Source organism: Coenobita brevimanus, chromosome 92, assembly GCF_032717465.1.
Source record: "Coenobita brevimanus isolate Jiangsu-jjx chromosome 92, ASM3271746v2, whole genome shotgun sequence".
In the NCBI taxonomy this organism is placed as follows: domain Eukaryota; kingdom Metazoa; phylum Arthropoda; class Malacostraca; order Decapoda; family Coenobitidae; genus Coenobita; species Coenobita brevimanus.
In genome coordinates this window covers 26,949,913-27,022,001 of record NC_137045.1, presented here as the reverse complement: position 1 = coordinate 27,022,001, position 72,089 = coordinate 26,949,913, and the positions used below count along the sequence as shown (strand labels likewise).

General features: G+C 42.9%; 1 protein-coding gene across 1 annotated transcript; it reads left to right on the top strand.

Annotated features, from left to right (window-relative positions):
• The first annotated feature begins 26,667 nt into the window (after positions 1-26,667).
• On the top strand, positions 26,668-42,077 carry LOC145412176 (Y-box-binding protein 2-like). Its single transcript, XM_080282109.1, has 3 exons — positions 26,668-27,055; positions 40,829-40,924; positions 41,956-42,077. Exons 1-3 carry the CDS (start codon positions 26,668-26,670, stop codon positions 42,075-42,077), a joined length of 606 nt encoding a protein of 201 aa, XP_080138235.1.
• The last annotated feature ends 30,012 nt before the right edge of the window (positions 42,078-72,089 follow it).

Genomic DNA, 72,089 nt, shown 5'->3' with positions numbered 1-72,089 from the left:
CTCGACTGACAGTCATCAGGTGATGAGTGCAGGTATGTAATGTAGAAAAGCATTACATATCTGCAGTCGATGGTGTTCTCTTGGTCGAGGCTTTTTGAATATTAGTGTAGGTCTAGTTATTTGTCTCTTAGGATTTAGTATAGGTTAGTGATTTGTCTGTTAGGTGGTTAGTTTTAGGGTCTTTAAATTAGGTATTTTTTTTTTATAAGTAATATAAGGTTAAAAATATAAAAAATAAATAAAAATAATAAAAATAAAACTACAAAAAAATAATAAAATAAAAATTATTATATATATATGTACGTGTGCATGAAAGTGTGTATGTTCATCTGCATGGATGTGTGTATGTATGTATGTATGTATGTATATATATATGTTTGTATATATATGTATATATGTGTCAATATATATACATATATATATATATTTGCCTTAATGACCAGAGGCTCTGGCCTCAATGGTCGATAGGCAAAAAAAAAAAAAAAAAAAAAAAAAAAAAAGTCGTTAGTTGACGGATGGATTTAGACCGGTTTGTTGGTGTGCTCTGCAATGGGATTTTGTGAATATAGTAAGATACCTGTCACACGTGAGTTAATGTTTTTTAAATATGAGTCAGAATCAGGTTCCTTCTGTGTGTGTGTGTGTGTGTGTGTGTGTGTGTGTGTGTGTGTGTGTTCGTGTTATTGTCTGAATGTGTGTTTGAATTTTTGTTTCCATGTGTGTTTTCTTGTTTCTTTTTGTTCACTAACGAGTAAGTGCTTGCTTTTGGACATATATTTGACTGTCCTTCCACACAGGCTCAGCAGTCCCACGCACCCCATGGTATCACAAATCACCACTTAGACCCTATTTCACATCGTCCATATTGGAATATACGTGGTCTACCTAATTCATGAGCCAGTGTGATAGTTAGAGCAAGTGCGATTTTATGATCATTTCATACCTGCCGGGCTGCTCACTTGTCTTCTAACACGACTTTCCCTCACTATTCTTGGAAATCATTTTGTTTTCTTCCTAGTTTCATCCCCATTTTCAGGTACAGTACAGTCTGCATCTATTACAGCACGGTTTGATGGAAGAATCCAATTCTTAGGGAATCTGTCAATTGATTAAATCTAAGCCTTAAGAAACAACCGAACAATACAAACAAAGTAAACAGTCATGAACTATACACAATGCACTTGATCCAATAAGTGAAAAACGTTAGCCGATACATAAGTTGTACTTTTCAGCAACGCTTGCTAAGTGAATCAGACAGTTCACAATTCCAGTATAGTTGGACATATTAAATATATCTTGCTTTTACCCGTACGCCTCAATGTCTTGGCTATTTTTCATATTTACTCAGCTACCATACGATTTTCTTCAGAGAATTAAAGATCTTCAGGTTGCAAAGAATTACCGAAAGCTAATCTAATTTCTAGAGTAAATGAAGTCTCTCAATGGAATCTAAGGAAGAAAGGGTTTTATTAAGAAATAATTTCGGTCCATAGTTCGTTTCCATTCACCAGAGGTGCCTCAGAGTGACGTCTCCAAATTGTGGTACACATGTAACCTGGCAGCTAAAAGGCCTGGTAATAGGAACATCCTTCAGCCATAGCCTATCCCCCGAGAGGAGAGGGGTGAACTGATTAAGGGTGATGACTAAGAGATAGTGATCCTGCAGCTTCTTTGTTCAAAAAAGTATGAGAGATAAAACAGGGAGGAGAATGAGGAGGAGGAGGAGGAGGAGGAGGAAGAAGACGACGACGACGACGACGATGACGGCGGCGGCGGGCTTTTCGGTGCTCCTTCCTGTATTTGCTTGTCTCTGTTCTCTGTTTTCACCAAGTGAGATTGTCTTCTCTTATTTCTGGTTCATTTGTTTTTGCCTCTTGCTTCAACGAGCTGCACTTCTTGCCTCTCTTAGTTTCTGTATTTAGCCAGGCTTGGATTGCTCTTAGTTAAAAGCTGCATTTAGACCGGTGTGTTGGCGTGTTCTGCTCTGTGGACATTTTAATGGAGTAAGATATCTGCAACACGTGGAGTACTGTTTATTATTTAAGAGTGTCAGGACATGATATATATATTTGATTGTGTGTGTGTGTGTGTGTGTGTGTGTGTTTGTGAGTTCGTGTCTCTTGTGTGTGTTTGGTTTCGTTTTTTTTTTGTGTGTGTGTTTGTTTCCTTACGAGTAAGTGTCTTTTTTTGGACATAAATCTGACTGTTTTCCTGTTAGTCTCAACATCCTACGCACCCTATAGCATCCGATATCACCACTTTGTCGCTAATACCCATCGTCCATACTGAATACACATCATGTCTATCTCATTCAGGAGTCAGCTGTAGATAGTGGGTTTTTATGATCCTTGCTTACATGCAGGTCTGCTCTCTTGTATTCTATCCCATCCTTCTCTTACCATTCCTAGTGTTCATTTTGTCTTCTTGCTAACTTCACTCTTAATTTCAGCTAAAGTGCAGTAAATATCCTAAAGAGCACATTTTTTAAGGGTGAATGAAATTTTCAGGGAATCTGTCAATTGCTTAAAACACATTTAGAAAAACAGCCGAACAATACGAACAAACTAAACAGACATGAACTATCCACAATGCACTTGATTTAACACTTGGAAAGGTTTGACGTAAGTATTCCGCTGATACTTTCCTTGTACTTTTGAATAAAGGTGTGTAAGTGAATCTGACAGTTCACTATCTATCTATCTATCTAAAGCCCGACGCCCTAATCCCGTAAAGGTTGGCCGCAGACAAAACGCCTCCAAGTCACTCTGTCACCCAACATTTAACTACCTTCCCCCCATATCACCCCCCCTCCCTCATATACCTCTCAATTCCATCCCTCCACCTTATCCTCGGTTTACCCCTCCCTCTCCCTCCCTCCACCTCACCTACATACACCCTCTTACTCAGTCTTTCATTCTCCATTCTCTCCACATGTCCGAACCACCTCAGTGTATTTCTCCTAATCTTCTCAACCACATCCACATCTACCCCACAACGTTCCCTCACTTCTTCATTCGTCAACCTGTCCCTCCACGTCACTCCACATGCTCCTCTCAAGTAACTCTTTTCCACTGGTCTCACTCTTGACTTGTTCCCCTCTTGCAAGGTCCACGCCTCGCTTCCATTCATCAGGGTGGAGATCACAATACCATCATGCGGTGATTTCTTAACTTCCATACTCACCTCCCTATTTCTCATCACTGCTTTCAGTGTACCAACAACCTTCCTTCCCTGTTGTACCCTTTCACGTACTTCATCCCCCAAAGTTCCATCCTTACTCATCACACTAGCCAAGTACTTGAATGCCCTCAAATTCTCCATATCCTCACCATCCAACCTCACTGCACACTCTGTGACTTCATTCCTCTCAAACACCATAACTTTACTTTTGTTTACATTAACTATCAGCTTCCTCCTCCTACACACTGTCTCAAATTCATTCACCAAATCTTGCAAATCCCATTCATCTTCACTCAACAATACTGTATCATCAGCAAACAACAACACTTCCTTGATAATTTGACACTAATTATTTCGAGGTTTTACCCCCATACCTCAAAACGTAGCTATTTTTCTTAGTTAGTCAGCTACCATTCGATTTTATTCAGGCTAGGAAGGATCCTCAGGTGGCAGAGAATTAATGAAGGCTAATCTAAATTGTCCAGTAAAATAAGTTTCTCCTCAGCTCAATGGAATCGACAAAAGTTAGCTTTTTATTTACGTATATTATAGGTCAATTCACTCTCGAGAGGTACAGTCACGCGTTCTAATTTCTGCTCAGGGGTTACCCCTTCCTTCCCCCCTCTACCCTGGACAGAGGGAAGGGGGAAATCACGAACAAGTGTACCCCGCCTTCTGCCCCCAACTCCCCCACCCTCCACCTCCAGCTGCCAGTTACTGATTAGACGCAAATTTTCTCATGTCTTATAAACATGACTAAACTGTCGTCGCACACGCTTTCAAAGGCCAAGATTTGGACTATATTTTTTAGAATAAATTATTACCGTATTGAACTGCATTCTCAAATTGAAAAATTTCACCATCATTGTAATCCAGTGTCGTCCGCTGCACAATTCTGGGTTCCAATGCTTACCTTTTCATTTTCCCCAGCTGTCTCTCTCTCTCTCTCTCTCTCTCTCTGAATTTACTTTTCCCACTCTCTTTCTTTTTAAATTTATATAACTTTCTCTTTGCTTCTCTCCCCCTCTTCCCATTCTCTCTCGTTCTTTGTCTTAAGTCTTCCCCGCCTCTCCCCGCCCCGCCCCCCACCGTAGGCCTGATCAGCAGTTTGTTATACCGTCCCCGCTCCTTGGGATATCGTGTGCGGGGGACATTTATCAAACACACAGGTCAGATGTATGGAAAGCTAATTTATATATATATATATATATATATATATATATATATATATATATATATATATATATATATATATATATATATAATTGTATTTCTCATTATGTGCCAAGTTCAAATAGAGAACACCAGTCCAATATTCATAATTTTTATTAGAGTGACCGTTCCACTTCACATAGCTGGGTAGCTGGGCTTATAAACTGCACACACACACACACACACACACACACACACACACACACACACGACTTTAATTTTGCACTGACAGCGTGGCGACTACAAATATATTCATTCTAACAGCTGGATCTGCTGGCTCCAAACCTTCCCTGTCCCAGTCAAACTCCTCATTCAATAACCGGTTATTGAATGAGAAGTCGTGTGTGTGTGTGTGTGTGTGTGTGTGTGTGTGTGTGTGTGTGCAGTTTATAAGCCCATCTACCCAGCTATGTGAAGTGGAACGGTCAAGCTAATAAAAATTACGAATATTGGTCTGGTGTTCTCTATTTGAACTTGGCACATAATGAGAAATACAATTATATAAATATATATATATATATATATATATATATATATATATATATATATATAAAATTAGCTTTCCATACATCTGACCTAAGTGTGTGTGATAAATGTTGCCTGCACACGATATACGAAGGAGCGGTGACGGTATAACTGCCTGCTGATCAGGCCTAAGGTAGGGGGAGGGGAGGGGTGAGAGGCGGGGAAGACTTAAGACAAAGAACGAGAGAGAAGGGGGAGAGGGGGAGAGAAGCAAAGAGAAAGTTATATAAATTTAAAAAGAAAGAGAGTGGGAAAAGTGAATTCAGAAAGAGAGAGAGAGAGAGAGAGAGAGAGAGAGAGAGAGAGACAGCTGGGGAAAGTGAGAAGGTAAGCATTGGAACCTAGAATTGTGCAGCGGACGACACTGGATTACAATGATGGTGAAATTTTTCAATTTGAGAATGCAGTTAAATATGGTAATAATTTATTCTAAAAATATAGTCCAAATCTTGGCCTTTGAAAGCGTGTGCGACGACAGTTTAGTCATGTTTATAAGACATGAGAAAATTTGCGTCTAATCAGTAACTGGCAGCTGGAGGTGGAGGGTGGGGAAGTTGGGGGCAGAAGGCGGGGTAGACTTGTTCGCGATTCCCCCCTTCCCTCTGTCCAGAGTAGAGGGGGGAAGGAAGGGGTAACCCCTGAGCAGAAATTAGTACGCGTGACTGTACGTACCTCAGAAAAATACCTCCATGCGGTATTACCGATCTAACATGGCTAAACGGTTTGGTCATATGATGGTCCTTCAGCCAAATCCTATCCGCCGAGAGGAGAAGGGTGAACTGGTTTCAAGGGGAAACTAAGCATGTAATCCTGTTGTTCCTCATTTCAGAACAGACTGGGACTCAAAACATTAACCACTACTACGACTACGACGACTCTTCTAGCAACCTTCCCGAATCTTCTCGTGGTCTTGACCATGTGAGAGTCTGTTGTGTCATTGGTGCTTCCTTTAGTTTCGTTTCTTCTGTCCCTGAGTTCAACTTCTTACCTGCGTTTGCCTATATAAGCGAGGCTGGTACTGTCGTTAGTTGACAGATGGATTTAGACAGGTTTGTTGGTGTGCTCTGCAATTGGATTTTGTGAATATAGTAAGATACCTGTAACAGGTGAGTTAATGTTTTTTAAATATGAGTCAAAATCAGGTTCCTTGTGTGTGTGTGTGTGTGTGTGTGTGTGTGTGTGTGTGTGTGTGTGTGTGTGTGTGTGTGCTGTATGTGTGTTCGTGTTATTGTCTGAACGTGTGTTTGAATTTTTATTTGCATGTGTCTTTTTGTGTTTCTTTTTGTTCACTAACGAGTAAGTGCTCGCCTTGGGACATATTTGACTGTCCTTCCAGACAAGATCAGCAATCCCACGCACCCCATGGTATCACAAGTCACCACGACGACGCCATTACACATCGTCCATATTGAATATACGTGGTCTACCTTATTCATGAGTCAGTGTGATAGTTCGAGCAAGTGCGATTTTATGATCATTTCATACCTGCCGGTCTGCTCACGTGTCTTCTAACACGTCTTTCCCTCACCATTCGTGGAAATCATTTTTTCTTCAAAGCTTCATCCTCAGTTTCAGGTACAGTACAGTCTGCATCTATTACAGCACAATTTGATGAGAGAATATAATTCTTAGGTAAACTGTTAATTGATTAAATCTAAGCCTTACGAAACAACCGAAAAATACAAAGTAAACAGTCATGAACTATACACAATGCATTTGATCCGATAAGTCAAAAAGGTTCACGTAATTGTTAGCCAATACATAAGTTGTACTTTTCAGCAAAGCTTCCTAAGTGAATCATACAGTTCACACTTCCATTATAGCTGGACATATTAAATATTTCTTGATTTCACCCGTACGCCTCAATGTCTTGGCTATTTTTCATATTTACTCAGCTACCATACCATTATCTTCAGAGACTTAAAGATCTTCAGGTGGCAAAGAATTACCGAAAGCTAATGTAATTTCTAGAGTAAACGAAGTCTCTCAATGGAATCTAAAGAAGACAGGGTTTTATTAACGCATAATTTAGGTCCATAGTTCGTTTACTTTCTCTAGAGGTGCCTCACAGTGACGTCTCCAACTTGTGGTATTCCGTTGATACTTTCCTTGTACTTTTGAATAAAGGTGTGTAAGTGAATCTGACAGTTCACTATCTATCTATCTATCTATAGCCCGACGCCCTAATCCCGCAAAGGGTGGCCGCAGACAAAACGCCTCCAAGTCACTCTGTCACCCGCCATTAGACATCCCTCCCCCCAACACACACACCCCTCCCTCATATACCTCTCAACTCCATCCCTCCACCTCATCCTCGGTCTTTCCCTCCCTCTCCCTCCCTCCACCTCACCTACATACACCCTCTTTGTCAGTCTTTCATTCTCCATTCTCTCCACATGTCCGAACCACCTCAGTGTATTTCTAATCTTCTCAACCACATCCACATCTACCCCACAACGTTCCTTCACTTCTTCATTCGTCAACCTGTCCCTTCACGTCACTCCACAAGTAACTCATTTCCACTGCTCTCACTCTTGACTTGTTCCCTTCTTGCAAGGTTCACGCCTCGCTTCTATACGTCAGGGTAGGGATCACAATACCATCATGCGGTGACTTCATAACTTCCATACTCACCTCCCTATTTTTCATCACTGCTTTCAGTGTACCAACAAACTTCCTTCCCTGTTGTACCCTTTCACGACCCTTTCACGTACTTCATCCCCCAAAGTTCCATCCTTACTCATCACACTACCCAAGTACTTGAATGGACTCAAATTCTCCATATCCTCACCATCCAACCTCACTGCACACTCTGTGACTTCATTCCTCTCAAACACCATTTTTTTTTTTTTTTTTGGGGTGGGGGATATTTGCCCCACTAGATGAGGATCAAACACCATAACTTTATTTTTGTTTACATTAACTATCAGCTTCCTCCTCCTACACACTGTACCAAATTCATTCACCAAATCTTGCAACTCCCATTCATCTTCACTCAACAATACTCTATCATCAGCAAACAACAACACTTCCTTGATAATTTGACACAGTAACTATTTCGAGCTTTTACCCCTATACTTCAAATCGTAGCTCTTTTTCATAGTTAGCTACCATTCGATTTTATTCAGGCTAGGAAGGATCCTCAAAGAATTAATGAAGGCTAATCTAAATTGTCCAGTAAAATTAGTTTCTCCTCAGCTCAATGGGATCGACAAAAGTTAGCTTTTTATTTACGTATATTATAGGTCAATACACTCTCGAGAGGTACGTACCTCAGAAAACACCTCCATGTGGTGTTACCGATGTAACCGCATGGCTAAACGGTTTCGTCATATGGTGGTCCTTCAGCCAAATCCTATCCGCCGAGAGAAGGGTGAACTGTTTCAAAGGGAACTAAGCATGTAATCCTGCTGTTCCTCATTTCAGAACAGTCTGGGACTCAAAACATTAACCACTACTACGACTACGACGACTTTTCTAGCAACCTTCCCGAATCTTCTCGTGCTCTTGACCTTGTGAAAGTCTGTTGTGTCATTCGTACTTCCTTTAGTTTCGTTTCTTCTGTCCCTGAGTTGAGCTTCTTTCTTACCTGCGTTTGCCTATATTAGCTTGGTTGGTACTGTCGTTAGTTGACGGATGGACTTAGACCGCTTTGTTGGTGTGATCTGCAATTGGATTTTGTGAATATAGTAAGATACCTGTCACACGTGAGTTAATGTTTTTTAAATATGAGTCAAAATCAGGTTCCTTGTGTGTGTGTGTGTGTGTGTGTGTGTGTGTGTGTGTGTGTGTGTGTGTGTGTGTGTGTGTGTGTGTGTGTGTGTGTGTGTGTGTGTGTGTGTGTGTGTGTGTGTGTGTGTGTGTGTGTGTGTGTGTGTGTGTGTGTGTGTGTGTGTGTGTGTGTGTGTGTGTGTGTGTGTGTGTGTGTGTGTGTGTGTGTGTGTGTGTGTGTGTGTGTGTGTGTGTGTGTGTGTGTGTGTGTGTGTGTGTGTGTGTGTGTGTGTGTGTGTGTGTGTGTGTGTGTGTGTGTGTGTGTGTGTGTGTGTGTGTGTGTGTGTGTGTGTGTGTGTGTGTGTGTGTGTGTGTGTGTGTGTGTGTGTGTGTGTGTGTGTGTGTGTGTGTGTGTGTGTGTGTGTGTGTGTGTGTGTGTGTGTGTGTGTGTGTGTGTGTGTGTGTGTGTGTGTGTGTGTGTGTGTGTGTGTGTGTGTGTGTGTGTGTGTGTGTGTGTGTGTGTGTGTGTGTGTGTGTGTGTGTGTGTGTGTGTGTGTGTGTGTGTGTGTGTGTGTGTGTGTGTGTGTGTGTGTGTGTGTGTGTGTGTGTGTGTGTGTGTGTGTGTGTGTGTGTGTGTGTGTGTGTGTGTGTGTGTGTGTGTGTGTGTGTGTGTGTGTGTGTGTGTGTGTGTGTGTGTGTGTGTGTGTGTGTGTGTGTGTGTGTGTGTGTGTGTGTGTGTGTGTGTGTGTGTGTGTGTGTGTGTGTGTGTGTGTGTGTGTGTGTGTGTGTGTGTGTGTGTGTGTGTGTGTGTGTGTGTGTGTGTGTGTGTGTGTGTGTGTGTGTGTGTGTGTGTGTGTGTGTGTGTGTGTGTGTGTGTGTGTTTGAATTTTTGTTTACCTGTGTGTTTTTGTGTTTCTTTTTGTTCACTAACGAGTAAGTGCTCGCCTTGGGACTTATTTGACTGTCCTTCCAGACAAGATCAGGAATCCAACGCACCACATGGTATCACAAGTCACCACTTCGACGCTATTACACATCGTCCATATTGAATATACGTGGTGTTCCTTATTCATGAGTCAATGTGATAGTTCGAGCAAGTGCGATTTTATGATCATTTCATACCTGCCGGTCTGCTCACTTGTCTTCTTACACGTCTTTCCCTCACCATTCGTGGAAATCATTTTTTTTTTCATCATAGCTTCATCCTCAGTTTCTGGTACAGTACAGTCTGCAACTATTACAGCACAATTTGATGAGAGAATCCAATTCTTAGGTAAACTGTCAATTGATTAAATCTAAGCCTTACGAAACAACCGAAAAATACAAAGTAAACAGTCATGAACTATACACAATGCATTTGATCCGATAAGTTAAAAAAGGTTCACGTAACTGTTAGCCGATACATAAGTTGTACTTTTCAGCAAAGCTTCCTAAGTGAATCAGACAGTTCACACTTCCATTATAGTAGGACATATTAAATATTTCTTGCTTTCACCCGTACGCCTCAATGTCTTGGCTATTTTTCATATTTACTCAGCTACCATACCATTATCTTCAGAGAATTAAAGATCTTCAGGTGGCAAAGAATTACCGAAAGCTAATGTAATTTCTAGAGTAAACGAACGCAGTCCACCTCTCGCCGAGGCAACACCTCCACCGCTGTTCCCAGCGGGACCAGCTCTCCACAGCAGCCGCACCAGCCAAGGGGCGGACCTGTCCTCTCCACCTTCGGGAGTGCCCTGGTCAGCCCAGGAGATGTAGGCCGTCCGCCCTTTCCATGCCGACCGCCATTCCTCCGACACTACCTTGACCGGGGTTGTGCCCTTTGTGTCCACCAGGACCGGGCCTACCCTCCACGCTTCGACCTGCTGCTGTGGAGAGCTGGAGCGAGTCAGATGGGGGTTGAAGGCAGAGTTCGGGACTTCGACCTGAGCTTCGGCGCCCTTACCATCGGCGCCGTTTTGTCCATCGTTCTCGCGTCCCTCTCTGCCCTCTGTTAACATCAGATCAGCCGGCCACGAACCATCACCGAGTCGTTTCGGGTTTACCACCTGAGCATGCCGGCGCCCTCTCCATCGGCGCCGTCCTGTCTACCGCTCACGCCCCGTTGCCTCCTCCATCATCGGGCTGTTTCCACCATCGCCTCGTTCCCTTCCTCTGCCGCCCTTGCCTTGTCTGCACGTCTTCGTCCCTGCTATGCTCCTTAATAGGAGCTTGTTTTCGCATTTTCGCCTGACGGGCTCTTTGTTTGCCCGTTCCCCACCATGCTGTGGGGAGAATATCCCACAACAGCAACAAAAAGTAAACGAAGTCTCTCAATGGAATCTAAGGAAGACAGGGTTTTATTAACGCATAATTTAGGTTCATAGTTCGTTCACATTCTCTAGAGGTGCCTCAGAGTGACGTCTCCAACTTATGATCTATCTATCTATCTATCTATTGCCAGACGCCTCAATCCCGTTTGGGGTGGCCACAAACAAATCGCCTCCAAGTCGCCCTGTCCCCCGCCATTTCACTGCCCTGCTCCCAACTCACACACCCCTCTCTCATATACCTCTCCACCCCATCCCTCCATCTCATCCTTGGCCTCCCCCTCCCTCTTCCCCCCTCCACCTCACTCACATACACTATCTTCGTCAGTCTTTCACCCTCCATCCTCTCCACATGGCCAAACCACCTCAGTGTGTTCCTCATAACGCTTCCTATCACATCCACATCCACACCACAACGCTCCTTTATATCCTCATTCGTCAGCCTGTCTCTCCACGTGACTCCACAGGCTCCTCTTAAATAACTAATTTCCACTGCTCTCACTCTTGACTTCTGTCCTTCCAACAATGTCCAAGCTTCACTTCCGTACGTTAGAGTTGGTATCACAATACTGTCATGTATTCCGTTGATACTTTCCTTGTACTTTTGAATAAAGGTGTGTAAGTGAATCTGACAGTTCACTATCTATCTATCTATCTATCTATAGCCCGACGCCCTAATCCCGCAAAGGGTGGCCGCAGACAAAACGCCTCTAAGTCACTCTATCACCCGCCATTAGACATCCCTCCCTCCAACACACACACCCCTCCATCATATACCTCTCAACTCCATCTCTCCACCTCATCCTCGGTCTTTCCCTCCATCTCCCTCCCTCCACCTCACCTACATACACCCTCTTAGTCAGTCTTTCATTCTCCATTCTCTCTACATATCCAAACCACCTCAGTGTATTTCTAATCTTCTCAACCACATCCACATCTACCCCACAACGTTCCCTCACTTCTTCATTCGTGAACCTGTCCCTCCACGTCACTCCACAAGTAACTCATTTCCACTGCTCTCACTCTTGACTTGTTCCCCTCTTGCAAGGTCCACGCCTCGCTTCCATACGTCAGGGTAGGGATCACAATACCATCATGCGGTGACTTCTTAACTTCCATACTCACCTCCCTATTTCTCATCACTGCTTTCAGTGCACCAACACCCTTCCTTCCCTGTTGTAACCTTTCATGTACTTCATCCCCCAAGGTTCCATCCTTACTCATCACACTACCCAAGTACTTGAATGCACCCAAATTCTCCATATCCTCACCATCCAACCTCACTGCACACTCTGTGACTTCATTTCTCTCAAACACCATAACTTTACTTTTGTTTACATTAACTATCACCTTCCTCCTGCTACACACTGTCCCAAATTCATTCATCAAATCTTCCAACTCCCATTCATCTTCACTCAACAATACTCTATCATCAGCAAACAACAACACTTCCTTGATAATTTGAGACAGTAACTATTTCGAGCTTTTACCCCTATACCTCAAATTTAGCTATTTTTCATAGTTAGCTACAATTCGATTTTATTCAGGCTAGGAAGGATCCTCATAGAATTAATGAAGGCTAATCTAAATTGTCCTGTAAAATTAGTTTCTCCTCAGCTCAATGGAATCCACAAAAGTTAGCCTTTTATTTACGTATATTATAGATCAATACACTCTCGAGAGGTACGTACCTCAGAAAACACCTCAATGTGGTGTTACCGATGTAACCGCATGGCTAAACGGTTTCGTCATATGATGATCCTTCAGCCAAATCCTATCCGCCGAGAGGAGAAGGGTGAACTGGTTTCAAAGGGAACTAAGCATGTAATCCTGCTGTTCCTCATTTCAGAACAGTCTGGGACTCAAAACATTAACCACTACTACGACTACGACGACTTTTCTAGCAACCTTCCCGAATCTTCTCGTGGTCTTGACCTTGTGAAAGTCTGTTGTGTCATTCGTGCTTCCTTTAGTTTCGTTTCTTCTCTCCCTGAGTTGAACTTCTTGCTTGCGTTTGACTATATAAGCGGGGTTGGTACTGTCGTTAGTTGGGGGACTTTGATGGATGGTTGCGAAGAGTGAGGACGTGTTTCTGAGCTCTCGTCTAGCTACAGGGTTGCCTCACCGGCCTTAGCTTTTTGTTTTCCTCGCCACTAGGGCGTTTTTCAATAAAGTTAGGTTAGCTAGTACTAATTCTCCTCCCAGCCCTTTAGAGATATAGTAAGTGTCTATATCTGTTTCCTGAGATTGCCTTTGCTTACTCACCTCTGGAGTGTACCCCCCACTGATCGCTCTGGGGTGTGAGGTATACACGGGCGCGTCCTCCCGAGAGTGGTTTGAGAGGGTAATCTCAGACTAGGTGTTTTTTCCCCGGGCAATTTATCCCTTGGTTGTTTTTCTCTTTCTTCCCACTTCCCCCTTACGGGGGAAGTGGTAGCTATGATGGACCCCCCTACTGCCTCCTCCCCCTTCAGGGGGGGAGGTAGTCCTGACGACACTCCGACCGTTACTGACCGGCCCCAGACTGACGGACGCCAGACTCGTTCCCCGCTTGACATCCCTGTAAATAACGCGACATTTGTAACTCTTCATGCGCTAGGTTCTACTCCCCTGTCCAGACTCAATCCCTTCATTGTCAAGAAGGTGATTGACCACTGTGCGGGAGAGGTGGAACAAGTAAAAAAACTTGGAAATGGAGACCTCCTAGTAAAGACATTCAATTCTGCTCAGGTGAAAGACTTGCTAAAGCTGCGTAAGTTTCACTGTCATGATATCGAGGCCAAGATCCCAACATCCATGAATTCCTGCAAGAGTGTTATCACTTGCAGGGATCTCATGGTGATGAGTGAGGAAGAAATCATACAGGAACTTGCTCATCAGGATGTAATTGATGCCAAATTCATCACTCGTTATCAGGAAGGTGTAAGGACGAAGACAGCCACAGTTATCCTCACTTTTGGCAAAGTTTTGCTACCTACAAATGTCAAAGTAGGATATGAAATTGTAAATGTAAGACCGTACATCCCGAATCCCCTTCGTTGTTCAAAATGTCAGCTCTATGGACATCATGAAAAGGCTTGTCGGGCTTCCAACATCGTGTGTGGCAAGTGTGCGGCTGTAGGTCACTCTGCTGACAACTGTACATCCGAGACTGAGTGCTGCTTTCACTGTAAGGATGCTCACTCCACTTCCTCGAGGGTTTGTCCCAAGTGGAAGGAGGAGAAAGAGGTCTGCACAGTGAAAGCGACTGAGGGCATATCCTTTTATGATGCTAGGAAGAAGGTGAAGGAGTTGCATGCAACTCCCAAGCCTAATGTCTCCTATGCATCGGCGGTTGTGTCCCGTCCCATGATGTGCACTGTGGAGACACAGACTGACCTTACCTTCGCTCCACATGCCACATGCCCTACCTCTAAGTCTAGACCCCCTGTACGTTCCAACTCTCTTACAGACATCCCTGTCGCCACTTCTTACTCTCAGGCTGCCGCTGCTCCTTCGCAGTCGGTGCGGCAAAAATCGAAGCCCGACAAGTCTGATAAGATTAATCTGACCACCCTCACAAAACAGTCTCGTCCTCACGTTCTTCCAGTTCCCACTCCAGCGAGGGAGAGGAAGGTTAGCTCTTCCTCGGGGGAGTCTGGGAACCTCTTAATTGACGATAATATGGAGGTTTCCATGAACAAGCACCGGGATAGGTCCCCCGGTAGTCGCTCGCCTTCTGGCGGGCGACAAAAAAAGACGAAGCACACTGGCCCCCAACGAAAATCTTAAACCGCCGCTTTCACTATACTACAGTGGAATTGTAGAAGTATTGGGAATAAGTTACACAATATAGCAATCTTGCTTTCTATACATAGGCCAGACGTTGTTTGTTTACAGGAGACGCGCCTGGAGGATCACCCTGATCCTCCACAGTTCAAACACTACCACTCGTATAGAAGATATGAAGGTCACGGAGTAGCCATATACACACATAAATCACACCCACAAACGGAAGTGATTCTAAATTCTACTCTGGAAGCTGTCGCGTGCAGAGTAAAATTTAATAACACGTATCTGTCTATTTGCTCTCTGTACTGTCCTCCACATGGCCCCATTGATAGTGTTGCTTTAAATTCACTAGTTGAACATCTCCCTGGGAATAAGTTAGTGTTGGGCGATTTTAACGCCCATCACTATCAATGGGGTAGCTTGAGGATCGATGGTCGTGGGGAGCAAGTAGCCGACCTAATACTACAGTCCAACCTCTGTCTTCTGAACGATGGTAGAGCGACTCGTGTAGATGATCGTACTGGTAACTTTTCGGCCATTGACTTATCTTTGGCCTCCCCTGGTATACATCAAGATCTCTCATGGGACCCTTACGACGACTCCTTGGGAAGTGATCATTTACCCATCTGTCTTTCTTATACACGCGACATCATTTCGGACCCTCCACCTCCAAAATTTAACTATAAGAAAGCAGATTGGGGATCCTTCTCAAGGATCGCCAATTTAGATATATCTGGGGAGACCATAGATGTTAAGGTCGAAAATATAACTACTTCCATATTACACGCAGCTGAGGCTGCTATTCCCAAGACTTCTACAGTTCATGTGAAGCATAGAGCACATTGGTGGACGCCGGATTGCCGACAAGCATTAAGAAAACGCAATAGGAGATACAGGATTTTTGATAGTCAGCCCACTGAGAAAAATTTTATTGCATACAAACAGGCACGGGTTGAGGCAAGGAGAATAATAAGAAGGGCCAAACGTGACTCCTGGCGGTCCTTTGTGTCCACGGTGACTCGTACGACACCATTACGTAAAGTCTGGTCCACCATAAGAATATTAAATAATAAACGCCCATATTTCCCCATTACCACCTTGCAAATAAATAATAACATCTATGACGAGCCCGTGGACGTTGCTAACATCCTCGCCAGGAGTTTTTCTCATGTAAGTAGCTCAGCCAATTATGACCCGCGTTTTCAACCTCATAAACGCACGGCTGAGCTACAGATATTAGACTTTGCCACAGAAGACGTAAACTCCCCGTACAACCAAGAGTTTACGCTAGATGAACTGCTCCTTGCCCTTAAATCCTGTAAAGACACCAGCCCTGGACCAGACACCATCACGTACGGTATGATCCAGCATCTTAATCAGGACAACCTGATTAAGATGTTAGCATTGTACAATGAGATTTGGGCGTCTCGAACGTTCCCAAACTCATGGCACTTTGCGCACGTCATACCGATACCCAAAGAGGCTGGTCGTCTTATGAATCCCACTTCATTTCGTACTATTGTGTTGACTTCTTGTCTATGTAAGGTCATGGAACGAATGGTTAACAATAGGCTTCTTTTTGTTTTAGAGTCGAAGAATTTGTTAAATGATCATCAATGTGGCTTCCGTAAATACAGAAGTTCACTAGATCATTTAATGAATTTGGAGCATTGTATTGCAGAGGCATTTGCCAATAAAGAATTCATGATAGGGGTGTTCTTGGACATCCATAAAGCCTATGACATGACCTGGCGACATGGTGTACTAATGAAGCTCTATGCTTATGGTTTAAGAGGAAATTTGCCTGTTTTTATTTCAAATTTCTTAAGGGACAGAACTTTCTCTGTCAAATTGCCCCGTAACGTAACATCGGATATATTTATCCAGGAAAACGGGGTGCCACAGGGAAGTGTGCTTAGTCCTACTTTATTTAGTATTATGATCAATGATATTCTGTCATCAGCTCCCATCCCGAGGAATCTTAAATACTCACTCTACGCTGACGATTGTGCAATATGGCACTCTTCCCGTAATGCACAATTTTCGGCTGGGTGGATTCAAGCAGCCCTTGACTCCGTCCACCAATGGGCCTTGCAGTGGGGATTTAAGTTTTCCGCACGTAAGTGTGCCGCTATAGTTTTCACTAATCGTAACGTACCTAATTTGTGCTTAACTTTGGATAATCAGGCGGTACCTTTTCAAAATTCTGTAAAATTTTTAGGAATACATTTTGATCGTAGAATGAATTTTAAACTTCACGTTAATACTTTGCTTGCTCGTTGTGATAAACCGTTAAATGTCCTCAAGTACCTAGCGGGTACTACCTTGGGTGCCGACAGAAAATCTTTATTAATGGTGTATAAGTCATTTATTCGATCGAAGCTAGACTATGGCGCACAGGTGTATGGCTCGGCATCCGATGCCACTCTGAAAGGATTGGATGTGTTGCAGAATAAATGTTTGCGAATGTGTCTTGGAGCTGTCCGGTGTACCCGTGTAGCTCGTATGGAAGTGGAGGCGAATGTGCCTCCCCTCCGTATTCGCCGTGACCACCTGGCCTTGTCCTATGGTGTAAGGACATTTAGGAAATGTAATATCGGCAATGTGGCCTGTACCCCCCTGCGTCAATACCACCACCTTCTGCGGGGGGTGCGTCGGCCACTTGCCGCTCGCCTCCACTTACTGACTCAGGAGCTTGATGTGGACCCCAGTGACTGTGACAAGTTGATGCTTAAAAATATAGCGCCTTGGGAGCCACCCGGCTTTACAGTCGATGTCACATGGCTCCCAGCACCAAAGGCCAAGGCGCCGGAGGCGGAGGTCCACCACTTGTTTCGTAAGATCATTGTTCGTCACTTGGGGTCCCATCAATTGTACACTGACGGCTCCAAGTCGAGTGAATGTGTGGGTGCAAGTGTGTGGTCGACTGAATGTGCCCTCAGGTATCGGTTGCCGACTCATACATCTGTGTTTACTTCAGAACTTTTTGCTATTGACAAAGCCATAGACTATGCTCTCAATTCTAGACATGACTCATTTGTCATATTTTCAGATTCAAAATCAGCCCTTCAGGCAATTGCATCTTGTACTACGGACTCTCACGAGATCCAGGGCCGCATCGTTAATAAGCTGCATTCATGCAACAAGTCATTCACGCTGATCTGGGTGCCTGGTCATTGTCGTATCTACGGCAATGAGCAGGCTGACTTACTTGCAAAGTCGGCTGTAGAGCTCGAGGAGACTTGGGACGTTCCTCGTGATCTACGGTCGAGTCTCTCTCTCGGAAAGAAATCAATAAATCTTCTGTGGCAAGGTCAGTGGACCAGACTAAATATTCCAACTTGTAAGCCGTACCTGGGCGACTGGGACACTGCCAACCGTCCCAGTCGCCTAGAAGAAAAAGTGTTGGCACGGTTACGGCTTAATGCCATCATTTTAACCCACATAAAACCATATATGGAAAGACGCTTCCCACCGCACTGTGACATCTGTAATGCGGTGTTATCTATCAGTCATATCATCCTGCGCTGTCGGCGATTTATTCGTGAACGTGCTTCACTTATAAATTACTGCGGTGCAGTAGACGTCCCCTTCACCCTTTCCACCATCCTGGGTGATGTGGACATTGTTATGACTGATAAATTGATGGCTTTCTTGAGAGAGACCGGACTGATCAGAGTGATGTGACTTTTTTACTGTGTGGTTATGGTTTTTATGATCAGTAAATATGTATATATTGTAATATTAATTAGGGTTGACAGTTGACATATTTTAAATAGTTCCTCCTCCCACTGATCTATTTCTAATATAGATGTCCCCTACATTAAGCCAAGTTCCTCGCCTGACAGTCACCAGCTGATGAGTGCAAGTGTGCAATATAGGAAGGTATTGGGCACTTGCAGTCGATGGTGGTCTGCTGGGCGAGGTTCTTCACTTTCTGTGCAAATTATGTAAATACATTATATTATCTTGCTTAAGTTATTCTAATTAGGGCCGACAGCTGACGTATATGGAAATGTTCCTGACTCGTCTGGTTCCCTTTCATATATTGATGTCCCCTATATTAGGTTGTGCCTCGACTGACAGTTACCAGGTGATGAGTGCAGGTATGTAATGTAGAAAGGCATTACATATCTGCAGTCGATGGTGTTCTGTTAGTCGAGGTATTTTTACCATTAGTGTAGGTCTAGCTATTTGTCTCTGTAGGATTTAGTATAGGTTAGCGATTTGTCTGTTAGTTGATTAGTTTTAGGGTCTTTAGATTAGTTTTACTTTATGACATAAGGTATAAAAATATAAAACCAAGAAAAAAAATAATAAATAAAAAAAAAAAATTAAATAAGATTAAAATTATTATATATATATGTACGTTTGCATGAAAGTGTGTCTGTATGCATGCATAGAAGCGTGTGTGTGTGTGTCTGTGTGCGTGTGTGTGTGTGTGTGTGTGTGTGTGTGTATATGTTTGTATATATATGTATATATGTTTAAATGTATATACATATATATATAAATGGCCTTAATAACCAGGGGCTTCGGCCCCAAAGGTTGATAGGCCGGAAAAAAAAAAAAAAAAAAAAAAAAAAAAAGTCGTTAGTTGACCGATGGATTTAGACCGCTTTGTTGGTGTGCTATGCAATTGGATTTTGTGAATATAGTAAGATACCTGTCACACGTGAGTTAATGTTTTTTAAATATGAGTCAAAATCAGGTTCCTTGTGTGTGTGTGTGTGTGTGTGTGTGTGTGTGTGTGTGTGTGTGTGTGTGTGTGTGTGTGTGTGTGTGTTCGTGTTAATGTCTGAATGTGTGTTTGAATTTTTGTTTCCATGTGTGTTTTTGTGTTTCTTTTTGTTCACTAATGAGTAAGTGCTCGCCTTGGGACATATTTGACAGTCCTTCCAGACAAGATCAGCAGTCCCACGCACCCCATGGTATCACAAGTCACCACTTCGACGCTATTGCACATCGTCCAAATTGAATATACGTGATCTACCTTATTCATGAGTCAGTGTGATAGTTCGAGCAAGTGCGATTTTATGATCATTTCATACCTGCCGGTCTGCTCACTTGTCTTCTAACACGTCTTTCCCTCACCATTCGTGGAAATCATTTTTTTTTTTTTCTTCATAGCTTCATCCTCAGTTTCAGGTACAGTACAGTCTGCAACTATTACAGCACAATTTGATGAGAGAATCCAATTCTTAGGTAAACTGTCAATTGATTAAATCTAAGCCTTACGAAACAACCGAAATATACAAAGTAAACAGTCATGAACTATACACAATGCATTTGATCCGATAAGTCAAAAAGGTTCACGTAACTGTTAGCCGATACATAAGTTGTACTTTTCAGCAAAGCTTGCTAAGTGAATCAGACAGTTCACACTTCCATTATAGCTGGACATTTTAAATATTTCTTGCCTTCACCCGTACGCCTCAATGTCTTGGCTATTTTTCATATTTACTCAGCTACCATACCATTATCTTTAGAGAATTAAATATCTTCAGGTGGCAAAGAATTACCGAAAGCTAATGTAATTTCTAGAGTAAACGAAGTCTCTCAATAGAATCTAAGGAAGACAGGGTTTTATTAAGGCATAATTTAGGTCCATAGTTCGTTTACATTCACTAGAGGTGCCTCAGAGTGACGTCTCCAACTTGTGGTATTCCGTTGATACTTTCCTTGTACTTTTGAATAAAGGTGTGTAAGTGAATCTGACAGTTCACTATCTATCTATCTATTTATCTATAGCCCGACGACCTAATCCCGCAAAGAGTGGCCGCAGACAAAACGCCTCTAAGTCACTCTGTCACCCGCCATTAGACATCCCTCCCCCCAACACACACACCCCTCCCTCATATACCTCTCAACTCCATCCCTCCACCTCATCCTCGTTCTTCCCCTCCCTCTCCCTCCCTCCACCTCACCTACATACACCCTCTTAGTCAGTCTTTCATTCTCCATTCTCTCCACATATCCAAACCACCTCAGTGTATTTTTAATCTTCTCAACCACACCCACATCTACCCCACAACGTTCCTTCACTTCTTCATTCGTCAACCTATCCCTCCACATCACTCCACATGCTCCTCTCAAGTAACTCATTTCCACTGCTCTCACTCTTGACTTGTTCCCCTCTTGCAAGGTTCACGCCTCGCTTCCATACGTCAGGGTAGGGATCACAATACCATCATGCGGTGACTTCTTAACTTCCATACTCACCTCCCTATTTCTCATCACTGCTTTCAGTGTACCAACAACCTTCCTTCCCTTCTGTACCCTTTCACGTACTTCATCCACCAAAGTTCCATCTTTACTCATACCACTACCCAAGTACTTGAATGCACTCACATTCTCCATATCCTCACCATCCAACCTCACTGCACACTCGGTGACTTCATTCCTCTCAAACACCTTAACTTTACTTTGGTTTACATTAACTTTCAGCTTCCTCCTCCTACACACTGTCCCAAATTCATTCACCAAACATTGGAACTCCCATTGATCTTCACTCAACAATACTATATCATCAGCAAACAACAACACTTCCTTGATAATTTGACACAGTATCTATTTCGAGCTTCTACCCCTATACCTCAAATCATAGCTATTATTCATAGTTACTCAGCTACCATTCGATTTTATTCAGGCTAGGAATAATCCTCAGGCGGCAAAGAATTAATGAAGGCTAATCTAAATTATCCAGTAAAATAAGTTTCTCCTCATCTCAATGGAATCCACAAAAGTTAGCTTTTTATTTACGTATATTATAGATGAATACACTCTCGAGAGGTACGTACCTCAGAAAGACACCTCCATCTGGTGTTACCGATGTAACCGCATGGCTAAACGGTTTGGTCATATGATGGTCCTTCAGCCAAATCCTATCCGCCGAGAGGAGAAGGGTGAACTGGTTTCAAAGGGAAACTAAGCATGTAATCCTGCTGTTCCTCATTTCAGAATAGTCTAGGACTCAAAACATTAACCACTACGAAGACTACGATGACTTTTCCAGCAACCTTCCCGAATCTTCTCGTGGTCTTGACCTTGTGAAAGTCTCGTGTGTCATTCGTGCTTCCTTTAGTTTCGTTTCCTCTGTCCCTGAGTTGAACTTCTTACCTGCGTTTGCCTACATAAGAGAGGCTGTTACTGTCGCTAGTTGACGGATGGATTTAGACCGCTTTGTTGTGTGGTCTGCAATTGGATTATATGATTATAGTAAGACACCTGTCACACGTGAGTTAATGTTTTTTAAATATGAGTAAAAATCAGGTTCCTTGTGTGTGTGTGTGTGTGTGTGTTTGTGTATGTTTGTGTGTGTGCTGTATGTGTGTTCGTGTTATTGTCTGAACGTGTGTTTGAATTTTTGTTTGCCTCTGTGTTTTGTGTTTCTTTTTGTTCACTAACGAGTAAGTGCTCGCCTTGGGACATATTTGACTGTCCTTCCAGACAAGATCAGAAGTCCCACGCACCACATGGTATCAAAAGTCACCACTTCGACGCCATTACACATCGTCCATATTGAATATACGTGGTCTACCTTATTCATGAGTCAGTGTGATAGTTCGAACAAGTGCGATTTTATAATCATTTCATACCTGCCGGTCTCCTCACGTGTCTTCTAACACGTCTTTCCCTCACCATTCGTGGAAATCATTTTGTTTTATTCATAGCTTCATCCTCAGTTTCAGGTACAGAACAGTCTGCATCTATTACAGTACAATTTGATGAAAGAATCCAATTCTAAGGTAAACTGTCAATTGGTTAAATCTAAGCCTTACGAAACAACCGAAAAATACAAAGTAGTCATGAACTATACACAATGCATTTGATCCGATAAGTCAAAAAGGTTCACGTAATTGTTAGCCGATACATAAGTTGTACTTTTCAGCAAAGCTTGCTAAGTGAATCAGACACTTCACACTTCCATTATAGTTGGACATATTAAATATTTCTTGTTTTCACCCGTACGCCCGAATGTCTTGGCTATTTTTCATATTTACTCAGCTACCATACGATTATCTTCAGAGACTTAAAGATCTTCAGGTGGCAAAGAATTACGGAAAGCTAATGTAATTTCTAGAGTAAACGAAGTCTCTCAATGGAATCTAAAGAAGACAAGGTTTTATTAACGCATAATTTAGGTCCATAGTTCGTTTACATTCTCTAGAGGTGCCTCAGAGTGACGTCTCCAACTTGTGGTATTCTGTTCATACTTTCCTTGTACTTTTGAATAAAGGTGTGTAAGTGAATCTGACAGTTCACTATCTATCTATCTACCTATCTATAGCCCGACGCCCTAATCCCGCAAAGGGTGGCCGCAGACAAAACGCCTCCAAATTACTCTGTCACCCGCCATTAGACATCCCTCCCCCCAACACACACACCCCTCCCTCATATACCTCTCAAATCCATCCCTCCACCTAATCCTTGGTCTTTCCCTAACTCTCCCTCCCTCCACCTCACCTACATACACCCTCTTTGTCAGTCTTTAATTCTCCATTCTCTCCACATGTCCGAACCACCTCAGTGTATTTCTAATCTTCTCAACCACATCCACATCTACCCCACAACGTTCCTTCACTTCTTCATTCGTCAACCTGTCCCTCCACGTCACTCCACATGCTCCTCTCAAGTAACTCATTTCCACTGCTCTCTCTCTTGACTTGTTCCCCTCTTGCAAGGTCCACGCCTCGCTTCCATACGTCGGGGTAGGGATCAAAATACCATCATGCGGTGACATCTTAACTTCCATACTCACCTGCCTATTTCTCATCATTGCTTTCAGTGCACCAACAACCTTCCTTCCCTGTTGTACCCTTTCACGTACTTCATCCCCCAAATTTCCATCCTTACTCATCACACTACCCAGGTACTTAAATGCACCCAAATTCTCCATATCCTCACCATCCAACCTCACTGCACACTCTGTGACTACATTCCTCTCAAACGCCATAACTTTACTTTTGTTTACATTAACTATCAGCTCCCTCCTCCTGCACACTGTCCCAAATTCATTCACCAAATCTTGCAACTCCCATTCATCTTCACTCAACAATACTGTATCATCAGCAAACAACAACACTTCCTTGATAATTTCACACAGTAACTATTTCGAGCTTTTACCCCTATACCTCAAATCGTAGCTATTTTTCATAGTTAGTCAGCTACCATTCGATTTTTTCAGGCTTGGAAGGATCCTCAGTTGGCAGAGAATTAATGAAGGCTAATCTAAATTGTCCAGCTCAATGGAATCCACAAAAGTTAGCTTTTTATTTGCGTATATTATAGGTCAATACACTCTCGACAGGTTCGTACCTCAGAAAAACACCTCCATGTGGTGTTACCGATGTAACCGGATGGCTAAACGGTTTCGTCATATGATGGTCCTTCAGCCAAATCCTATCCGCCGAGAGGAGAATGGTGAACTGGTTTCAAAGGGAAACTAAGCATGTAATCCTGCTGTTCCTCATTTCAGAACAGTCTCGGACTCAAAACATTAACCACTACTACGTCTACGACGACTTTTCTAGCAACCTTCCCGAATCTTCTCGTGGTCTTGACCTTGTGAGAGTCTCTTGTGTCATTCGTGCTTCCTTTAGTTTCGTTTCGTCTGTCCCTGAGTTGAACTTCTTACCTGCGTTTGCCTACATAAGCGGGGCTGTTACTGTCGTTAGTTGACGGATGGATTTAGACCGCTTTGTTGTGTGCTCTGCAATTGGATTTTGTGATTATAGTAAGATACCTGTCAAAAGTGAGTTAATGTTTTTTAAATATGAGTCAAAATCAATTTCCTTGTGTGTGTGTGTGTGTGTGTGTGTGTGTGTGTGTGTGTGTGTGTGTGTGTGTGTGTGTGTGTGTTTGTGTGTGTTTGTGTGTGTGCTGTATGTGTGTTCGTGTTAATGTCTAAACGCGTGTTTGAATTTTTGTTTGCATGTGTTTTTTTGTATTTCTTTTTGTTCACTAACGAGTAAGTGCTCGCCTTGGGACATATTTGACTGTCCTTCCAGACAAGATCAGCAGTCCCACGCACCTCATGGTATCACAAGTCACCACTTCGACGTCATTACACATTGTCCATATGAATATACGTGGTCTACCTTATTCATGAGTCAGTGTGATAGTTCGAACAAGTGCGATTTTATTATCATTTCATACCTGCCGGTCTGCTCACTTGTCTTCTAACACGTCTTTCCCTCACCATTCGCGTAAATCATTTTTTCTTCAAAGCTTCATCCTCAGTTTCAGGTACAGTACAGTCTGCATCTATTATAGCACAATTTGATGAGAGAATCCAATTCTTAGGTAAACTGTTAATTCCTTAAATCTAAGCCTTACCAAACAACCGAAAAATACAAAGTAGTCATTAACTATACACAATGCATTTGATCCGATAAGTCAAAAAGGTTCACGTAATTGTTAGCCGATACATAAGTTGTACTTTTCAGCAAAGCTTGCTAAGTGAATCAGACAGTTCACACTTCCATTATAGTTGGACATATTAAATATTTCTTGCTTTCACCCGTACGCCTCAATGTCTTGGCTATTTTTCATATTTACTCAGCTACCATACGATTATCTTCAGAGAATTAAAGATCTTCAGGTGGCAAAGAATTACCGAAAGCTAATATAATTTCTAGAGTAAACGAAGTCTCTCAATGGAATCGAAAGAAGACAGGGTTTTATTAACGCATAATTTAGGTCCATAGTTCGTTTACATTCTCTAGAGGTGCCTCAGAGTGACGTCTCCAACTTGTGGTATTCCGTTGATACTTTCCTTGTACTTTTGAATAAAGGTGTGTAAGTGAATCTGACAGTTCACTATCTATCTATACCCCGACGCCCTAATCCCGCAAAGGCTGGCCGGAGACAAAACGCCTCCAAGTCACTCTGTCACCCGCCGTTAGACATCCCTCCCCCCAACACACACACCCCTCCCTCATATACCTCTCAACTCCATCCCTCCACCTCATCCTCGGTCTTTCCCTCCCTCTCCCTCCCTCCACCTCACCTACATACACCCTCTTTGTCAGTCTTTCATTCTCCATTCTCTCCACATGTCCGAACCACCTCAGTGTATTTCTAATCTTCTCAACCACATCCACATCTACCCCACAACGTTCCCTCACTTCTTCATTCGTCAACTTGTCCCTCCACGTCACTCCACAAGTAACTCATTTCCACTGCTCTCACTCTTGACTTGTTCCCCTCTTGCAAGGTTCACGCCATGCTTCCATACGTCAGGGTAGGGATCACAATACCATCATGCGGTGACTTCTTAATTTCCATACTCACCTCCCTATTTTTTTCATCACTGCTTTCAGTGTACCAACAAACTTCCTTCCCTGTTGTACCCTTTCACGACCCTTTCACGTACTTCATCCCCCAAAGTTCCATCCTTACTCATCACACTACCCAAGTACTTGAATGCACTTAAATTCTCCATATCCTCACCATCCAACCTCACTGCACACTCTGTGACTTCATTCCTCTCAAACACCATAACTTTACTTTTGTTTACATTAACTATCACCTTCCTCCTCCTACACACTGTCCCAAATTCATTCACCAAATCTTGCAACTCCCATTCATCTTCACTCAACAATACTCTATCATCAGCAAACAACAACACTTCCTTGATAATTTGACACTGTAACTATTTCGAGCTTTTACCCCTATACCTCAAATCGTAGCTATTTTTCATAGTTAGCTACCATTCGATTTTATTCAGGCTAGGAAGGATCCTTAGAGAATTAATGAAGGCTAATCTAAATTGTCCAGTAAAATTAGTTTCTCCTCAGCTCAATGGAATCCACAAAAGTTAGCTTTTTATTTACGTATATTATAGGTCCATACTCTCTCGAGAGGTACGTATCTCAGAAAACACCTCCATGTGGTGTTACCGATGTAACCGCATGGCTAAATTCCACTCTGCTTTGCCTGGCCAGTCGCCACTATGCCCGAGCCGACCGAGACACCTGCTTCACCTGCTCACGCCTTCGACCCGTTGAGGGGGGCACCCAGTAGCAGATCCGAGCCGTCAGGAGCCTCTACCATCCGGGGAACCGTGAAGTGGTACAACGTGAGAGCGTGTTACGGGTTCATCAGGCGCCAGGATACTGGCTCTGATGTATTCGTCCACGTCTCTGGGATCGCTGTACCTAATCCACGGTTTTTCCAGCGCTCTCTTGGCGATGGGGAGACAGTGGAGTTTCGTATCGTTCAGGCTGCCAAGGGTCCCGAGGCTACGGATGTCACTGGACCGGGTGATGTTGCCGTGCAGGGCTCTGCTCATGCACGGCGCCGCCCCCCGGCCCCGAGACGCCAGCCTAGGGGTCCTGGGAGTTCTGGCGATACTAACACACTCGTTGCGATGTGTATCGCGACGGCTGAAGCTTTTAGTGGGGGTAGTAAGGCGGTTCTGGCTGTTCTTCCTCAAATCTTTAAGGAGAACGGCCTTCCACGCCTTACTATTCCCCGGAGCTTCACCCGCGATCCTCGTCACCCCCCTCGTCAGGAGCGTCAGGCCCGGCGGCCGCAGCCTCCACCTCCCCACACAACACCGCGGAAACGGCTGAGGCTGGATGCCCCTCTCAACAGGGCGACTGGCACCACCACTACCGAACCACTCCTTACCGACCCGGAACCGATACAGGCCATGGAACTAGAGCATGGAGAGAGTCGTGGAGGTTCACCTCCCTTCGTCAGGAGCTGAGGGGGAGCGTGTCTCTTCTCCCGTCCCTTCCGTCCATCTGGACGAGGCAGAGCCGCCCTCCTTGACTTCTCCATCTGCTCCTGACGAAGAGGAGGTGCCTCTTCCTCTTCCTCCTCCACCACCGCCTGCTGCCATTGCTCGCCCCTCTTCTCCCCCTCCACCTAAGGAGAAGAGGAAAAAATCGAAGAAGAAAGGGGGGAAGGACAAGGCTGACCCCTCAACTGTCGCACGCCGCCTCGAGGCTCTTCTACCGCCCCTTTCTGACATCGCTACACTCGACGCCCGCACGGATACGGACTTAGAAGAACTTTTATACGACCTCACGGATCCTATTAATGACCAAGACACATTGCCACATGTCTATCGGCAATTGTACAAGGATTTCCGTGAGGCGTATCTTTCCAACTCCCTTTCTCCATCTCAGGAAGCCGTGATCCGTGAGGGCGTCGAGTTTGATCCACCTAGAGCTGCATTGGTCCACTACATCGCAGTCAGACTGCTTTCGTAATCCTGCTCCTTTCCATCAGTCACTGCCCACTTCCATCCTCTGCAGTTGCACCTTGCCTGTTTGCCGCCCTTGCCTCGTCTTTATTCTGGCTGCCGTCTCTGCTTTACTTTTTTTTTTTTTTTTTTTTTTCTCGTCGTTTTCTCTGCTTTTTTATTGGTTTTTCCCGTGACGGGCTCTTTGTTTGCCCGTTCCCCACCATGTTGTGGGGAGAATATTACACAAACAAGCATGGCTAAACGGTTTCGTCATATGATTGTCCTTCAGCCAAATCCTATCCGCCGAGAGGAGAAGGGTGAACTGGTTTCAAAGGGAACTAAGCATGTAATCCTGCTGTTCCTCATTTCAGAACAGTCTGGGACTCAAAACATTAACCACTGCTACGACTACGACGACTTTTCTATCAACCTTCCCAAATCTTCTCGTGGTCTTGACCTTGTGAAAGTCTGTTGTGTCATTCGTGCTTCCTTTAGTTTCGTTTCTTCTCTCCCTGAGTTGAACTTCTTGCTTGCCTTTGCTTATATAAGCGGGGTTGTTACTGTCGTTAGTTGACGGATGGACTTAGATCGCTTTGTTGGTGTGCTCTGCAATTGGATTTTGTGAATATAGTAAGATACATGTCACACGTGAGTTAATGTTTTTTAAATATGAGTCAAAATCAGGTTTCTTTGTGTGTGTGTGTGTGTGTGTGTGTGTGTGTGTGTGTGTGTGTGTGTGTGTGTGTGTGTGTGTGTGTGTGTGTGTGTGTGTGTGTGTGTGTGTGTGTGTGTGTGTGTGTGTGTGTGTGTGTGTGTGTGTGTGTGTATGTGTGTGTGTGTGTGTGTGTGTGTGTGTGTGTGTGTGTGTGTGTGTGTGTGTGTGTGTGTGTGTGTGTGTGTGTGTGTGTGTGTGTGTGTGTGTGTGTGTGTGTGTGTGTGTGTGTGTGTGTGTGTGTGTGTGTGTGTGTGTGTGTGTGTGTGTGTGTGTGTGTGTGTGTGTGTGTGTGTGTGTGTGTGTGTGTGTGTGTGTGTGTGTGTGTGTGTGTGTGTGTGTGTGTGTGTGTGTGTGTGTGTGTGTGTGTGTGTGTGTGTGTGTGTGTGTGTGTGTGTGTGTGTGTGTGTGTGTGTGTGTGTGTGTGTGTGTGTGTGTGTGTGTGTGTGTGTGTGTGTGTGTGTGTGTGTGTGTGTGTGTGTGTGTGTGTGTGTGTGTGTGTGTGTGTGTGTGTGTGTGTGTGTGTGTGTGTGTGTGTGTGTGTGTGTGTGTGTGTGTGTGTGTGTGTGTGTGTGTGTGTGTGTGTGTGTGTGTGTGTGTGTGTGTGTGTGTGTGTGTGTGTGTGTGTGTGTGTGTGTGTGTGTGTGTGTGTGTGTGTGTGTGTGTGTGTGTGTGTGTGTGTGTGTGTGTGTGTGTGTGTGTGTGTGTGTGTGTGTGTGTGTGTGTGTGTGTGTGTGTGTGTGTGTGTGTGTGTGTGTGTGTGTGTGTGTGTTCGTGTTATTGTCTGAATGTGTGTTTTACTTTTTGTTTACATGTGTGTTTTTGTGTTTCTTTTTGTTCACTAACGAGTAAGTGCTCGCCTTATGACATATTTGACTGTCCTTCCAGACAAGATCAGCAATCCCACGCACCCCATGGTATCACAAGTCACCACTTCGACGCTATTACACATCGTCCATATTGAATATACGTGGTCTACCTTATTCATGAGTCAGTGTGATAGTTCGAGCATGTGCGATTTTATGATCATTTCATACCTGCCGGTCTGCTCACTTGTCTTCTAACACGTCTTTCCCTCACCATTCGTGGAAATCATTTTTTTTTCTTCAAAGCTTCATCCTCAGTTTCAGGTACAGTACAGTCTGCATCTATTACAGCACAATTTGATGAGAGAATCCAATTCTTAGGTAAACTGTCAATTGATTAAATCTAAGCCTTACCAAACAACCGAAAAATACAAAGTAAACAGTCATGAACTATACACAATGCATTTGATCCGATAAGTCAAAAAGGTTCACGTAACTGTTAGCCGATACATAAGTTTTACTTTTCAGCAAAGCTTCCTAAGTGAATCAGACAGTTCACACTTCCATTATAGTAGGACATATTAAATATTTCTTGCTTTCACCCGTACGCCTCAATGTCTTGGTTATTTTTCATATTTACTCAGCTACCATACCATTATCTTCAGAGAATTAAAGATCTTCAGGTGGCAAAGAATTACCGAAAGCTAATGTAATTTCTAGAGTAAACGAAGTCTCTCAATGGAATCTTAGGAAGACAGGGTTTTATTAACGCATAATTTAGGTTCATAGTTCGTTCACATTCTCTAGAGGTGCCTCAGAGTGACGTCTCCAACTTGTGGTCTATCTATCTATTGCCAGACACCTCAATCCCGTTTGGGGTGGCCACAAACAAATCGCCTCCAAGTCGCCCTGTCCCCAGCCATTTCACTGCCCTGCTCGCAACTCACACACCCCTCTCTCATATACCTCTCCACCCCATCCCTCCATCTCACCCTCGGCCTCCCTCTCCCTCTTCCCCCCTCCACCTCACTCACATACACTCTATTCGTCAGTCTTTCACCCTCCATCCTCTCCACATGGCCAAACCACCTCAGTGTGTTCCTCATAACGCTTCCTATCACATCCACATCCACACCACAACGCTCCTTTATATCCTCATTCGTCAGCCTGTCTCTCCACGTGACTCCACAGGCTCCTCTTAAATAACTCATTTCCACTGCTCTCACTCTTGACGTGTGTCCTTCCAACAATGTCCAAGCTTCACTTCCGTACGTTAGAGTTGGTATCACAATACTGTCATGTATTCCGTTGATACTTTCCTTGTACTTTTGAATAAAAGTGTGTAAGTGAATCTGACAGTTCACTATCTATCTATCTATCTATCTATAGCCCGACGCCCTAATCCCGCAAAGGGTGGCCGCAGACAAAACGCCTCTAAGTCACTCTGTCACCCGCCATTAGACATCCCTCCCCCCAACACACACACCCCTCCCTCATATACCTCTCAACTTTATCCCTCCACCTCATCCTCGGTCTTTCACTCCCTCTCCCTGCCTCCACTTCACCTACATACACCCTCTTAGGCAGTCTTTCATTCTCCATTCTCTCCACATATCCAAACCACCTCAGTGTATTTCTAATCTTCTCAACCACATCCACATCTACCCCACAACGTTCCTTCACTTCTTCATTCGTCAACCTGTCCCTCCACGTCACTCCACAAGTAACTCTTTTCCACTGCTTTCACTCTTGACTTGTTCCCCTCTTGCAAGGTCCACGCCTCGCTTCCATACTTCAGGGTAGGGATCACAATACCATCATGCGGTGACTTCTTAACTTCCATACTCACCTCCCTATTTTTCATCACTGCTTTCAGTGCACCAACAACCTTCCTTCCCTGTTGTAACCTTTCACGTACTTCATCCCCCAAATTTCCATCCTTACTCATCACACTACCCAAGTACTTGAATGCACTCAAATTCTCCATATCCTCACCATCCAACCTCACTGCACACTGTGTGACTTCATTCCTCTCAAACACCATAACTTTACTTTTGTTTACATTAACTATCAGCTTCCTTCTCCTACACACTGTCACAAATTCATTCACCAAATCTTGCAACTCCCATTCATCTTCACTCAACAATACTCTGTCATCAGCAAACAACAACACTTCCTTGATAATTTGACAGAGTAACTATTTAGAGCTTTTACCCCTATACCTCAAATCGTAGCTATTTTTCATAGTTAGCTACCATTCGATTTTATTCAGGCTGGGAAGGATCCTCAGAGAATTAATGAAGGCTAATCTAAATTGTCCAGTAAAATTAGTTTCTCCTCAGCTCAATGGAATCCAAAAAGTTAGTTTTTAATTAACGTATATTATAGGTTAATACACTCTCGAGAGGTACGTACCTCAGAAAACACCTCCATTTGGTGTTACCGATGTAACCGCGTGGCTAAACGGTTTCGTCATATGATGGTCCTCCAGCCATATCCTATCCGCCGAGAGGAGAAGGGTGAACTGGTTTCAAAGGGAACTAAGCATGTAATCCTGCTGTTCCTCATTTCAGAACAGTCTGGGACTCAAAACATTAACCACTACTACGACTACGACGATTTTTCTAGCAACCTTCCCGAATCTTCTCGTGGTCTTGACCTTGTGAGAGTCTCTTGTGTCATTCGTGCTTCCTTTAGTTTCGTTTCTTCTCTCCCTGAGTTGAACTTCTTGCTTGCGTTTGCCTATATAAGCGGGGTTGGTATTATCGTTAGTTGACGGATGGACTTAGACCGCTTTGTTGGTGTGCTCTGCAATTGGATTTTGTGAATATAGTTAGATACCTGTCACACGTGAGTTAATGTTTTTTAAATATGAGTCAAAATCAGATTCCTTGTGTGTGTGTGTGTGTGTGTGTGTGTGTGTGTGTGTGTGTGTGTTCGTGTTATTGTCTGAATGTGTGTTTGAATTTTTGTTTGCATGTGTGTTTTTGTGTTTCTTTTTGTTCACTAACGAGTAAGTGCTCGCCTTGGGACATATTTGACTGTCCTTCCAGACAAGATCAGCAATCCCACGCACCCCATGGTATCACAAGTCACCACTTCGACGCTATTACACATCGTCCATATTGAATATACGTGATCTACCTTATTCATGAGTCAGTGTGATAGTTCGAGCAAGTGCGATTTTATGATCATTTCATACCTACCGGTCTGCTCACTTGTCTTCTAACACGTCTTTCCCTCACCATTCGTGGAAATCATTTTTTTTTTTTCTTCATAGATTCATCCTCAGTTTCAGGTACAGTACAGTCTGCATCTATTACAGCACAATTTGATGAGAGAATCCAATTCTTAGGTAAACTGTCAATTGATTAAATCTAAGCCTTACCAAACAACCGAAAAATACAAAGTAAACAGTCATGAACTATACACAATGCATTTGATCCGATAAGTCAAAAAGGTTCACGTAACTGTTAGCCGATACATAAGTTGTACTTTTCAGGAAAGCTTCCTAAGTGAATCAGACAGTTCACACTTCCATTATAGTTGGACATATTAAATATTTCTTGCTTTCACCCGTACGCCTCAATGTCTTGGCTATTTTTCATATTTACTCAGCTACCATACCATTATCTTCAGAGAATTAAAGATCTTCAGGTGGCAAAGAATTACCGAAAGCTAATGTAATTTCTAGAGTAAACGAAGTCTCTCAATGGAATCTTAGGAAGACAGGGTTTTATTAACGCATAATTTAGGTCCATAGTTCGTTCACATTCTCTAGAGGTGCCTCAGAGTGACGTCTCCAACTTGTGGTCTATCTATCTACCTATCTATTGCCAGACGCCTCAATCCCGTTTGGGGTGGCCACAAACAAATCGCCTTCAAGTCGCCCTGTCCCCCGACATTTCACTGCCCTGCTCGCAACTCACACACCCCTCTCTCATATACCTCTCCACCCCATCCCTCCATCTCATCCTCGGCCTCCCTCTCCCTCTTTCCCCCTCCACCTCACTCAAATACACTCTATTCGTCAGTCTTTCACCCTCCATCCTCTCCACATGGCCAAACTACCTCAGTGTGTTCCTCATAACGCTTCCTATCACATCCACATCCACACCACAACGCTCCTTTATATCCTCATTCGTCAGCCTGTCTCTCCACGTGACTCCACAGGCTCCTCTTAAATAACTCATTTCCACTGCTCTCACTCTTGACTTGTGTCCTTCCAACAATGTCCAAGCTTCACTTCCGTACGTTAGAGTTGGTATCACAATACTGTCATGTATTCCGTTGATACTTTCCTTGGACTTTTGAATAAAGGTGTGTAAGTGAATCTGACAGTTCACTATCTATCTATCTATCTATCTATAGCCCGACGCCCTAATCCCGCAAAAGGTGGCCGCAGACAAAACGCCTCTAAGTCACTCTGTCACCCGCCATTAGACATCCCTCCCCCCAACACACACACCCCTCCCTCATATACCTCTCAACTCCATCCCTCCACCTCGTCCTGGGTCATTCCCTCCCTCTCCCTGCCTCCACCTCACCTACATACACCCTCTTTGTCAGTTTTTCATTCTCCATTCTCTCCACATATCCAAACCACCTCAGTGTATTTCTAATCTTCTCAACCACATCCACATGTACCCCACAACGTTCCCTCACTTCTTCATTCGTCAACCTGTCCCTCCACGTCACTCCACAAGTAACTCATTTCCACTGCTCTCACTCTTGACTTGTTCCCCTCTTGCAAGGTCCACGCCTCGCTTCCATACGTCAGGGTAGGGATCACAATACCATCATGCGGTGACTTCTTAACTTCCATACTCACCTCCCTATTTCTCATCACTGCTTTCAGTGCACCAACAACCTTCCTTCCCTGTTGTAACCTTTCACGTACATCATCCCTCAAATTTCCATCCTTACTCATCACACTACGCAAGTACTTGAATGCACTCAAATTCTCCATATCCTCACCATCCAACCTCACTGCACACTCTGTGACTTCATTCCTCTCAAACACCATAACTTTACTTTTGTTTACATTAACTATCACCCTCCTCCTCCTACATACTGTCCCAAATTCATTCACCAAATCTTGCAACTCCCATTCATCTTCACTCAACAATACTCTATCATCAGCAAACAACAACACTTCCTTGATAATTTGACACAGTAACTATTTCGAGCTTTTACCCCTATACCTCAAATCGTAGCTATTTTTCATAGTTAGTCAGCTACCATTCGATTTTATTCAGGCTAGGAAGGATCCTCAGGTGGCAGAGAATTAATGAAGGCTAATCTAAATTGTCCAGTAAAATTAGTTTCTCCTCAGCTCAATGGAATCCACAAAAGTTAGCTTTTTATTTACGTATATTATAGGTCAATACACTCTCGAGAGGTACGTATCTCAGAAAACACCTCAATGTGGTGTTACCGATGTAACCGGATGGCAAAACGGTTTCGTCATATGATGGTCCTTCAGCCAAATCCTATCCGCCGAGAGGAGAATTGTGAACTGGTTTCAAAGGGAACTAAGCATGTAATCCTGCTGTTCCTCATTTCAGAACAGTCTGGGACTCAAAACATTAACCACTACTACGACTACGACGACTTTTCTAGCAACCTTCCCGAATCTTCTCGTGGTCTTGACCTTGTGAGAGTCTCTTGTGTCATTCGTGCTTCCTTTAGTTTCGTTTCTTCTCTCCCTGAGTTGAACTTCTTGCTTGCGTTTGCCTATATAAGCGAGGTTGGTACCGTCGTTAGTTGACGAATGGATTTAGACCGCTTTGTTGGTGTGCTCTGCAATTGGATTTTGTGAATATAGTAAGATACCTGTCACATGTGAGATAATGTTTTTTAAATATAAGTCAAAATCAGGTTCCTTGTGTGTGTGTGTGTGTGTGTGTGTGTGTGTGTGTGTGTGTGTGTGTGTGTGTGTGTCTGTGTGAGTGTGTGTGTGTGTGTTCGTGTTATTGTCTGAATGTGTGTTTGAATTTTTGTTTGCATGTGTGTTTTTGTGTTTCTTTTTGTTCATTAACGAGTAAGTGCTCGCCTTGGGATATATTTGACTGTCCTTCCAGACAAGATCAGCAATCCCACGCACCCCATCGTATCACAAGTCACCACTTCGACGCTATTACACATCGTCCGTATTGAATATACGTTATCTACCTTATTCATAAGTCAGTGTGATAATTAGAGCAAGTGCGATTTTATGATCATTTCATACCTGCCGGTCTGCTCACTTGTCTTCTAACACGTCTTTTCCTCACCATTCGTAGAAATCATTTTTTTTTTTCTTCATAGCTTCATCCTCTGTTTCAGGTACAGTACAGTTTGCATCTATTACAGCACAATTTGATGAGAGAATCCAATTCTTAGGTAAACTGTCAATTGATTAAATATAAGCCTTACGAAACAACCGAAAAATACAAATTAACAGTCATGAACTATACACAATGCATTTGATCCGATAAGTCAAAAAGATTCACGTAACTGTTAGCCGATACATAAGTTGTACTTTTCAGCAAAGCTTCCTAAGTGAATCAGACAGTTCACACTTACATTATAGTTGTACATATTAAATATTTCTTGCTTTCACCCGTACGCCTCAATGTCTTGGCTATTTTTCATATCTACTCAGCTACCATACCATTATCTTCAGAGAATTAAATATCTTCAGGTGGCAAAGAATTACCGAAAGCTAATGTAATTTCTAGAGTAAACGAAGTCTCTCAATGGAATCTAAAGAAGACAGGATTTTATTAACGCATAATTTAGGTACATAATTCGTTTACATTCTCTAGAGGTGCCTCACAGTGACGTCTCCAACTTGTGGTATTCCGTTGAAACTTTCCTTGTACTTTTGAATAAATGTGTGTAAGTGAATCTGACAGTTCACTATCTATCTATCTATAGTCCGACGCCCCAATCCCGCAAAGGGTGGTCGCAGACAAAACGCCTCTAAGTCACTCTGTCAACCGCCATTAGACATCCCTCCCCTCAACACACACACTCCTCCCTCATATACGTCTCAACTCCATCCCTCACCCTCATCCTCGGTCTTTCCCTCCCTCTCACTCCCTCCACCTCACCTATATACACCCTCTTAGTCAGTCTTACATTCTCCATTCTCTCCACATATCCAAACCACCTCAGTGTATTTCTAATCTTCTCAACCACATCCACATCTACCCCACAACGTTCCTTCACTTCTTCATTCGTCAACCTATCCCTCCACATCACTCCACATGCTCCTCTCAAGTAACTCATTTCCACTGCTCTCACTCGTCACTTGTTCCCCTCTTGCAAGGTTCACGCCTCGCTTCCACACGTCAGGGTAGGGATCACAATACCATCATGCGGTGACTTCTTAACTTCCATTCTCACCTCCCTATTTCTCATCACTGCTTTCAATGTACCAACAACCTTCCTTCCCTGTTGTACCCTTTCACGTACTTCATCTCCCAAAGTTCCATCCTTACTCATAACACTACCTAAGTACTTGAATGCACTCACATTCTCCATATCCTCACCATCCAACCTCTGCACACTCTGTGACTTCATTCCTCTCAAACACCATAACTTTACTTTGGTTTACATTAACTTTCAGCTTCCTCCTCCTACACACTGTCCCAAATTCATTCACCAAACATTGCAACTCCCATTAATCTTCACTCAACAATACTATATCATCAGCAAACAACAACACTTCCTTGATGATTTGACACAGTATCTATTTCGAGCTTTTACCCCTATACCTCAAATCATAGCTATTTTTCATAATTACTCAGCTACCATTCGATTTTATTCAGGCTAGGAATAATCCTCAGGTGGCAGAGAATTAATGAAGGCTAATCTAAATTGTCCAGTAAAATAAGTTTCTCCTCAGCTCAATGGAATCCACAAAAGTTAGCTTTTTATTTACTTATATTATAGGTCAATACACTCTCGAGAGGTACGTACCTCAGAAAAACACCTCCATGTGGTGTTACCGATGTAACCGGATGGCTAAACGGTTTGGTCATATGATGGTCATTCAGCCAAATCCTATCCGCCGAGAGGAGAAGGGTGAACTGGTTTCAAAGGGAAACTAAGCATGTAATCCTGCTGTTCCTCATTTCAGAACAGTCTGGGACTCAAAACATTAACCACTACTACGACTACGACGACTTTTCTAGCAACCTTCCCGAATCTTCTCGTGGTCTTGACCTTGTGAGAGTCTCTTGTGTCATTCGTGCTTCCTTTAGTTTCGTTTCGTCTGTCCCTGAGTTGAACTTCTTACCTGCGTTTGCCTATGTAAGTGGGGTTGGTACTGTCGTTAGTTGACGGATGAATTTAGACAGCTTTGTTGTGTGCTCTGCAATTGATTTTTGTGATTATAGTAAGATACCTGTCACACGTGAGTTAATGTTTTTTAAATATGAGTTAAAATCAGGTTCCTTTTGTGTGTGTGTGTGTGTGTGTGTGTGTGTGTGTGTGTGTGTGTGTGTGTATGTGTGCTGTGTGTGTGTGTGTGTGTGTGTGTGTGTGTGTGTGTGTGTGTGTGTGTGTGTGTGTGTGTGTGTGTGTGTGTGTGTGTGTGTGTGTGTGTGAGTGTGTGTGTGTGTGTGTGTGTGTGTGTGTGTGTGTGTGTGTGTGTGTGTGTGTGTGTGTGTGTGTGTGTGTGTGTGTGTGTGTGTGTGTGTGTGTGTGTGTGTGTGTGTGTGTGTGTGTGTGTGTGTGTGTGTGTGTGTGTGTGTGTGTGTGTGTGTGTGTGTGTGTGTGTGTGTGTGTGTGTGTGTGTGTGTGTGTGTGTGTGTGTGTGTGTGTGTGTGTGTGTGTGTGTGTGTGTGTGTGTGTGTGTGTGTGTGTGTGTGTGTGTGTGTGTGTGTGTGTGTGTGTGTGTGTGTGTGTGTGTGTGTGTGTGTGTGTGTGTGTGTGTGTGTGTGTGTGTGTGTGTGTGTGTGTGTGTGTGTGTGTGTGTGTGTGTGTGTGTGTGTGTGTGTGTGTGTGTGTGTGTGTGTGTGTGTGTGTGTGTGTGTGTGTGTGTGTGTGTGTGTGTGTGTGTGTGTGTGTGTGTGTGTGTGTGTGTGTGTGTGTGTGTGTGTGTGTGTGTGTGTGTGTGTGTGTGTGTGTGTGTGTGTGTGTGTGTGTGTGTGTGGGTGTGTGTGTGTGTGTGTGTGTGTGTGTGTGTGTGTGTGTGTGTGTGTGTGTGTGTGTGTGTGTGTGTGTGTGTGTGTGTGTGTGTGTGCTGTGTGTATGTTTGTGTTATTGTCTGAATGTGTGTTTGAATTTTTGTTTGCATGTGTGTTTTTGTGTTTCTTTTTGTTCAGTAACGAGTAAGTGCTCGCCTTGGGACATATTTGACTGTCCTTCCAGACAAGATCAGCATTCCCAAGCACATGGTATCACAAGTCATCACTTCGACGCAATTACACATCGTCCATATTGAATATACGTGGTCTACCTTATTCAAGAGTCAGTGTGATAGTTCGAGGAAGTGCGATTTTATAATCATTTCATACCTGCCGGTCTGTTCACTTGTCTTCTAAAACGTCTTTCCCTCACCATTCGTGGAAATCATTTTTTCTTCATAGCTTCATCCTCAGTTTCAGGTACAGTACAGTCTGCATCTATTACAGCACAATTTGATGAGAGAATCCAATTCTTAGGTAAACTGTCAATTGATTAAATCTAAGCCTTACGAAACAACCGATAAATACAAAGTAGTCATGAACTTTACACAATGCATTTGATCCGATAAGTCAAAAAGGTTCACGTAATTGTTAGCCGATACATAAGTTGTACTTTTCAGCAAAGCTTGCTAAGTGAATCAGACAGTTCACATTTCCATTATAGTTGGACATATTAAATATTTCTTGCTTTCACCCGTACGCCTCAATATCTTGGCTATTTTTCATATTTACTCGGCTACCATACCATTATCTTCAGAGACTTAAAGATCTTCAGGTGGCAAAAAATTACCGAAAGCTAATGTAATTTCTAGAGTAAACGAAGTCTCTCAAATAAATCTAAAGAAGAAAGGGTTTTATTAACGCATAATTTAGGTCCATAGTTCGTTTACATTCTCTGGAGGTGCCTCAGAGTGACGTCTCCAACTTGTATTATTCCCTTCATACTTTCCTTGTACTTTTCAATAAAGGTGTGTAAGTGAATCTGACAGTTCACTATCTATCTATCTATCTATAGCCCAACGCCCTAATCCCGCAAAGGGTGCCAGCAGACAAAATGCCTCCAAGTCACTCTGTCACCCTCCATTAGACTTCCCTCCCCCAAAAACACACACCCCTCCCTCATATACCTTTCAACTACATCCCTCCACCTCATCCTCGATCTTTCCCTCCCTCTCCCTCCCTCCACCTCACCTACATACACCGTCTTTGTCAGTCTTTCATTCTCCATTCTCTCCACATGTCCGAACCACCTCAGTGTATTTCTAATCTTCTCAACCACATCCACATCTACCCCACAACGTTCCTTCACTTCTTCATTCATCAACCTGTCCCTCCACGTCACTCCACAAGTAACTCATTTCCACTGCTCTCACTCTTGACTTGTTCCCCTCTTGCAAGGTTCACTCCTGGGTTCCATACGTCAGGGTAGGGATCACAATATCATCATGCGGTGACTTCTTAGCTTCCATACTCACCTGCCTATTTTTCATCACTGCTTTCAGTGTACCAACAACCTTCCTTCCTTGTTGTACCCTTTCACGATCCTTTCACGTACTTCATCCCCCAAAGTTCCATCCTTACTCATCACACTACCCAGGTACTTGAATGCACTCAAATTCTTTTTATCCTCACCATCCAACCTCACTGCACACTCTGTGACTTCATTCCTCTCAAACACCATAACTTTACCTTTGTTGACATTAACTATCAGCTTCCTCCTCCTACACACTGTCCCAAATTCATTCACAAAATCTTGCAACTCCCATTCATCTTCACTCAACAATACTCTATCATCAGCAAACAACAACACTTCCTTGATAATTTGACACAGTAACTATTTCGAGCTTTTACCCCTATACCTCAAATCGTAGCTATTTTTCATAGTTAGTCAGTTACCATTCGATTTTATTCTGGCTAGGAAGGATCCTCAGGTGGCAGAGAATTAATGAAGGCTAATCTAAATTATCCAGTAAAATTAGTTTCTCCTCAGCTCAATGGAATCCACAAAAGTTATCTTTTTATTTATGTATATTAAAGGTCAATACCCTCTCGAGAGGTACGTACCTCAGAAAACACCTCCATGTGGTGTTACCGATGTAACCGGATGGCTAAACGGTTTCGTCATATGATGGTCCTTCAGCCAAATCCTATCCGCCGAGAGGAGAAGGGTGAATTGGTTTCAAAGGGAACTAAGCATGTAATCCTGCTGTTCCTCATTTCAGAACAGTCTTGGACTCAAAACATTAACCACAACTACGACTACGACGACTTTTCTATCAACCTTCCCGAATCTTCTCGTGGTGTTGACCTTGTCACACGTGAGCTAATGTTTTTTAAATATGAGTCAAAACCAGGTTCCTTTTGTGTGTGTGTGTGTGTGTGTGTGTGTGTGTGTGTGTGTGTGTGTGTGTGTGTGTGTGTGTGTGTGTGTGTGTGTGTGTGTGTGTGTGTGTGTGTGTGTGTGTGTGTGTGTGTGTGTGTGTGTGTGTGTGTGTGTGTGTGTGTGTGTGTGTGTGTGTGTGTGTGTGTGTGTGTGTGTGTGTGTGTGTGTGTGTGTGTGTGTGTGTGTGTGTGTGTGTGTGTGTGTGTGTGTGTGTGTGTGTGTGTGTGTGTGTGTGTGTGTGTGTGTGTGTGTGTGTGTGTGTGTGTGTGTGTGTGTGTGTGTGTGTGTGTGTGTGTGTGTGTGTGTGTGTGTGTGTGTGTGTGTGTGTGTGTGTGTGTGTGTGTGTGTGTGTGTGTGTGTGTGTGTGTGTGTGTGTGTGTGTGTGTGTGTGTGTGTGTGTGTGTGTGTGTGTGTGTGTGTGTGTGTGTGTGTGTGTGTGTGTGTGTGTGTGTGTGTGTGTGTGTGTGTGTGTGTGTGTGTGTGTGTGTGTGTGTGTGTGTGTGTGTGTGTGTGTGTGTGTGTGTGTGTGTGTGTGTGTGTGTGTGTGTGTGTGTGTGTGTGTGTGTGTGTGTGTGTGTGTGTGTGTGTGTGTGTGTGTGTGTGTGTGTGTGTGTGTGTGTGTGTGTGTGTGTGTGTGTGTGTGTGTGTGTGTGTGTGTGTGTGTGTGTGTGTGTGTGTGTGTGTGTGTGTGTGTGTGTGTGTGTGTGTGTGTGTGTGTGTGTGTGTGTGTGTGTGTGTGTGTGTGTGTGTGTGTGTGTGTGTGTGTGTGTGTGTGTGTGTGTGTGTGTGTGTGTGTGTGTGTGTGTGTGTGTGTGTGTGTGTGTGTGTGTGTGTGTGTGTGTGTGTGTGTGTGTGTGTGTGTGTGTGTGTGTGTGTGTGTGTGTGTGTGTGTGTGTGTGTGTGTTATTGTCTGAACGTATTTGAAATTTTGTTTGCATGTGTTTTTTTGTGTTTCTTTTTGTTCAGTAACGAGTAAGTGCTCGCCTTGGGACATATTTGACTGTCCTTCCAGACAAGATCAGCAATCCCACGCACCCCATGGTATCACAAGTCACCACTTCGACGCCATTACACATCGTCCATATTGAATAAACGTGGTCTACCTTATTCATGAGTCAGTGTGATAGTTCGAGCAAGTGCGATTTTATGATCATTTCATACCTGCCGGTCTGCTCACTTGTCTTCTAACACGTCTTTCCCTCACCATTCGTGGAAATCATTTTTTTTTCTTCATAGCTTCATCCTTAGTTTCAGGTACAGTACAGTCTGCATCTATTACAGCACAATTTGATGAGAGAATCCAATTCTTAGGTAAACTGTCAATTGATTAAATCTAAATCTTACGAAACAACCGAAAAATACAAAGTAAACAGTCATGAACTATACACAATGCATTTGATCCGATAAGTCAAAAAGGTCCTACCTCACTGCACACACTGTGACTTCATTCCTCTCAAACACCATAACTTTACTTTTGTTTACATTAACTATCAGCTTCCTCCTCCTACACACTGTCCCAAATTCATTCACCAAATCTTGCAACTCCCATTCATCTTCACTCAACAATACTGTATCATCAGCAAACAACAACACTTCCTTGATAATTTCACAGTGACTATTTCGAGCTTTTACCCCTATACCTCAAATCGTAGCTATTTTTCATAGTTAGTCAGCTACCATTCGATTTTTTCAGGCTAGGAAGGATCCTCAGGTGGCAGAGAATTAATGAAGGCTAATCTAAATTGTCCAGCTCAATGGAATCCACAAAAGTTAGCTTTTTATTTGCGTATATTATAGGTCAATAAGCTCTCGACAGGTACGTACCTCAGAAAAACACCTCCATGTGGTGTTACCGATGTAACCGGATGGCTAAACGGTTTCGTCATATGATGGTCCTTCAGCGAAATCCTATCCGCCGAGAGGAGAATGGTTGTTGTTGTTGTTGTTATTCTCCCCAACGTGGTGGGTAACGGGCAAACAAAAGAGCCCGTCACAGAAAGAGGCGAAAATAGCTCCAAAAATGGAGCAAAGCAGGGACAACGACGTGCAGACAGGGCAAGGGCGGCAGAGGAAGGGAACGAGGCGGCGATGGAACAACCCGATGATCGAGGAGGCGAGGGGGAGGGCGGTAGACAGCGCGGCGCCGATGGAGAGGGCGCCGGCATGCTCAGGTCGAACCCCCAAACGACTCGGTGATGGTATGCGGCCGGCTACTCTGATGTTAACCGAGGGCAGAGAGGGACGAGAGAGCGATGGACAGAACGGCGCCGATGGTAAGGGCGCCGAAGCTCAGATGGAAGTCCCGAACTCTGCCTTCAACCCCCATCTGACTCGCTCCAGCTCTCCACAGCAGCAGGTGGAAGCGTGGAGGGTAGGCCCAGTCCTGGTGTACACGTAGGGCACAACCCCGGTCAAGGTAGTGTCGGAGGAATGGCGGTCGGCCATGGAAAGGGCGGACGGCCTACATCTCCTGGTGGGCTGACCGGGGCACTCCCGGAGGTGGGGAGGACAGGCCCGTCCCGTGGCTGGTGCGGTTGCTGTGGAGAGCTGGTCCCGCCGGGAACAGCGGTGGAGGTGTTGCCTCGGCGAGAGGTGGACGGCGAGTGCAGGAGAATGGTGAACTGGTTTCAAAAGGAAACTAAGCATGTAATCCTGCTGTTCCTCATTTCAGAACAGTCTGGGACTCAAAACATTAACCACTACTACGACGACGACGACTTTTCTAGCAACCTTCCCGAATCTTCTCGTGGTCTAGAACTTGTGAGAGTCTCTTATGTCATTCGTGCTTCCTTTAGTTTCGTTTCGTCTGTCCCTGAGTTGAACTTCTTACCTGTGTTTGCCTAGATAAGCGGGGCTGTTACTGTCGTTAGTTGACGGATGGACTTAGACCTCTTTGTTGGTGTGCTCTGCAATTGGATTTTGTGATTATTGTAGGAACCTGTCACACATGAGTTAATGTTTTTTAAATATGAGTCAAAATCAGGTTCCTTGTGTGTGTGTGTGTGTTCGTGTTATTGTCTGAATGTGTGTTTGAATTTTTGTTTGCATGTGTGTTTTTGTGTTTCTTTTTGTTCAGTAACGAGTAAGTGCTCGCCTTGGGACATATTTGACTGTCCTTCCAGACAAGATCAGCATTCCCAAGCACCACATGGTATCACAAGTCATCACTTCGACGCCATTACACATCGACCATATTGAATATACGTGGTCTACCTTATTCATGAGTGAGTGTGATAGTTCGAGCAAGTACGATTTTATAATCATTTCATACCTGCCGGTCTGCTCACTTGTCTTCTAAAACGTCTTTCCCTCACCATTCGTGGAAATCATTTTTTCTTCATAGCTTCATCCTCAGTTTCAGGTACAGTACAGTCTGCATCTATTACAGCACAATTTGATGAGAGAATCCAATTCTTAGGTAAACTGTCAATTGATTAAATCTAAGCCTTACGAAACAACCGAAAAATACAAAGTAGTCATGAACTTTACACAATGCATTTGATCCGATAAGTCAAAAAGGTTCACGTAATTGTTAGCCGATACATAAGTTGTACTTTTCAGCAAAGCTTGCTAAGTGAATCAGACAGTTCACACTTCCATTATAGTTGGACATATTAAATATTTCTTGCTTTCACCCGTACGCCTCAATGTCTTGGCTATTTTTAATATTTACTCAGCTACCATACGATTATCTTCAGAGACTTAAAGATCTTCAGGTGGCAAAAAATTACCGAAAGCAAATGTAATTTCTAGAGTAAACGAAGTCTCTCAATGGAATCTAAAGAACACAGGGTTTTATTAACGCATAATTTAGGTCCATAGTTCGTTTACATTCTCTAGAGGTGCCTCAGAGTGACGTCTCCAACTTGTGGTATTCCGTTGATACTATCCTTGTAATTTTGACTAAAGGTGTGTAAGTGAATCTGACAGTTCACTATCTATCTATCTATCTATAGCCCGACGCCCTAATCCCACAAAGGGTGGCCGCAGACAAAACGCCTCCAAGTCACTCTGTCACCCGCCATTAGACATCCCTCCCCCCAACAAACACCCCCCTCCCTCATATACCTCTCAACTCCATCCCTCCACCTAGTCCTCGGTCTTTCCCTCCCTCTCCCTCCCTCCACCTCACCTACATACACCCTCTTAGTCTTTCATTCTCCATTCTCTCCACATTCCGAACCACCTCAGTGTATTTCTAATCTTCTCAACCACATCCACATCTACCCCACAACGTTCCTTCACTTCTTCATTCGTCAACCTGTCCCTCCACGTCACTCCACAAGTAACTCATTTCCACTGCTCTCACTATTGACTTGTTCCCCTCTTGCAAGGTTCACGCCTCGCTTCCATACGTCAGTGTAGGGATCACAATATCATCATGCGGTGACTTCTTAACTTCCATACTCACCTCCCTATTTTTCATCACTGCTTTCAGTGTACCAACAACCTTCCTTCCTTGTTGTACCCTTTCACGACCCTTTCACGTACTTCATCCCCCAAAGTTCCATCCTTACTCATCACACTACCCAGGTACTTGAATGCACTATAATTCTTTTTATCCTCACCATCCAACCTCACTGCACACTCTGTGACTTCATTCCTCTCAAACACCATAACTTTACTTTTGTTTACATTAACTATCAGCTTCCTCCTCCTACATACTGTCCCAAATTCATTCACCAAATCTTGCAACTCCCATTCATCTTCACTCAACAATACTCTATCATCAGCAAACAACAACACTTCCTTGATAATTTGACACAGTAACTATTTCGAGCTTTTACTCCTATGCCTCAAATCGTAGCTATTTTTCATAGTTAGTCAGCTACCATTCGATTGTATTCAGGCTAGGAAGGATCCTCAGGTGGCAGAGAATTAATGAAGGCTAATCTAAATTATCCAGTAAAATTAGTTTCTCCTCAGCTCAATGGAATCCACAAAAGTTAGCTTTTTATTTACTGATATTATAGGTCAATACACTCTCGAGAGGTACGTACCCCAGAAAACACCTGCATGTGGTGTTACCGATGTAACCGGATGGCTAAACGGTTCCGTCATATGATGGTCCTTCAGCCAAATCCTATCCGCCGAGAGGAGAAGGGTGAACTGGTTTCAAAGGGAACTAAGCATGTAATATTGCTGTTCCTCATTTCAGAACAGTCTTGGACTCAAAACATTAACCACTACTACGACTACGACGACTTTTCTAGCAACCTTCCCGAATCTTCTCGTGGTCTTGACCTTGTAATAGTCTGTTGTGTCATTCGTGCTTCCTTTAGTTTCGTTTCTTCTCTCCCTGAGTTGAACTTCTTGCTTGCGTTTGCCTATATAAGCTGGGTTGGTTCTGTCGTTAGTTGACGGATGGATTTACACCGCTTTGTTGGTGTGCTCTCCAATTGGATTTTGTGATTATAGTAAGATACCTGTCACACGTGAGTTAATGTTTTTTAAATATGAGTCAAAATCAGGTTCCTTGTGTGTGTGTGTGTGTGTGTGTGTGTGTGTGTGTGTGTGTGTGTGTGTTCGTGTTATTGTCTGAACGTGTGTTTGAATTTTTGTTTGCATGTGTGTTTTTGTGTTTAATTTTGTTTACTAACGAGTAAGTGCTCACCTTGGGACATATTTGACTGTCCTTCCAGAAAAGATCAGCAATCCCACGCACCCCATGATATCACAAGTCACCACTTCGACGCCATTACACATCCTCCATAATGAATATACGTGGTCTACCTTATTCATGACTCAGTGTGATAGTTCGAGCAAGTGCGATTTTATGATCATTTCATACCTGCCGGTCTGCTCACTTGTCTTCTAACACGTCTTTCCCTCACCATTCGTGGAAATCATTTTTTTTTTCTTCATAGCTTTATCCTCAGTTTCAGGTACAGTACAGTCTGCATCTATTACAGCACAATTTGATGAGAGAATCCAATTCTTAGGTAAACTGTCAATTGATTAAATCTAAATCTTACGAAACAACCGAAAAATACAAAGTAAACAGTCATGAACTATACACAATGCATTTGATCCGATAAGTCAAAAAGGTCCAACCTCACTGCACACTCTGTGACTTCATTCCTCTCAAACACCATAACTTTACTTTTGTTTACATTAACTATCAGCTTCCTCCTCCTACACACTGTCCCAAATTCATTCACCAAATCTTGCAACTCCCATTCATCTTCACTCAACAATACTGTTTCATCAGCAAACAACAACACTTCCTTGATAATTTCACAAAGTGACTAGAAGTCACTGCATGATGGTATTGTGATCCCTACCCTGACGTATGGAAGCGAGGCGTGGACCTTGCAAGAGGGGAACAAGTCAAGAGTGAGAGCAGTGGAAATGAGTTACTTGAGAGGAGCATGTGGAGTGACATGGAGGGACAGGTTGACGAATGAAGAAGTGAAGGAACGTTGTGGGGTAGATGTGGATGTGGTTGAAAAGATTAGGAGAAATACACTGAGGTGGTTTGGACATGTGGAGAGGATGGAGAATGAAAGACTGACTAAGAGGGTGTATGTAGGTGAGGTGGAGGGAGGGAGAGGGAGGGGTAGACTGAGGATGAGGTGGAGGGATGGAGTTGAGAGGTATATGAGGGAGGGTAGTCAAAGGGTGGGTGACAGAGTGACTTGGAGGCGTTTTGTCTGCGGCCACCCTTTGCGGGATTAGGGCGTCGGGCTATAGATAGATAGATAGATAGACTATTTCGAGCTTTTACCCCTATACCTCAAATCGTAGCTATTTTTCATAGTCAGCTACCATTCGATTTTTTCAGGCTAGGAAGAATCCTCAGGTGGCAGAGAATTAATGAAGGCTAATCAAAATTGTCCAGCGCAATGGAATCCACAAAAGTTAGCTTTTTATTTGCGTATATTATAGGTCAATACACTCTCGACAGGTACGTACCTCAGAAAAGCACCTCCATGTAGTGTTACCGATGTAACCGGATGGCTAAACGGTTTCGTCATATGATGATGCTTCAGCCAAATCCTATCCGCCGAGAGGAGAATGGTGAACTGGTTTCAAAGGGAAACTAAGCATGTAATTCTGCTGTTCCTCATTTCAGAACAGTCTCGGACTCAAAACATTAACCACTACTACGACTACCACGACTTTTCTAGCAACCTTAACGAATCTTCTCGTGGTTTTGACCTTGTGAGAGTCTCTTGTGTCATTCGTACTTCCTTTAGTTTCGTTTCGTCTGTCCCTGAGTTGAACTTCTTACCGGTGTTTGCCTATATAAGGGGGGCTGTTACTGTCGTTAGTTGACGGATGGATTTAGACAGCTTTGTTGGTGTGCTCTGCAATTGGATTTTGTGATTATTGTAAGATACCTGTCACACGTGAGTTAATGTTTTTTAAATATGAGTCAAAATCAGGTTCCTTGTGTGTGTGTGTCTGTGTGTGTGTTCGTGTTATTGTCAGAATGTGTGTTTGAATTTTTTTTGCATGTGTGTTTTTGTGTTTCTTCTTGTTCACTAACGAGTACGTGCTCGCCTTGGGACATATTTTACTGTCCTTCCAGACAAGATCAGCAGTTTCACGCACCCAATGATATCACAAGTCACCACTTCGACGCTATTACACATCGTCCATATTGAATATACATGGTCTACCTTATTCATGACTCAGAGTGATAGTTCGAGGAAGTGCGATTTTATAATCATTTCATACCTGCCGGTCTGCTCACTTGTTTTCTAACACGTCTTTCCCTCACCATTCGTGGAAATCATTTTGTTTTCTTCATAGCTTCATCCTCAGTTTCAGATACAGTACAGTCTGCATCTATTACAGCACAATTTGATGAGAGAATCCAATTCTTAGGTAAACTGTCAATTGATTAAATCTAAGCATAACGAAACAACCGAAAAATACAAAGTAAACATTCATGAACTATACACAATGCATTTGATCCGATAAGTCAAAAAGGTTCACGTAATTGTTAGCCGATACATAAGTTGTACTTTTCAGCAAAGCTTGCTAAGTGAATCAGACAGTTCACACTTGCATTATAGTTGGACATATTAAATATTTCTTGCTTTCACCCGTACGCCTCAAGGTCTTGGCTATTTTTCATATTTACTCAGCTACCATACGATTATCTTCAGAGAATTAAAGATCTTCAATTGGGAAAGAATTACCGACAGCTAATGTAATTTCTAGAGTAAACGAAGTCTCTCAATGGAATCTAAAGAAGACAGGGTTTTATTAACGCATAATTTTGGTCCATAGTTCGTTTACATTCTCTAGAGGTGCCCCAGAGTGAAGTCCAAAACTTGTGGTATTCCGTTGATACTTTCCTTGTACTTTTGAATAAAGGTGTGTAAGTGAATCTGACAGTTCACTATCTATCTATCTATCTATAAACCGACGCCCTAATCCAGCAAAGGATGGTCGCAGGCAAAACGCCTCCAAGTCACTCTGACACTCGCCATTAGACATCCCTCACCCCAACTAACCCCTCCTCCCTCATATACCTCTCAACTCCATCCCTCCACCTCATCCTCGGTCTTTCCCTCCCTCTCCCTCCCTCCACCTCACCTACATACACCCTCTTTGTCAGTCTTTCATTCTCCATTCTCTCAACATGTCCGAACCACCTCAGTGTATTTCTAATCTTCTCAACCACATCCACATCTACCCCACAACGTTCCTTCACTTCTTCATTCGTCAACCTGTCCTTCCACGTCACTCCACAAGTAACTCATTTCCACTACTCTCACTCTTAACTTGTTCCCTTCTTGCAAGGTCCACGCCTCGCTTCCATACGTCAGGGTAGGGATGACAATACCATCATGCGGTGACTTCAAAACTTCCATACTCACCTCCCTATTTTTCATCACTGCTTTCAGTGTACCAACAAACTTCCTTCCCTGTTGTACCCTTTCACGACCGTTTCACGTACTTCATCCCCCAAAGTTCCATCCTTGCTCATCACACTACTGAAGTACTTGAATGCACTCAAATTCTCCATATCCTCACCATCCAACCTCACTGCACACTCTGTGACTTCATTCCTCTCAAACACCATAACTTTACTTCTGTTTACATTAACTATCAGCTTCCTCCTCCGAAATTCATTCACCAAATCTTGCAACTCCCATTCATCTTCACTCAACAATACTCTATCATCAGCAAACAACAACACTTCCATGATAATTTGACACAGTAACTATTTCGAGCTTTTACCCCTATACCTCAAATCGTAGATATTTTTCATAGTCGGCTACCATTCGATTTTATTCAGGCTAGGAAGGATCCTCAGGTGGCAGATAATTAATGAGGGCTAATCTAAATTGTCCAATACAATAAATTTCTCAGCTCAATGGAATATACAAAAGTTAGCTTTTTATTTGCGTATATTATAGGTCCATACACTCTCGAGAGGTACGTTCCTCAGAAAACACCTCCATGTGGTGTTACCGATGTAACCGGATGGCTAAACGGTTTGGTCATATGATGGTCCTTCAGCCAAATCCTATCCGCCGAGAGGAGAAGGGTGAACTGGTTTCAAAGGGAACTAAACATGTAATCCTGCTGTTCCTCATTTCAGAACAGTCTGGGACTCAAAACATTAACCACTACTACGACTACGACGACTTTTCTAGCAACCTTCCCGAATCTTCTCGTGGTCTTGACCTTGTGAAAGTCTGTTGTGTCATTCGTGCTTCCTTTAGTTTCGTTTCTTCTGTCCCTGAGTTGAACTTCTTACCTGCGTTTGCCTATATAAGCGGGGTTGGTACTGTCGTTAGTTGACGGATGGATTTAGACCGGTTTGTTGGTGTGCTCTGCAATTGGATTTTGTGAATATAGTAAGATACCTGTCACACGTGAGTTAATGTTTTTTAAATATGAGTCAAAATCAGGTTCCTTGTGTGTGTGTGTGTGTGTGTGTGTGTGTGTGTGTGTGTGTGTGTGTGTGTGTGTGTGTGTTCGTGTTATTGTCTGAATATGTGTTTGAATTTTTGTTTCCTTGTGTGTTTTTGTGTTTCTTCTTGTTCACTAACGAGTAAGTGCTCGCCTTGGGACATATTTGACTGTCCTTCCAGAGGAGATCAGCAGTCTCACGCACCCAATGGTATCACAAGTCACCACTTCGACTCTATTACACATCGTCCATATTGAATATACATGGTCTACCTTATTCATGAGTCAGTGTGATAGTTCGAGCAAGTGCGATTTTATAATCATTTCATACCTGCCGGTCTGCTCACTTGTCTTCTAACACGTCTTTCCCTCACCATTCGTGGAAATCATTTTGTTTTCTTCATAGCTTCATCCTCAGTTTCAGGTACAGTAGTCTGTATCAGTTACAGCAGAATTTGATGAGAGAATCCAATTCTTTGGTAAACTGTCAATTGATTAAATCTAAGTATAACGAAACAACCGAAAAATACAAAGTAAACATTCATGAACTATACACAATGCATTTGATCCGATAAGTCAAAAAGGTTCACATAACTGTTACCCGATACTTAAGTTGTACTTTTCAGCAAAGCTTGCTAAGTGAATCAGACAGTTCACACTTGCATTATAGTTGGACATATTAAATATTTCTTGCTTTCACCCTCACACCTCAATGTCTTGGCTATTTTTCATATTTACTCAGCTACCATACGATTATCTTCAGAGAATTAAAGATCTTCAGGTGGCAAAGAATTACCGACAGCTAATGTAATTTCTAGAGTAAACGAAGTCTCTCAATGGAATCTAAAGAAGACAGGGTTTTATTAACGCATAATTTAGGTACATAGTTCGTTTACATTCTCTAGAGGTGCCCCAGAGTGACGTCCCCAACTTGTGGTATTCCGTTGATACTTTCCTTGTACTTTTGAATAAAGGTGTGTAAGTGAATCTGACAGTTCAATATCTATCTATCTATCTATCTATAAACCGACGCCCTAATCCAGCAAAGGATGTCCGCAGGCAAAACGCCTCCAAGTCACTCTGACACTTGCCATTAGACACCTCTCACCCCAACTAACCCCTCCTCCCTGATATACCTCTCAACTCCATCCCTCCACCTCATCCTCGGTCTTTCCCTCCCTCTCCCTCCCTCCACCTCACCTACATACACCCTCTTAGTCAGTCTTTCATTCTCCATTCTCTCCACATATCCAAACCACCTCAGTGTATTTCTAATCTTCTCAACCACATCCACATCAACCCCGCAACATTCCTTCACTTCTTCATTCGTCAACCGGTCCCTCCACGTCACTCCACAAGTAACTCATTTCCACTGCTCTCACTCTTGACTTGTTCCCCTCTTGCAAGGTCCACGCCTCGCTTCCAGACGTTAGGGTACTGATCACAATTCCATCATGCGGTGACTTCTTAACTTACATACTCACCTCCCTATTTCTCATCACTGCTTTCAGTGAACTAACAACCTTCCTTCCCTTCTGTACCTTTTCACGTACTTCATCTCCCAAAGCTCCATCCTTACTCATCACACTACCCAATACTTGAATGCACTCACATTCTCCATATCCTCACCATCCAACCTCACTGCACACTCGGTGACTTCATTCCTCTCAAACACCATAAATTTACTTTTGTTTACATTAACTTTCAGCTTCCTCCTCCTACACACTGTCCCAAATTCATTCACCAAACATTGCAACTCCCATTAATCTTCCCTCAACAATACTATATCATCAGCAAACACACAGTATCTATTTGGAGCTTTTACCCCTGTACCTCAAATCTTAACTATTATTCATAGTTACTCAGCTACCATTCGATTTTATTCAGGCTAGGAATAATCCTCAGAGTGGCAAAGAATTAATGAAGGCTAATCTAAATTGTCCAGTAAAATAAGTTTCTCCTCAGCTCAATGGAATCCACAAAAGTTAGCTTTTTATTTACGTATATTATAGGTCCATACACTCTCGAGAGGTACAGTTGCGAGCAGATGACTCGAGGCCACCTAATCCTCCAACATGTTTGTGTTTTATCTGGCAACAGTAGTAGCTTTGTACTTAACCGAGATTCAGTCAGCTGTTCGGGCGAAACAAACCCAGCCATAATTTGTCAATGTGCAGTTGTAACTGGTCTCCAATCAATATCATGCAAGTAAACATATTATACTAATAATGATTAATGGGTCATACGTGGTAAATATATTTATAACCATAGTATTACAACTCTAGCATCCAAATAGCTTGTGCGTTCATTCATGCGACACACACTGGGATCCCGAGCGTGCAGCTCCATCACCACCTTGGTTTGTGACGTAGGCACCACGTGACCTGACGTATGGGGGGTGGAACTGGTTGACCTGTTCATGATTAAAAACATTTGTAGAGAGTAATTGTTCGACTTGATCACTTGAATATTAAAGAAACGTTTGTTTTAAATGTCAAAACAAACCTATTACAATCTCTAATCTAATTCTGCAGAAACCACGTGCACTCTCACCCCCCTCCTATCACACGTCCCACCTCGTCCTACCCTTGCTGACCCATCATCCTCCATATAACTCCCACACTCCCCTCCCCTTGTTCCGCCTACTGTGGTGTGAACCTTTAACTGTCCTACCTGCTTTGGAGTCAGAGGTCGACGAAAGTGAGGTTAACGGTGAGGGATGACTGGCATGAATTTTTTTTTTTTTCTTTTTAATAATGTTAGGTTGCCGTGAAGCCGATAACCTTACGGCATATCTCTTGATAACTATTAAAGGTTGTTTGGTTCACGACGATAGTCGAACAAAATAAATCACTACCGTTTCCCGTGTGTCTCACATGAATGAACGCAGCACTATTTGGATGCCAATGTTGTAATAGTATGGTTATAAATATATCTGCCACGTGTATGACACGTTAATCATTATCAGTATAATACGTTTACTTACATGATATTGATTGGAGACCAGTTAGAACTGCACATTGACAAATTATCACAGGGTTTGTTTCGGCCGAACAGCTGACTGAATCTCGGTCAAGTTCACAGCTACCACTGTTACCCGATAAAACACCAACATGTTGGTGGACTAGGTGGCCTCGAGTTATCTGCTCGCAACTGTACCTCAGAGGAACGCCTCCATGTGGTGTTACCGATGTAACCGGATTGCTAAACGGTTTCGTCATATGAAGGTCCTTCAGCCACATCGTATCCCCCAAGAGAAGAAAGGTTTACTGGTTTTAAAGGGAAACTTAGCATGTAATCCTGCTGTTCCTCATTTCAGAATAGTCTGGGACTCAAAACACTAACCAGTACGACGCCTACGACGATTTTTCTAGCAACCGTCCCGAATCTTCTCGTGGTTTTGACCTTGTGAGAGTCTGTTGTGTCATTCGTGCTTCCTTTAGTCTCGTTTCTTCTGTCCCTGAGTTGAGCTTCTTTCTTACCTGCGTTTGCCTATATTAGAGGGGCTGGTACTGTCGTTAGTTGACGGATGGATTTAGACAGTTTTTTTGGTGTGCTCTGCAATTAGATTTTGTGAATATAGTAAGATACCTGTCACACGTGAGTTAATGTTTTTTAAATATCAGGTTCCTTTTGTGTGTGGGCGTGTGTGTGTGTGTATGTTTGTGTGTGTGTGTGTGTGTGTGTGTGTGTGTGTGTGTGTGTGTGTGTGTATGTTCGTGTTATTATCTGAATGTGTGTTTGAATTTTTGTTTCCATGTGTGTTTTTGTTTTTCTTGTTGTTCAATAACGAGTAAGTGCTTGCTTTTGCACATATATTTGACTATCCTTCCAGACAGGCTCAGCAGTTCCACGCACCCCATGGTATCACAAATCACCACTTCGACGCTATTACACATCGTCCATATTGAATATGTGGTCTGCCTAATTCATGAGTCAGTGTGATAGTTCGAGCAAGTGCGATTTTATAATCATTTCATACCTGCCGGTCTGCTCACTTGTCTTCTAACACGTCTTTCCCTCACCATTCGTGGAATTCATTTTGTTTTCATAGCTTCATCCTCAGTTTCAGGTACAGTTCAGTCTGCATCTATTACAGCACAATTTGATGAGAGACTCCAATTCTTAGGTAAACTGTCAATTGATCTAAATCTCAGAATTACGAAACAACCGAAAAATACAAAGTAAACAGTCATGAACTATACACAATGCATTTGATCCGATAAGTCAAAAAGGTTCACATAACTGTTAGCCGATACATAAGTTGTACTTTTCAGCAAAGCTTGCTAAGTGAATCAGACAGTTCACACTTCCATTATAGTTGGACATATTAAATATTTCTTGCTTTCACCCGTACGCCTCAATGTCTTGGCTATTTTTCATATTTACTCAGCTACCATACGATTATCTTCAGAGAATTAAAGATCTTCAGGTGGCAAAGAATTACCGAAAGCTAATGTAATTTCTAGAGTAAACGAAGTCTCTCAATGGAATCTAAGAAAGACAGGGTTTTAGTAACGCATAATTTAGGTCCATAGTTCGTTTACATTCTCTGGAGGTGCCTCAGAGTGACGTCTCCAACTTGTGGTAATCCGTTGATACTTTCCTTGTACTTTTGAATAAAGGTGTGTGAATCTGACAGTTCACTATCTATCTATCTATCTATAGCCCGACGCCCTAATCCCGCAAAGGGTGGCCACAGACAAAACGCCTCCAAGTCAGTCTGACACCCGCTATTATACATCCCTCCCCCCAAATCACCCCCCCCTCTCCCTCATATACCTATCAACTCCATCCCTCCACCTCATCCTCGGTCTTTCCCTCCCTCTCCCTCCCTCCACCTAACCTACATACACCCTCTTGGTCAGTCTTTCATTCTCCATTCTCTCCACCTATCCAAACCACCTCAGTGTATTTCTAATCTTCTCAACCACATCCACATTTAAACCACAACGTTCCTACACTTCTTCATTCGTCAACCTGTCCCTCCACGTCACTCCACATGCTCCTCTCAAGTAACTCATTTCCACTGCTCTCACTCTTGACTTGTTCCCCTCTTGCAAGGTCCACGCCTCGCTTCCATACGTCAGGGTAGGGATCACAATACCATCATGCGTTCACTTCTTAACTTCCATACTCACCTCCCCATTTCTCATCACTGCTTTCAGTGTACCAACAACCTTCCTTCCCTTCTGTAACCCCCAAAGTTCCATCCTTACTCATCACACTACCCAAGTACTTGAATGCACTCACATTCTCCATATCCTCACCATCCAACCTCACTGCACACTCGGTGACTTCATTCCTCTCAAACACCATAATTTTCCTTTTGTTTACATTAACTTTCAGCTTCCTCCTCCTACACACTGTCCCAAATTCATTTACCAAACATTGCAACTCCCATTAATATTCACTCAACAATGCTATATCATCAGCAAACAACAACACTTCCTTGATGATTTGACACAGTATCTATTTCGAGCTTTTACCCCTATACCTCAAATCGTAGCTATTTTTCATAGTTACTCAGCTACGATTCGATTTTATTCAGGCTAGGAATAATCCTCAGGTGGCAAAGAATTAATGAAGGCTAATCTAAATTGTCCAGTAAAATAAGTTTCTCCTCAGGTCAATGGAATCCACAAAAGTTAGCTTTTTATATACGTATATTATAGATCCATACACTCTCGAGAGGTACAATTGCGAGCAGATGACTCGAGGCCACCTAGTCCTCCAACATGTTTGTGTTTTATCTGGCAACAGTAGTAGCTGTGTACTTAACCGAGATTCAGTCAGCTGTTCGGGCGAAACAAACCCAGCGATAATTTGTCAATGTGCAGTTCTAACTGGTCTCCAATCAATATCATGCAAGTAAACATATTATACTAATAATGATTAAAGCGTCATACACGTGGTAAATATATTTATAACAATAGTATTACAACTCTGGCATCCAAATATTTGTGCGTTCATTCATGCGAAACACACGGGGATCCCGAGCGTGCAGCTCCATCACCACCTTGGTTTGTGACGTAGGCACCACGTGACCTGACGTATGTTGGGTGGAACTAGTTGATCTGTTCATGATTAAAAACATTTGTAGAGAGTAATTGTTCGACTTCACTTGAATATTAAGGAAACATTTGTTTTCTATGTCAAAACAAACCTATTACAATCTCTAATCTAATTCTGCAGAAACCACGTGCACTCTCACCCCACTCCTATCACACGTCCCACCTCGTCCTGCCCTTGCTGACCCATCATCCTCCATATAACTCCCACACTCCCCTCCCCTTGTTTCGCCTACTGTGGTCTGAACCTTTAACTGTCCTATCTGCTTTGGAGTTAGAGGTCGACGAAAGTGAGGTTAACGGTGAGGGATGACTGGCATGAATGTTTTTTTTTTTTTTTTTAAATTATGTTAGGTTCCGGGGAAGCAGATAACCTTACGGCATAACTCTTGATAACTGGTAAAGGTTGTTTGGTTCACGACAATAGTCGAACAAAATAAATCACTACCGTTTCCCGTGTGTCTCACATGTATGAACGCAGCACTATTTGGATGGCAAAGTTGTAATAGTATGGTTATAAATATATCTGCCACGTGTATGACACGTTAATCATTATCAGTATAATACGTTTACTTGCATGATATTGATTGGAGACCAGTTAGAACTGCACATTGACATATTATCACAGGGTTTGTTTCGGCCGAACAGCTGACTGAATCTCGGTCAAGTTCACAGCTACCACTGTTACCCGATAAAACACCAACATGTTGGTGGACTAGGTGGAATCGAGTCATCTGTTCGCAACTGTACCTCAGAGGAACGCCTCCATGTGGTGTTACCGATGTAACCGGATTGCTAAACGTTTTGGTCATATGAAGGTCCTTCAGCCACATCGTATCCCCCGAGAGAAGAAAGGTGAACTGGTTTTAAAGGGAAACTAAGCATGTAATCCTGCTGTTCCTCACTTCAGAATAGTGTGGGACTCAAAACATTAACCACTACGACGACTACGACGACTTTTCTAGCAACTTTCCCGAATCTTCTCGTGGTCTTGACCTTGTGAGAGTCTGTTGTGTCATTCGTGCTTCCTTTAGTCTCGTTTCTTCTGTCCCTGAGTTGAGCTTCTTTCTTACCTGCGTTTGCCTATATAAGCGGGGCTGGTACTGTCGTTAGTTGACGGATGGATTTAGACCGATTTGTTGGTGTGCTCTGCAATTGCATTTTGTGAATATAGTAAGATACCTGTCACACGTGAGTTAATGTTTTTTAAATATGAATCAGAATCAGGTTCCTTGTGTGTGTGTGTGTGTGTGTGTGTGTGTGTGTGTGTGTGTGTGTGTGTGTGTTCGTGTTATTGTCTGAATGTGTGTTTGAATTTTTGTTTGCATGTGTGTTTTTGTGTTTCTTTTTGTTCATTAACGAGTAAGTGCTCGCCTTGGGACATATTTGACTGTCCTTCCAGACAATATCAACAGTCTCACTCACCCCATGTTATCACAAGTCACCACTTTAACGCTATTACACATCGTCCATATTGAATATATGTGGTCTACCTTATTCATGAGTCATTGTGATAGTTCGAGCAATTGCGATTTTATGATCATTTCATACCTGCCAGTCTGCTCACTTCTCTTCAAACACGTCTTACCCTCATCATTCGTGGAATTCATTTTGTTTTCTTCATAGCTTCATCCTCAGTTTCAGGTACAGTACAGTCTGCATCTATTACAGCACAATTTGATGAGAGAATCCAATTCTTAGGTAAACTGTCAATTGATTTAAATCTAAGCCTTACGAAACAACCGAAAAATACAAAGTAAACAGTCATGAACTATACATAATGCATTTGATCCGATAAGTCAAAAAGGTTCACCTAACTATTAGCCGATACATAAGTTGTACTTATCAGCAAAGCTTGCTAAGTGAATCAGACAGTTCACACTTCCATTATAGTTGGACATATTAAATATTTCTTGCTTTCACCCGGACGCCTCAATGTTTTGCCTATTTTTCATATTTACTCAGCTACCATACGATTATCCTCAAAGAATTAAAGATCTTCAAGTTTCAAAGAATTACCGGCAGCTAATGTAATTTCTAGAGTAAACGAAGTCTCTCAATGGAATCTAAAGAAGACAGGGTTTTATTAACGCATAATTTTGGTTCATAGTTCGTTTACATTCTCTAGAGGTGCCCCAGAGTGACGTCCCCAACTTGTGGTATTCCGTTGATTCTTTCCTTGTACTTTTGAATAAAGGTGTGTAACTGAATCTGACAGTTCACTATCTATCTATCTATCTATCTATCTATAAACCGACGCCCTAATCCAGCAAAGGATGGCCGCAGGCATAACGCCTCCAAGTCACTCTGACACTCGCCATTAGACATCCCTCACCCCAACAAACCCCCCCCCCTCATATACCTCTCAACTCCATCCCTTCACCTCATCCTCGGTCTTTCCCTCCCTCTCCCTCCCTCCACCTCATCTACATACACCCTCTTAGTCAGACTTTCATTTTCCATTCTCTCCACATATCCAAACCACCTCAGTGTATTTCTAATCTTCTCAACCACATCCACATCTACCCCACAACGTTCCTTCACTTCTTCATTCGTCAACCTGTCCCTCCACGTCACTCCACAAGTAACTCATTTCCACTGCTCTCACTCTTGACTTGTTCCCCTCTTGCAAGGTCCACGCCTCGCTTCCATACGTCAGGGTAGGGATCACAATACCATCATGCGGTGACTTCTTAACTTACATACCTCCCTATTTCTCATCACTGCTTTCAGTGTACCAACAACCTTCCTTCCCTTCTGTACCTTTTCACGTACTTCATCCCCCAAAGTTCCATCCTTACTCATCACACTACCCAAATACTTGAATGCACTCACATTCTCCATATCCTCACCATCCAACCTCACTGCACACTCGGTGACTTCATTCCTCTCAAACACCATAACTTTACTTTTGTTTACATTAACTTTCAGCTTCCTCCTCCTACACACTGTCCCAAATTCATTCACCAAACATTGCAACTCCCATTAATCTTCACTCAACAATACTATATCATCAGCAAACACACAGTATCTATTTCGAGCTTTTAACCCTGTACCTCAAATCTTAACTATTTTTCATAGTTACTCAGCTACCATTCGATTTTATTCAGGCGAGGAATAATCCTCAGCTGGCAAAGACTTAATGAAGGCTAATCTAAATTGTCTAGTAAAATAAGTTTCTCCTCAGCTCAATGGAATCCATAAAAGTTAGCTTTTTATTTACGTATATTATAGGTCCATACACTCTCGAGAGGTACAGTTGCGAGCAGATGACTCGAGGCCACCTAGTCCTCCAACATGTTTGTGTTTTATCTGGCAACAGTAGTAGCTGTGTACTTAACCGAGATTCAGTCAGCTGTTCGGGCGAAACAAACCCAGCCATAATTTGTCAATGTGCAGTTCTAACTGGTCTCCAATCAATATCTTGCAAGTAAACGTATTATACTAATAATGATTAACGCGTCATACACGTGGTAAATATATTTATAACAATAGTATTACAACTCTGGCATCCAAATAGTTGTGCGTTCATTCATGCGAAACACACGGGGATCCCGAGCGTGCAGCTCCATCACCACCTTGGTTTGTGACGTAGGCACCACGTTACCTGACGTGTAGGGGCTGGAACTAGTTGACCTGTTCATGATTAAAAACATTTGTAGAGAGTAATTGTTCGACTTGATCACTTGAATATTAAAGAAACGTTTGTTTTCTATGTCAAAACAAACCTATTACAATCTCTAATCTAATTCTGCAGAAACCACGTGCACTCGTACCCCCTCCTATCACACGTCCCACCTCGTCCTACCCTTGTTGACCCATCATCCTCCATATAACTCCCACACTCCCCTCCCCTTGTTGCGCCTACTGTGGTGTGAACCTTTAACTGTCCTACCTGCTTTGGAGTCAGAGGTCGACGAAAGTGAGGTTAACGGTGAGGGATGACTGGCATGAATGTTTTTTTTTTTTTTTTTTTTAATAATGTTAGGTTGCGGGGAAGCCGATAACCTTACGGCATATCTCTTGATAACTGGTAAAGGTTGTTTGGTTCACGACGATAGTCGAACAAAATAAATCACTACCGTTTCCCGTGTGTCTCACATGAATGAACGCAGCACTATTTGGATGCCAATGTTGTAATAGTATGGTTATAAATATATCTGCCACGTGTATGACACGTTAATCATTATCAGTATAATACGTTTACTTGCATGATATTGATTGGAGACCAGTTAGAACTGCACATTGACAAATTATCACAGGGTTTGTTTCGGCCGAATAGCTGACTGAATCTCGGTCAAGTTCACAGCTACCACTGTTACCCGATAAAACACCAACATGTTGGTGGACTAGGTGGCCTCGAGTCATCTGCTCGCAACTGTACCTCAGAGGAACGCCTCCATGTGGTGTTACCGATGTAACCGGATTGCTAAACGTTTTGGTCAAATGAAGGTCCTTCAGCCACATCATATCCCAAGAGAGAAGAAAGATGAACTGACTTTAAAGGGAAACTAAGCATGTAATCCTCCTGTTCCTCATTTCAGAAGAGTCTGGGGCTCAAAATATTAACCAGTACGACGACTACGACGACTTTTCTAGCAACCTTCCCGAATCTTCTCGTGGTCTTGCCCTTGTGAGAGTCTGTTGTGTCATTCGTGCTTCCTTTAGTTTCGTTTCTTCTGTCCATGAGTTGAGCTTCTTTCTTACCTGCGTTTGCCTATATAAGCGGGGCTGGTACTGTCGTTAGTTGACGGATGGATTTAGTCCGGTTTGTTTGTGTGCTTTGCAATTGGATTTTGTGAATATAGTAAGATACCTATCACACGTGAGTTAATGTTTTTTTATATATCAGGTTCCTTCAGTGTGTGTGTGTGTGTGTGTGTGTGTGTGTGTGTGTGTGTGTGTGTGTGTGTGTGTGTGTGTGTGTGTGTTCGTGTTATTGTCTGAATGTGTGTTTGAATTTTTGTTTCCATGTGTGTTTTTGTGTTTCTTTTTGTTCACTAACGAGTAAGTGCTTGCTTTGGACATATATTTGACTCTACTTCCAGACAGGCTCAGCAGTCCCACGCACCCCTTGGTATCACAAATCACCACTACGACGCTATTACACATCTTCCATATTGAATATACGTGGTCTACCTTATTCATGAGTCAGTGTGATAGTTCGAGCAAGTGCGATTTTATAATCATTTCATACCTGCCGGTCTGCTCACTTGTCTTCTAACACGTCTTTCCCTCACCATTCGTGGAATTCATTTTGTTTTCTTCATAGCTTCATCCTCAGTTTCAGGTACAGTACAGTCTGCATCTATTACAGCACAATTTGATGAGAGAATCCAATTCTTAGGTAAACTGTCAATTGATTTAAATCTAAGCCTTACGAAACAACCGAAAAATACAAAGTAAACAGTCATGAACTATACACAATGCATTTGATCCGATAAGTCAAAAAGGTTCACATAACTGTTAGCCGATACATAAGTTGTACTTTTCAGCAAAGCTTGCTAAGTGAATCAGACAGTTCACACTTCCATTATAGTTGGACATATTAAATATTTCTTGCTTTCACCCGTACGCCTCAATGTCTTGGCTATTTTTCATATTTACTCAGCTACCATACGATTATCTTCAGAGAATTAAAGATCTTCAGGTGGCAAAGAATTACCGAAAGCTAATGTAATTTCTAGAGTAAACGAAGTCTCTCAATGGAATCTAAGAAAGACAGGGTTTTAGTAACGCATAATTTAGGTCCATAGTTCGTTTACATTCTCTGGAGGTGCCTCAGAGTGACGTCTCCAACTTGTGGTAATCTGTTGATACTTTCCTTGTACTTTTGAATAAAGGTGTGTGAATCTGACAGTGCACTATCTATCTATCTATCTATCTATCTATAGCCCTACGCCCTAATCCCGCAAAGGGTGGCCACAAACAAAACGCCTCCAAGTCAGTCTGACACCCGCTATTATACATCCCTCCCCCCAAATCACCCCCCCCTCTCCCTCATATACCTCTCAACTCCATCCCTCCACCTCATCCTCGGTCTTTCCCTCCCTCTCCCTCCCTCCACCTCACCTACATACACCCTCTTGGTCAGTCTTTCATTCTCCATTCTCTCCACCTATCCAAACCACCTCAGTGTATTTCTAATCTTCTCAACCACATCCACATTTAAACCACAATGTTCCTACACTTCTTCATTCGTCAACCTGTCCCTCCACGTCACTCCACATGCTCCTCTCAAGTAACTCATTTCCACTGCTCTCACTCTTGACTTGTTCCCCTCTTGCAAGGTCCACGCCTCGCCTCCATACGTCAGGGTAGGGATCACAATTCCATCATGCGTTCACTTCTTAACTTCCATACTCACCTCCCCATTTCTCATCACTGCTTTCAGTGTACCAACAACCTTCCTTCCCTTCTGTACCCTTTCACGTACTTCATCCCCCAAAGTTCCATCCTTACTCATCACACTACCCAAGTACTTGAATGCACTCACATTCTCCATATCCTCACCATCCAACCTCACTGCACACTCGGTGACTTCATTCCTCTCAAACACCCTAATTTTCATTTTGTTTACATTAACTTTCAGCTTCCTCCTCCTACACACTGTCCCAAATTCATTTACCAAACATTGCAACTCCCATTAATATTCACTCAACAATGCTATATCATCAGCAAACAACAACACTTCCTTGATGATTTGACACAGTATCTATTTCGAGCTTTTACCCCTATACCTCAAATCGTAGCTATTTTTCATAGTTACTCAGCTACCATTCGATTTTATTCAGGGTAGGAATAATCCTCAGGTGGCAAAGAATTAATGAAGGCTAATCTAAATTGTCCAGTAAAATAAGTTTCTCCTCAGCTCAATGGAATCCACAAAAGTTAGCTTTTTATATACGTATATTATAGATCCATACACTCTCGAGAGGTACAGTTGCGAGCAGATGACTCGAGGCCACCTAGTCCTCCAACATGTTTGTGTTTTATCTGGCAACAGTAGTAGCTGTGTACTTAACCGAGATTCAGTCAGCTGTTCGGGCGAAACAAACCCAGCGATAATTTGTCAATGTGCAGTTCTAACTGGTCTCCAATCAATATCATGCAAGTAAACATATTATACTAATAATGATTAAAGCGTCATACACGTGGTAAATATATTTATAACAATAGTATTACAACTCTGGCATCCAAATATTTGTGCGTTCATTCATGCGAAACACACGGGGATCCCGAGCGTGCAGCTCCATCACCACCTTGGTTTGTGACGTAGGCACCACGTGACCTGACGTATGTTGGGTGGAACTAGTTGATCTGTTCATGATTAAAAACATTTGTAGAGAGTAATTGTTCGACTTCACTTGAATATTAAGGAAACTTTTGTTTTCTATGTCAAAACAAACCTATTACAATCTCTAATCTAATTCTGCAGAAACCACGTGCACTCTCACCCCACTCCTATCACACGTCCCACCTCGTCCTGCCCTTCCTGACCCATCATCCTCCATATAACTCCCACACTCCCCTCCCCTTGTATCGCCTACTGTGGTCTGAACCTTTAACTGTCCTATCTGCTTTGGAGTTAGAGGTCGACGAAAGTGAGGTTAACGGTGAGGGATGACTGGCATGAATGTTTTTTTTTTTTTTTTTTAATTATGTTAGGTTCCGGGGAAGCAGATAACCTTACGGCATAACTCTTGATAACTGGTAAAAGTTGTTTGGTTCACGACAATAGTCGAACAAAATAAATCACTACCGTTTCCCGTGTGTCTCACATGAATGAACGCAGCACTATTTGGATGGCAAAGTTGTAATAGTATGGTTATAAATATATCTGCCACGTGTATGACACGTTAATCATTATCAGTATAATACGTTTACTTGCATGATATTGATTGGAGACCAGTTAGAACTGCACATTGACAAATTATCACAGGGTTTGTTTCGGCCGAACAGCTGACTGAATCTCGGTCAATTTCACAGCTACCACTGTTACCCGATAAAACACCAACATGTTGGTGGACTAGGTGGAATCGAGTCATCTGCTCGCAACTGTACCTCAGAGGAACGCCTCCATGTGGTGTTACCGATGTAACCGGATTGCTAAACGTTTTGGTCATATGAAGGTCCTTCAGCCACATCGTATCCCCCGAGAGAAGAAAGGTGAACTGGTTTTAAAGGGAAACTAAGCATGTAATCCTGCTGTTCCTCACTTCAGAATAGTGTGGGACTCAAAACATTAACCACTACGACGACTACGACGACTTTTCTAGCAACCTTCCCGAATCCTCTCGTTGTCTTGCCCTTGTGAGAGTCTGTTGTGTCATTCGTGCTTCCTTTAGTCTCGTTTCTTCTGTCCCTGAGTTGAGCTTCTTTCTTACCTGCGTTTGCCTATATAAGCGGGGCTGGTACTGTCGTTAGTTGACGGATGGATTTAGACCGATTTGTTGGTGTGCTCTGCAATTGCATTTTGTGAATATAGTAAGATACCTGTCACACGTGAGTTAATGTTTTTTAAATATGAATCAGAATCAGGTTCCTTGTGTGTGTGTGTGTGTGTGTGTGTGTGTGTGTTCGTGTTATTGTCTGAATGTGTGTTTGAATTTTTGTTTGCATGTGTGTTTTTGTGTTTCTTTTTGTTCATTAACGAGTAAGTGCTCGCCTTGGGACATATTTGACTGTCCTTCCAGACAATATCAGCAGTCTCACTCACCCCATGGTATCACAAGTCACCACTTTAACGCTATTACACATCGTCCATATTGAATATACGTGGTCTACCTTATTCATGAGTCAGTGTGATAGTTCGAGCAAGTGCGATTTTATGATCATTTCATACCTGCCAGTCTGCTCACTTCTCTTCTAACACGTCTTTCCCTCACCATTCGTGGAATTCATTTTGTTTTCTTCATAGCTTCATCCTCAGTTTCAGGTACAGTACAGTCTGCATCTATTACAGCACAATTTGATGAGAGAATCCAATTCTTAGGTAAACTGTCAATTGATTTAAATCTAAGCCTTACGAAACAACCGAAAAATACAAAGTAAACAGTCATGAACTATACACAATGCATTTGATCCGATAAGTCAAAAAGGTTCACCTAACTATTAGCCGATACATAAGTTGTACTTATCAGCAAAGCTTGCTAAGTGAATCAGACAGTTCACACTTCCATTATAGTTGGACATATTAAATATTTCTTGCTTTCACCCGGACGCCTCAATGTTTTGCCTATTTTTCATATTTACTCAGCTACCATACGATTATCTTCAAAGAATTAAAGATCTTCAAGTGGCAAAGAATTACCGACAGCTAATGTAATTTCTAGAGTAAACGAAGTCTCTCAATGGAATCTAAAGAAGACAGGGTTTTATTAACGCATAATTTTGGTTCATAGTTCGTTTACATTCTCTAGAGGTGCCCCAGAGTGACGTCCCCAACTTGTGGTATTCCGTTGATTCTTTCCTTGTACTTTTGAATAAAGGTGTGTAAGTGAATCTGACAGTTCACTATCTATCTATCTATCTATAAACCGACGCCCTAATCCAGCAAAGGATGGCCGCAGGCAAAACGCCTCCAAGTCACTCTGACATTCGCCATTAGACATCCCTCACCCCAACAAACCCCCCCTCCCTCATATACCTCTCAACTCCATCCCTTCACCTCATCCTCGGTCTTTCCCTCCCTCTCCCTCCCTCCACCTCATCTACATACACCCTCTTAGTCAGACTTTCATTTTCCATTCTCTCCACATATCCAAACCACCTCAGTGTATTTCTAATCTTCTCAACCACATCCACATCTACCCCACAACGTTCCTTCACTTCTTCATTCGTCAACCTGTCCCTCCACGTCACTCCACAAGTAACTCATTTCCACTGCTCTCACTCTTGACTTGTTCCCCTCTTGCAAGGTCCACGCCTCGCTTCCATACGTCAGGGTAGGGATCACAATACCATCATGCGGTGACTTCTTAACTTACATACCTCCCTATTTCTCATCACTGCTTTCAGTGTACCAACAACCTTCCTTCCCTTCTGTACCTTTTCACGTACTTCATCCCCCAAAGTTCCATCCTTACTCATCACACTACCCAATACTTGAATGCACTCATATTCTCCATATCCTCACCATCCAACCTCACTGCACACTCGGTGACTTCATTCCTCTCAAACACCATAACTTTACTTTTGTTTACATTAACTTTCAGCTTCCTCCTCATACACACTGTCCCAAATTCATTCACCAAACATTGCAACTCCCATTAATCTTCAATACTATATCATCAACAAACACAGTATCTATTTCGAGCTTTTATCCCTGTACCTCAAATCTTAACTATTTATCATAGTTACTCAGCTACCATTCGATTTTATTCAGGCTAGGAATAATCCTCAGGTGGCAAAGACTTAATGAAGGCTTATCAAAATTGTCCAGTAAAATAAGTTTCTCCTCAGCTCATTGGAATCCACAAAAGTTAGCTTTTTATTTAGGTATATTATAGGTCCATACACTCTCGAGAGGTACAGTTGCGAGCAGATGACTCGAGGCCACCTAGTCCTCCAACATGTTTGTGTTTTATCTGGCAACAGTAGTAGCTGTGTACTTAACCGAGATTCAGTCAGCTGTTCGGGCGAAACAAACCCAGCCATAATTTGTAAATGTGCATTTCTAACTGGTCTCCAATCAATATCATGCAAGTAAACGTATTATACTAATAATGATTAACGCGTCATACACGTGGTAAATATATTTATAACAATAGTATTACAACTCTGGCATCCAAATATTTGTGCGTTCATTCATGCGAAACACACGGGGATCCCGAGCGTGCAGCTCCATCACCACCTTGGTTTGTGACGTAGGCACCACGTGACCTGACGTATGGGGGGTGGAACTAGTTGACCTGTTCATGATTAAAAACATTTGTAGAGAGTAATTGCTCGACTTCACTTGAATATTAAGGAAACGTTTGTTTTCTATATCAAAACAAACCTATTACAATCGCTAATCTAATTCTGCAGAAACCACGTGCACTCTAACCCCCCTCCTATCACACGTCCCACCTCGTCCTACCCTTGCTGACCCATCATCCTCCATATAACTCCCACACTCCCCTCCCCTTGTTCCGCCTACTGTGGTGTGAACCTTTAACTGTCCTATCTGCTTTGGAGTCAGAGGTCGACGAAAGTGAGGTTAACGGTGAGGGATGACTGGCATGAATGTTTTTTTTTTTTTTTTAAATAATGTTAGGTTGCGGGGAAGCCGATAACCTTACGGCGTAACTCTTGATAACTGGTAAAGGTTGTTTGGTTCACGACGATAGTCGAACAAAATAAATCACTACCGTTTCCCGTGTGTCTCACATGAATGAACGCAGCACTATTTGGATGCCAATGTTGTAATAGTATGGTTATAAATATATCTGCCACGTGTATGACACGTTAATCATTATCAGTATAATACGTTTACTTACATGATATTGATTGGAGACCAGTTAGAACTGCACATTGACAAATTATCACAGGGTTTGTTTCGGCCGAACAGCTGACTGAATCTCGGTCAAGTTCACAGCTACCACTGTTACCCGATAAAACACCAACATGTTGGTGGACTAGGTGGCCTCGAGTCATCTGCTCGCAACTGTACCTCAGAGGAACGCCTCCATGTGGTGTTACCGATGTAACCGGATTGCTAAACGTTTTGGTCATGTGAAGGTCCTTCAGCCACATCGTATCCCCCGAGAGAAGAAAGGTGAACTGGTTTTAAAGGGAAACTAAGCATGTAATCCTGCTGTTCCTCATTTCAGAATAGTCTGGGACTCAAAACATTAACCACTACGACGACTACGACGACTTTTCTAGCAACCTTCCCGAATCTTCTCGTTGTCTTGCCCTTGTGAGAGTCTGTTGTGTCATTCGTGCTTCCTTTAGTTTCGTTTCTTCTGTCCCTGAGTTGAGCTTCTTTCTTACCTGCGTTTGCCTATATAAGCGGGGCTGGTACTGTCGTTAGTTGACAGATGGATTTAGACCGGTTTGTTGGTGTGCTCTGCAATTGGATTTTGTGAATATAGTAAGATACCTGTCACACGTGAGTTAATGTTTTTTAAATATGAGTCAGAATCAGGTTCCTTCTGTGTGTGTGTGTGTGTGTGTGTGTGTGTGTGTGTGTGTGTGTGTGTGTGTGTGTGTGTGTGTGTGTGTGTGTGTGTGTGTGTGTGTGTGTGTGTGTTCGTGTTATTGTCTGAATGAGTGTTTGAATTTTTGTTTCCATGTGTGTTTTTGTGTTTCTTTTTGTTCACTAACGAGTAAGTGCTTGCTTTTCGACATATATTTGACTCTCCTTCCAGACAGGCTCAGCAGTCCCACGCACCCCATGGTATCACAAATCACCACTTCGACGCTATTACACATCGTCCATATTGAATATACGTGGTCTACCTTATTCATGAGTCAGTGATAGTTCGAGCAAGTGCGATTTTATAATCATTTCATACCTGCCGGTCTGCTCACTTCTCTTCTAACACGTCTTTCCCTCACCATTCGTGGAAATCATTTTGTTTTCTTCATAGCTTCATCCTCAGTTTCAGGTACAGTACAGTCTGCATCTATTACAGCACAATTTGTTGAGAGAATCCAATTCTTAGGTAAACTGTCAATTGATTAAATCTAAGCCTTACGAAACAACCGAAAAATACAAAGTAAACAGTCATGAACTAGACACAATGCATTTGATCCGATAAGTCAAAAAGGTTCACGTAACTGTTAGCCGATACATAAGTTGTACTTTTCAGCAAAGCTTGCTAAGTGAATCAGACAGTTCACACTTCCATTATAGTTGGACATATTAAATATTTCTTGCTTTCACCCGTACGCCTCAATGTCTTGGCTATTTTTCATATTTACTCAGCTACCATACGATTATCTTCAGAGAATTAAAGATCTTCAGGTGGCAAAGAATTACCGAAAGCTAATGTAATTTCTAGAGTAAACGAAGTCTCTCAATGGAATCTAAGGAAGACAGGGTTTTATTAACGCATAATTTAGGTCCATAGTTCGTTTACATTCTCTAGAGGTGCCTCAGAGTGACGTCTCCAACTTGTGGTATTCCGTTGATACTTTCCTTGTACTTTTGAATAAAGGTGTGTAAGTGAATCTGACAGTTCACTATCTATCTATCTATCTACCTATCTATAGCCCGACGCCCTAATCCCGCAAAGGGTGCCCGCAGACAAAACGCATCCAAGTCAGTCTGACATCCGCCATTAGACATCCCTCCCCCCAAATCACCCCCCCTCCCTCATATACCTCTCAACTCCATCCCTCCACCTCATCCTCGGTCTTTCCCTCCCTCTCCCTCCCTCCACCTCACCTACATACACCCTCTTGGTCAGTCTTTCATTCTCCATTCTCTCCACATATCCAAACCACCTCAGTGTATTTCTAATCTTCTCAACCACATCCACATCTACCCCACAACGTTCCTTCACTTCTTCATTCGTCAACCTGTCCCTCCACGTCACTCCACATGCTCCTCTCAAGTAACTCATTTCCACTGCTCTCACTCTTGACTTGTTCCCCTCTTGCAAGGTCCACGCCTCTCTTCCATACGTCAGGGTAGGGATCACAATACCATCATGCGTTGACTTCTTAACTTCCATACTCACCTCCCCATTTCTCATCACTGCTTTCAGTGTACCAACAACCTTCCTTCCCTTCTGTACCCTTTAACGTACTTCATCCCCCAAAGTTCCATCAAGACTCATCACACTACCCAAGTACTTGAATGCACTCACATTCTCCATATCCTCACCATCCAACCTCACTGCACACTCGGTGACTTCATTCCTCTCAAACACCATAACTTTACTTTTGTTTACATTAACTTTCAGCTTCCTCCTCCTGCACACTGTCCCAAATTCATTCACCAAACATTGCAACTCCCATTAATCTTCACTCAACAATACTATATCATCAGCAAACAACAACACTTCCTTGATGATTTGACACAGTATCTATTTCGAGCTTTTACCCCTATACCTCAAATCGTAGCTATTTTTCATAGTTACTCAGCTACGATTCGATTTTATTCAGGCTAGGAATAATCCTCAGGTGGCAAAGAATTAATGAAGGCTAATCTAAATTGTCCAGTAAAATAAGTTTCTCCTTAGCTCAATGGAATCCACAAAAGTTAGCTTTTTATTTACGTATATTATAGGTCCATACTCTGGAGAGGTACACCCGCGAACCAAAGTTTCGGTAACCCCCTCGATGGAAGGAAGTAGAAGTCAGGTTTAGAGATAGGGCAGGTGAACGGACAACCGTGAGTGGTACTTTGGAACTGAGCTACGAGGCGAATAGTGAAAAACCTAATGACACTGGATTCGAAACATTTCCATGCTATTCACCTGCAAAACATTATGCGTTCGTAACATACATTCTGTGACATATAACATAGACTACTGTGTTATCATGGTGTCCTGTGATACTGACCCATCTGTTTCGGATCCTCATCACACAAATAAAGCACCGAGCCAGTTGTATATAAGTTGCAACTTGTCATTATAACTGCAGTCATAATTTTTGTGAATGTTATCCCTGGATTGTCTATAGCTATAATAAAGAATGATTGTGAATTTAATGTTGATTTTCACAGTAGTTGTGCGGATGGTTATTTATGTGGCAATTATTTTATGTGGACGACTAAACCACATTGTGATGGACAGCGGAGAGCATTCGCCAATGATTTACTATAACCAGATGAAATTAGATGCAAACAACACAAAATATTATGAGACAACGAAGACACAGCTGTGGTATCCTGCTCCGCCTTGTTATCAAGGCCTTAACTGTTGCTTCACCTCATACGTGCATTATTTTCCTTCAGTCTCTGCCTCTTTTATTACTCTTACTTCCCGGTATCCTCTTACTGCGAGTCGTCATATTCCTTGGAGGGTTTCTTGTCGTCCAGTCCTATAACCCCTGCTGTATTACATTATTCCTCGCATCATCACTCTCAAACAACGTTAACCCAAGACTGCTGAATCTGTTAATACCATTATTGCCACTGCCACTACTATTCCCCCTTTCCCCATTGTGTCTACTGCAATTCCCCTGACAGTACTACTACTGCTGCTCCTATTACTA

What these genes read in the sequence shown, in the direction of transcription:
- LOC145412176 (XM_080282109.1), top strand. Translation starts at nt 26,668, where the DNA reads ATGCCCGAGCCGACCGAGACACCTGCTTCACCTGCTCACGCCTTCGAC. An exon ending in CCAGCCTAGGGGTCCTGGGA is followed by an intron (nt 27,056 to 40,828) that starts GTTCTGGCGATA and finishes TCCTCATTTCAG; the next exon opens with AACAGTCTTGGACTCAAAAC. An exon ending in TGGTGTTGACCTTGTCACAC is followed by an intron (nt 40,925 to 41,955) that starts GTGAGCTAATGT and finishes CTTTTTGTTCAG; the next exon opens with TAACGAGTAAGTGCTCGCCT.